We start from the raw sequence: 58,493 nt of genomic DNA on the forward strand, positions 1-58,493 counted from the left end.
GGTAAGCAGATCCTGCTCCACATGTGACACCCGTCGTGTTGCTTATGTTATTACAATCCGGTAAAAAGTCTAATTCGGTAGGTCACATTCGTGAAAAGGATCATTGCACACTATGTTTGACATTACTGAGGCAATTTACTCGATAAATGTATCATTGAATTATCATAATTGTTCGTTATCTTAACTTTTCATGTATTATAAAGAATTTAGCTTAATGCATTATATTGAACTTAATTTTATGTATTATATTGAATTAAAGTTTATCTTAAAGTGTGGTGTTCTATTTTTTTGGTACGAAGATATGACTAGAAAAATACACGTTGCTTGCCAAGTTGAAGCAGATGACATAGATGAACTTTTGACTATCCAAAACCTGTCAGATCCAGACATAGTAGCAACAGATGAAAGTGGTGACGAAGGCTTCAAAGTTGTAAATATCAAACAAAAATGTATTTTGCTTGAACTAACAGCGTCACCGGAAATACTGAGCTCGGAAGAACGTTTACTGAATGCCATTGATCAGTTGATAAATCAAGTGGTTTTGGCTGGGAATCTCGATACCAGAGTGCCAGGAAAAATGACCTTGAATTTTACATTTACAAGTCCTTTGAGTAGAGGTATATGAATTTAAAAAAAAAATATAAAAAATTTTATTGCTCAGGAATTGTTTTCCCAATTCATCCTATCCTTGATTATCTTAATAGAAAGAAGCTATGTTTTGGTATGGTGTATGATAACTGTAAGTTTAATTTTTTAAAGCCTAAACCACAAAATTAAAAAATCTTATTAATTGAAATGTCTCCTTACAAAAATCTTTTACAATTATAAAACATTATGAAGAATAATAAACTAATGAATACAGTACCGAAATTGCTACATTATAAGAACATTGATTTTTCATAAAACTCACTATCAGTGTCCTACATGTCATGATGAAAAAAAATATTGAATCTCAATTGTCTACCAAAATAATTGTATTTTCATTATATTTCTTTTCTAGAGAAGTTAGCATTAAGATTCAGTAATAATATAAAAATATTGAGATTAGGCATGATTGTCCATGAGACATATATCCACCAAAGTTCAAATAAAGTGGATGTTATCAATTAAAGCCAATAATACGGCCTTCAACAGTGAGAAAAAAAATCCATTTAGCATTACTACTTTTTAGTTCATCAATATACTAATCCTTTTTTTAGTTGCAAATTTACACATTTTTAATTGTTTTCAGAGGAACTAGATGTCTTTTCAAGAGTATTCTGTACTATTGACAAATACGAAAATATAGATTCGGACTTGATGAATCAAATTCAAGACTGTAGTACTGGAACAGTAACTAGGGAAACACAAACAGGTACTGATTAAAGTCATTGCAAGAGGGTTTTTTTTTTTATAAATAAATAACAACAATCGGTCGTTAGATACGAATCATTAAATGAGAGAAATTTGCTTTTATATTCTCGACTTTTAATTGCTAGCAAAGTGAACCCAATAAGAGATGACTACTAGGCCGTACGAAATATTGTAATGTGGATAGCTTAAGGTTTCAATTGGTAATGTCTGATTATTAATACATTGACAAAAATTAAAGGAACTGTATTTCCCCTAATCATTCGTCTAAAGCATAAATATTGTGACTGAAGATACAGCGACCAAACAATTAGAAATTGACTCATTTATAAGAATAACTTAAGGCATTTATTACTATGAATGATTATAACTGATGTCTTAAAATCTTCAAAAAAAAAATCGAAAATAAATAAAACCGATGAACATGCAATTTGATAGCAACCATCAATTCAGTGGTTGTTACTTATATGATGCTTGAACCATTTTATATATTATGGGGTATTAGGGGCATTACTAATGCCATTTTGTAACTTTAATTGTTGGTCGTGGGTTACACGTATGAATTGATCTTTAACATTTATGACAAATGAACTATTATAAGAACACCAATTTTTAGCTCACCTGGCCCGATTTCATGAATCATCATTTTCAGATGAATCGGAGAACCCATTTTTGGGTTACTGCCCCAAAATTATTAATTTTAAGAAAATTTTGCCATTTTTGGTTATTATCTTGAATATTATTATAGATAGAGGTACTCTGTGAGCAGCAATAATGTTCAGTAAAGTAAGATCTACAAATAAGTCAACATGATCAAAATGGTCAATTGACCCCTGAAGAAGTTATTCCCTTTATAGTAAATTTTTAACAATTTTTCGTAAATTTTTGTAATCTTTTACAAGAATCTTCTTCTCTGAAACTACTAAGTCAAATTTAACCAGACTTGTCCACAATCATCATTAGGGAATGTAGTTTTAAAATTGTGTCCGTTGACCCGGACAGCCAACCAAGATGACCGTCATTGCTAAAAATAGAACATAGGGGTAAAATAAAGATTTTGGCTTATAACTCTAAAATCAAAGCATTTAGAGTAAATCTGACAAGGTTAAAATTGTAAATCAAGTCATGACCTATCTTCCCTGAAATTTTCAGATGAATCGGACACCCGTTTTTGGGTTGCTACCCCTTAATTGGTAATTTTAAGGAATTTTTAATGTTTTTGGTTATTATCTTGAATATTATTATAAATAGAGATAAACTGTAAACAGCAAAAATGTTCAGCAAAGTTAGATCTACAAATAAGTCAACATGACCAAATGGTCAGTTGACCCCTTAAGGAGTTTTTGTTCTTTATAGTAAATTTTTAACAAGGTAAATTTTTGTAAATGTTTACAAAATATTTTCCTCTGTAACTAAAGGGCCAAGTCGATCATAGATAGAGGAAATTGTAAGTAGCAAGAATTTTCAGTGAAGTAAGATCTACAAACACATCACCATTACCAAAACACAATTTTGTCATGAATCCATCTGTGTCCTTTGTTTAATATGCACATAGATCAAGGCGAGCGACACATGCTTTAAAGAGCCTCTAGTTTTTAATTAGAAGCAGAATTTATGGAGTGGATATTGTTTTTATTTTATTTCAGAAATAATCACTGAAGATTATGCTTGTCAAGTAGATATGAAGTGTAAGCAGTGCTCAATGATAGACGAGCTAAGCAATGAACTTGAGGATGCATTATTAATTCCAAATGAGGAATGTTCTTCAGGTTAGACGAATACTTCACAATCATACTAAACTAAAAAAGTAAAACAGAGGGCATACCGGTTTTTGTTCTCGATGCTTTGTGTATAAATATAATACAAAAGAAAATCATCTGCAGAAAGTTGTTTTTCAAAAGATATCATTAATTTATTTAACGTTGCTTTCTATATTAGATTCTACATTGTCAAGTATTATTAACTACTTTGTTCAAATAAAGTGTAAATTCTTCATTTAATATCAAAGCATACCTTATCCTGAATCGTGCTTAAAAAATATGCCTGCCTATTAGAGCACTCTGGTACCAGGAGATTTGGTGTAGTTTTTTAATTTTATCACAAAAACTTGGATTTTCCATGTTTATCTATAGAAAATCTTACAACTTTGCACAATCTTGAGATTGAAAAAAAGCCCGGTCACCGATACTTTTTACTATCTAAAAAAATAATCATTACATGAACTACATTTCTACTTATTATTTAAATATATATGGATTTCAATTTTAACCCACCATCTACCTTCAGTTGTCGGTTGTAAATCTGATAAACAGGTACTTCTGATCTAAACAATATTTTTTTGAAATGAACTATTTTCTGTATGTTCTTTCTGAGCCAGCACGAATTTGTGGTTATAAACCAGCAACAATCTTGATATATTGACTTCTGCTTCACGTAATTGCCCTCCTTGATCTACTTCTAGCTTAGTTTGTCAAAACACTTTATCCATGAATTCAAGCCTAAATAATAACACGTACGATTTACAAAGAAAATTCCAGTAAACAGCACTCCTGTGTTGACATGAACTATCATTGATATGGTCATAACTATAAATTAACTGTTTTAAAAACGATTAATTTTTGAAATACTAAGGGTTTTCCACCTCAGGAATAGATAAACGTTACCTTAGCTGTGTTTTGCAAAACTGTAAGGAATTGATTGGTCCTCAATGCTCTTCAACTTCGAACTTTATATCTTTTAAAACTTTTTTTTAATTCGAGCGGTTCTGAGTGGTATCTATGATTTTTTTTATTAATTTATGACATATGAACACCGGTATTCTATTATTGTCTTTATTTACCTGACACACAGGAAAGTGGTTATAAATTTAACTGATAACTCAACATTGGATGTGTATTCTCAATTTGTTCGTTTAACGAATTTCGCTTTTATAATTATGTCTCTTTTCCAGATGTAGAAGTCGATTCTGGTTCTCTGTATAGTAATGCTGTCACACTCGGTATGTTATTTTAATAAATTAAATGTTTTAGTTTTGCCATAATAATTTATCACAATTATCCGTAATTTAATTTCATCAATCTCTTATGGTTTTATGTATCAACTATATTTTTCATTTGTGATTAATGAATTTGTTCAACTCGAATTATGATAGCCCAAAATGCTAAACATTTGATTTTGAAAATATATAGCTCCAAAAATTCAAAAGTAGACAAAATTTATTATTTTTCACGACATTTTATCCTTCCTAAAAAGAAAAAGATTAATATATATCCGATCTTGTTCTTTATCTTTGAGATTGTCAACAAGTGGTTATATGCATATATACTGATGGGCTAGGCTGTAGATCATTTCATGTTACATAAACTATGTGTAAAATGTTTATCTTAATTTACATATGTTGTAAGAGTCTCCGATATGACAGTGAGCTACATGTCGATGCGTAAACGACTGGACTATACCAATATTCATTCATAAATAATGGAAACCATATTTTAAGAATAATGTTATTAAACGTTTGCAGGAACATGTATGTGATTCTTGCACAACATACCAGGAAGAGCACACAATAGTGTGGTTGTAAATGAAGAAAAAAACTTTATCCATTTCGTACACAAGAAACACTTTTCTTTAACTTGACCAAAACATGTAAATCAATAAAGTCATTTGCATGTATAATACCAATGCAAGGTTTAATTTTGGTATTCTGTTTGATAAATTGTACAAGTAAATTGTAAAGAACCCGAATGTTGTAGCCACTTTGAGATACAAGAATCAAATAAAACTAAAAACATTCAATTATTCAATGTAAATTTTCCTTTGTTGACGACTGGTTGCCAAGTAACACATAGATGTTTTTTTTTCATATGTTAATGTTCCGGACCATATGAGTATTTGGACCATACGCGTATGGTCATGACCATATGGGTATATACTCATATGGTCGGGGTAATTAACACTCTGTTACAGTTTACTTTTAATACTTCTAAACTCTTCATATGGTATGACCGTTCATTCAAAAGACGCTATCATATAGGTAATTTTATCGTTATATTATAATAAAAAGATAAGCTAAATAAAAATAAGAAATTTCACATTGTTAATTTTACTTAATTGTCAAATTTAAAGTAAACACATTTTATACCGATGGTCATTACCGATGGTCATAACCGATTTGTTATTACGAGTAAATGGCAATATGTCGACTAAAAAATTAAATTCCAAAAATTTCTTAATGAACTGTTACATAAGAAGTCACTGGAAAGTAGCATACTATTAGTTTATTTAAGTTGTGTTGTGAAGATGGTGTATTGCAGTCAACCATTTTACGATATTTGAGATCTAGAGCTTCTTAAAAACACTGTAGACATCAGAATTGCCAAAGACCTCGGTATCACTGTACGCAGCTGCAAAAAAGGCTTGTTTTTCACTCGCAAACAAAATGTGTAAATGAAAAAGATCGTGCACAAAACTTGCAAATGCAAAAAAGCTATGATACCGTGTGGAAGTGAATGTCATCCAAGCCTACATGCACTAATGTAACTAGCGATGAAAACTAACTATGGCATCAATATCAAATTTTTACGTAGTTTTTTTTATTATAAAATTAAAAAATTGTCATGTTTTAAACCATCACTGTTTTTTTAGATAAAGTTCTTGTATTATTGAAACGTTTATAATGTAATTTGGAAAAATAAATATACCTATATGGTCCAAATACTCATATGGTCCGGCCCGTTAATAACCAAACGAGTATTATACTCATATGGTCCGACCATACGCGTACGGTCGGACCATACGCGTATGGTCGGACCATATGAGTATACGCATATGGTCATGACCATACGCGTATGGTCCAAATACTCATATGGTCCGGAACATTTACACAAGGTGTTATTCATTAGCTGGTATCACTACCCATATGTAATAAACAATTGCTTAATTTTCAAAAGGATGTTACGATCTTTATTTTATCATGATATTTCTTTCAGATAATGAAAATCAAAATGACGATAAATATATTGAAGAGGCTGAAGGTACTTTATGATTAATATACATTGAAATATTTATGCATGGTAAAAAACAGAAAAAGAGCCTTCAGTTGAAATCTCTGATCTTAAAAATATGCAAGTACTTGACTTCCTTGGTTCTAATTTCTGTGCCGAAATGCATCTCAACTACCTAGGTTGAAACTGAACACATGACGGTGCCATCTGATTGAATTATATAAGTTATATGGTTCGCTACTGACCTCTTACGGATCCATTGAGGGTTAGTAAAATCCATAGGGGTGAGGCCGGAGGCCGAATCCCCTATGTATTTTATTCACCCTCTATGGATCCGTAGGGGATCAGTAGTTAACCGTATAACGAATTGATCGCACGCTGGACTTTTTCTGCTGCGTTTTGTTGAAAAATAAACAATGAAACACAACAATGTTAATAGATGACATCACCATTAAGGCGTCATGAATCCCCTATGGAATTTACTAACCCCCTACGGTCTTATAAGGGGTCACAAAGTGACGGCGTTAAACCAATCACAACATGATATTTGACCAGTGGTGCAATAAAACCTAACATAACAAAAACAACATAAGGAAAATTTCCAAAGGACAATTTATGTATCACACAATACTAAAGATAAGTATTTCTACATTCATGTAATTTTCAACGTCATAATCTATTCAAGGATAAAATATTTCCAAAAAGTATTTCAATATTCTAGATGGCTAGTAAATAAAGCCTACTAAACTTTGAAAATTACAGGTGACGATTAGGAATGTTACATTTGACAAACATATTAAGGTTTACAAATTGTTATTTACGTATAAAAAGTCTTGCTCTTATTGTTCTAGCAGTAGAAGTCCTGGTTGATTCTAAGCACAGTAAATGGAATATGTAGTAATACTTAAGAAAAAGTATACTATTGAATTGATTATCAGATTCATGATTAACATTACTAAATTGTTGTCTTGGGCTAATGTTCACTTGGTTCTATTGACCAAATCTTAATAACATGAATAAATAAATTTGAATTAAAAAAAAAAGGAATTGTCAATAACGAATACACACATAATTTTTTTCATTTCATATTTGTCTCGGGAGCTTAATACAATAAGTAATTTCAAGACGTGTTTATTTATGTATGTGCCTGTCCCAAGTCAGGAGCCAGTAGTTCAGTGGTTTTCGTTTGTTTATGTGTTAAATATTTGTTTTTCGTTCATTTTTTTACATAAATAAGGCCGTTAGTTTTCTCGTTTGAATTGTTTTACATTGTCTTATCGGGGCCTATTATAGCTGACTATGCGGTATGGGCTTTGTTAATTGTTGAAGGCCGTACGGTGACCTTTAGTTGTTAATGTCTGTGTCATTTTGGTCTTTTGTGGATATTTGTTTCATTGGCAATCATACCACATCTTCTTTTTTATATTATGGTTAAACTTTTGAATATCAGATAAGATTTAAGACGCTAGAAAAAAATAAAAAACATACCCTAAATAAGAAGAAGAACGAAATAAAAAACAAACAGATCTAGACAAAACACAACTTAGAAAACCGACGATTAAAAACCAGAAATCCTCCAAAAACTGATGCACTAGAAACGTCAGCAGATCCTGTTCCACAAGTGGCACCCGTCGTGTTGCTCATGTTGATAGAAGTGGGACATTGGAAGGCGTATCGTATCTGATACGTTGACGTATCTATTTGTATTATTTTTAGATGCTTCTTGTATACATGTCAAAATCCTGAAATAATCACATGTATTACCATAGAAAAGACCGTTGATTTACTCTTACTTATAAAAAGTTTAAACATTTCTTATCCTGGAAACTGTTCGTTTTGCAAATTATTGAATGCGGAATGGTGTCTTGTTATTTTTCTCATCATTGAGATTTGGTCGTCAATTGATAGCTGTTTCATTGGCGACCTTACTGAATCTTTTTATTATTTATTGTTTGTTCGTATTAAGTAACTTTCTAAAAACCCATATTATTTTCAGTTTCGCAGGCAAATCAGTAGAGCGCATTAATGCACCCACCGGAACGGAATTGGTTCAGGAATACAAATTTGATTCGTCATTTTTCATTGATGGAATAATTAAAGATGTTAAGATGTTGAACAAAAACACTATAATCATTGCTAGTTATGGGAAAAAACAACTGGTCAAAACTGATTGGAAGTATGATGTACACGAACGCATTCCACTACAAGACTACCCTAGTAAGCTGGCAGTTATAGATGCAGATACGGTTGCACTCATCATGCGTGACAGAGATTATATTCTCATTTTTAACACTTACAATCGCAAATCAACTAAAATACACGTACGTCAAAAGTTATGTGGTATTGGATATTCAAATAAAAGGCTTTATGTTGGATGCAATGACGAGACAATCAAAGTTTTGTCTTTAGACGGTGATTTGAAAGAAACAATAGAAATCCCAGGAACAGAAATTCATAATATGTATGTGAGCGAGAACGGACGAATCTACTTTACAAGCTATATTGATGATAAACGGATGTGTATCGACACCAGGTCAAAGCAAGTTATTATCATTCAAAATTCAAAGCTGATAAAACCACGTGGAATTACAATGGATGAAAACGATAACATACTCGTGACATGCCATCGATCAACACAAGTATTTCGCGTAAGCTCAGTTGATAAAAAAACAACAAAAATTATGGATATTGAAAGATTCGATGGATTTCCATGCATTTGTTGTGACTTAGACACAGGGTATATGATAATTGGAGGATGTAACACCATCTATCTATATAAAAAAAAATCCTAAGATATAATAACAATTGATTGATAATTTTACTTACAAGGGTTATGTCTTTGCTCATTCAAGTCAGACCTAGTCATGCTTGTTGGCAAATGCATTTTGTGTTCAAGAAGGACAAATGCATTAGCTAATTCATTTAAGTAAGAACAAATTAAAAGTTTCTAGTTCGATTCGAATTTCTGAAAATTCTTTTGTTTCATGACTTAAGACGATAAAGAAAATATAATTAAAATGTTTTTCCTCTCATAGTTTTGAAATGTATAGTATCCTCTACATTAATACAGGCAATACAAATTTAGTTATTCTTTGCACACGTTAACCGCTTAATTTGCCCATATATTTAACTGAACAGGTATATTTAAATGCTATCACTTTTGAATAATGTGAAAGCATTAAACAACACTAGTATCTATGATTGGTTTATCATTTTAAAGGACAGTTCTAAAAGGAAGAATTATGTTTAGCAAGCAAACGTTCCATAATCGGACAAATTATGTATCTAGTAGACAGCTATTTTCCTTTCTGTAAAATCAGTTTGTATTGTAATATGTTATATATAATAAAGCAAACAAAGAATGGATGAACATTTAAAAGTTTTTGAAACTGTTTACATTTGACTGTTTTTATCTTGAATAAAACATTCCGAAGTTATGCATAAACCAAAAGCATGCATTATCAAGATAACTTTCGTGTTAAATTTGAAGTGATGTTCAATTCATGCATTGTGATAAAAAAAGACCATTAGTGTTACTATCATATCATAACTTATTTACCTGACGATATCGGGATACAGCTATTTTGTAGAGTCTTCATGGGAAGTTCTAATAATAGCGATTGAAGTTCTAATAATGTTAAAAAATCGACACGGATGAAAATAATAAAAAAATGATAATAACATTATCAGGCTTGTATTATATATTTATTTGATGCAAGTATACGATCTGTGTTGTGTGTTATCCTTAAAGAGGGATGCACATAATGTTAAACGACTATATATTATATTAATATGTAAGTCAAGTACATCTGTTGTTCATGCATTTTTCTGAGAATATTTAATGAATTTCAAAAACAAATACTTTACTGTGGGTAATCATCCGTTAGCTGTCACTATCTTATACTGTTGGTTATATCGATTATTCTTCATTGAAGGTTAAGCACCAATGTTTTGTAAATTAATTCTTGAAATGTGTTATTTTTATGCAAGAGTGACAATCCTTTGTTCTATATTTTAATTCCAAAAAGTCTATTGAAAAAAATAATTTATTTTCTCCTTTGAACAGGTTCATAGTTTGTTATATGTATATTTATCTAATTTAATTCTAAATCCTTACACAATTTATCAAGTAAATTGATTGAACTTTTTATTATTGGTTTATTAAAGACATTTGTTTTGAAATGTCTAAAACTATTATTTACCAATATCTAGAACCTTTAATATTTGTATAAGTAGTATATAGTTTCAATTAAGTTCTATTTTTTTTCTCAAAATTAAAAAAAGGCCAAATTCACTGTTAAGCTTGATTCATGAAAAATGAACATCAAAAATACAATTTAAATACTATAATCATACCAGACAACACAATAGTTGATCCACAAAATATCTATATAGGCGAAGAATGTGCTCTTCTTGAGCTGAATATTTTTATTTTCAAGCGAGTTTAAAAACATTTTAAAACAATAATCTCATTATGTTACTTACTTAATATTGCGGTCTTTCAAAATATAATGTAACTAAGAAAATCAAAAGAATTTTAGTAATAAGTAGTCTCTATCTAGTTACTATTTGAAAAACAATGTTAAATGAGTAGCCTAAATCCGCGTATTCATCTTAGCAATTCAAGCAAATATGAGTGTCACTCATAAAAAACTCATCATAGATACCGTTACAACTCAAAAGTAGAAGAAACATTCCAGTGGTCTCTTGTAATGATTTTTTTCTTCGAGCGTGAGAAGTCAACAATCAATCGTATGCAAATTTATTGATGAGAGAAACAGTTTTCAATTGCCTCGATATCTATACCTCCGTAGTACATTTCATAGTCTTAGATATACAATATGTTTGTTTTCTCATGTTTCTAATGCAAACACTTTTAAAATGATATAACCGATTGGATGATGTAAGCATTTTTTTTTGCTCATCAATTGCAACGTAACAAAAAACAACGCATTGCATTTGAATACATTATCAACTGTTGTTGCTACTATGTCGTAAGTCATTTGAATATATGCGATTGAAATTTAGCAACTAGATAATAAAAACGTGTGGTGCGCCATCAATATGATTGTGATAATTATTGTGTTATTTTCTCTCGAACCTTACTGTTGTAGTTCCTTATTTATACATTATCACTAACTTAGTCTTGATGACTTTATCTCTTGGTTAAAAATAAAAAATAAAAAGTAATGGGAGAAAAGTTAGTATTTAAAGATTTAACATTAAATCTTATAATAAGTTTGTTTTTTTGTTAATCCCTTTTTTATAATTAACATTTATGATATCAAGTTCTAGTCGTAGTAACATTTCATGAGACATATAGTTGAATACATAAATCAATATCATAGATTACCACATGATTATAAAAAAGGATATAAATGTAAAAAAAATATTATTAATTAGTATTATGATCTTCTTAGCAAACGTAATTCATGATTTTTTTTTATAGTTTTGAGAAAAATATGTCGATAAATTCTCCGTTCAGGACTTCTGGATAGAAGGTTTCTGCTTACAGGAATGCATGAAATGTTGTTTTTTTCGAGAAAAAAGTCTACGTCTATCCAAAAATAGATGACCTTAGCCGTATTTGTCAAAACATTTCGAAATGTTCAATTTATGTTGCTCTTATGTAGAAGAAACACGTCTGTCATACCAAATTGTAATCCTAGTATCTTTGATGCGATTTTGTTAACATACCCCAAAGTATCTTCTTCATTTTTTTTCAGTGTTGTCTGAAATAATTGGCAAATCTTTTGAAGGGAAAAATATTTTCCGACATCATAAAAAAGTCGAAAAAAAAAATCAAAATTCATAAGTCTAAGGAAAACTCTTTAACAAAAAAAAAAAAAAAACCAACAAAAGACGAATAAATGACGAACAAGTCATCAAAACCCTGCACAAAAGTTTTGAACTTAGCAACACGAGCACCATTACAAACTGGGGGTGATTGCAGGTCCAAAGAAGTTTTATGGATAAGCAGATCCGTGTCCACTAGAATCTTATTTCTTGTTTTTATGGTTAGTAAACAATCAGTGATAAATATCATTCGGTGAAAAGAGGAATGAATTGTGACTACCACAATTCAAATATTCATTATTCAGTCAATTAAAACACAACCAAATCGAATAATGTAATCGTTTAGGACAATACGCATTTTATTTGAAAGTAATTAACATTACGTATAGTCAAAATAAGATAATATCCTGCAAATACAGAAAACATTAATTTTGTGGATATTCAATTAGTTCTTATTGATATTTCATTAAATAGTTATCAAAGGTATTAGGATTATAATTTAGTACGCCATTACATATGTCAAATGGTTAAGTACATTTCTGATATTTTAAATTAAAGGCAACAAAATTCGCTTTGTCAATAAGACATTTTTTTATTTAATTGAAAGTTTAAAATAGTGATTCATTTGAATTCATTTAAAAATTCCATTGTCGATAATTCTACATTAAATTGCAAATAAATCTACAAAACCGTTTAGGCTACTTAAAAACTTGTTTATATTGCCATTAACCTCTTCAAAATAGAAGTCTTTCTGAATTTCAGTATTTAGATAATATGGAAACTAACCGCATCATGCTTTTTAAACTTGACATTTCTGTTTTAGTTGTATTGTTTCTTTTCAATGTGGAATGCAATGAAATAAAAACGGATGTGTTTAGGATTTACGACAACATAAGAGTTATTTCGAGTTCAACCGAAATTGAAAATTCAAAGGTGTTATCGTTTTCTAAGTGTGCTGCCTTGTGTTCTACGGTAACTAGTTGTTGTACAGCGACATATAACAAGGGAACAAAACAGTGCCAGCTTTATTCATGCTGTAATCCTACGACTCAGGCTTCAAATGGCATGAAATCTATAACGAAAAGTTCTTTATCAGGTTAGTCTATGACTACTAGTATATTATGTTTTTAAACAGTTACTTGTATAGATCTTCAGATACCAGAGCAGTAACTCGAAAAGTTTTGCGCCCACTAGAGACCTACAGCCGATCGTTACTTGAAAAATCGGAGACAAGTCGGAGATCGGTACAATCTAACAACTGACAATATTCTGGTTGTAAGAACAAAGTCAAAATTGTTCTTTTAACATTTTTGGATAATTAGATCAACTGTCAACATTTTCGGTCTTATTCCATTCAAAGTGTTGACGTTCATTCGATTACATTAAGATTGTGTGTTATGACCCTGAAATGCATATTCTAATACCGGAGGTATGAGAAAACGCAAATTATAAAAATACGATGTAAGTTTTAAAAAAAATACATGTGGTGCACTTTAAATGGTTTCAAGCGTTGATTCCGTTATTAAAATAAGGCCGTTAGTTTTCTCATTTGAATTGTTTTACATTGTTATTTCGGGGCCTTTAATAACTGACTATGCGGTATGGGCATTGCTTATTTGTTGCAGGCCGAAAGGTGACCTATAGTTAATAATTTGGTGGAGAGTTGTCTCATTGGCAATATTACCACTTTTTTTTTCTATATCTAATAATATTTTTCATTTCTGTCATAAAATTTTATCTAAATTAAGTTGTAAATAAACTCATCATAGATACCAGGATTCAAATTTTGTATAAACGCCAGACGCGCGTTTTGTCAACTAAAGACTCATCACTAATATGATTATGAGTTAAATATTTTATATTTTGTATCTCCAGATACACTGAAGACAACTAGCTTTTTGGACTGTGATATTAATTCGGCATGTATCAGTGGAATATACGACATATTTACAAACAATGGAAATGGGATGAAGGTCTACTGTGATATGACAGGTGGTAAATGGACGGTATGTTTCATAGTAGTTAAAAGTTGCGTTTGTAAATAAGTATGCATAAAATGAATACAATGTAACGTGAACTGATTATATTTCACTTTTCTCTGTAACAATTATTGTTAACCTAAGTAACCTCTACCCAGTAATGTTTGCTGTAAACAGAAGTAACATTTTCTCTGTATTTTTTTTTCTTTCTCCTAAGTATCATTTTCTTTGTTAGAGCTTTGTGTAAGGATGTAGGCATTGGTTACACCAACACTTTTTTAATTGTTCTTATATTTACATCATTGAAAAGGTAGGGGTCCATGCATCATCTGCAATCACTGTTTCATCTTATGTTTTGGGTATATTGAATATGACCAGTTTTGGGGTACCGTGAAAAACTGTCGAACACACTAGTAGGTATATATCATTGTGTGTGTTTGCACATGTTGTCATCAGAATTACCCATGACTGTGAAAAACATAGTAGAAACATATTTTATTGTAAATCTGAAATATCATAGTAATAGAAATAGCCTGAATGTAAATAAAAAAATGTTTTTTAATTATTGATAATGCAAAAATTCTGGCCAGCTCAGATAACACATTTTTTTCAAACTTAGCCAGAAAAAAAATTGCTTAAACATTTATTGGTTATAAATCCTGAAAATCGCAAACTGTTATCGAATTTGAGCGTTTAAACATTTTCAAATTCATTAAACAAGTTGGCTTACAAGGTACAAGAAAATAGGAAAATGTTCCCCCTAAAAAAACCTTGTACAGACTGTCTTTGCATTCTTTATAAGTGCAATAGTAAAAATTGTATTGTCTCAATAATAATTGAAATGGAGTTTATGAGAAAAAAATATTCAGTATGGGACGAGTTCCATCGGGGCGAATTGACATATCAAAATTATTTATTGGTTTCTCTCCCCGTTTACAAAATGCCCTTGTCATCAATAGCAGACGCTATAAGAATCAATTCATAGTTTTGACAGCCTGCCATTATCTAAGAACTATCTTTGTGCCAAATTAGATTATCTATTAGCATAAGATTATACTAGGATTGATGTTCAGATCATATCTTTACGAATGGTGCCCTTTACTGGATCTGTTTGCATTATTCTCACAGCTAAATGTAAACAACATAAATGCTTGATCAGTGTTAAATTTACTGCTATGTTAAAACGCACAAATTAATTTCAATATATATGTAAGAGTTCTCTCCCATATACCAGATATACCCCCTAAACCTGAGTATTTTTTTTTGTTTTATCTGTAACAGTTTTTGTGACATGTGCAATATAACCGTTCGTTTTTTAGCCGTCGCTTTGTCAGTTTGTTATTTATTACAATCTTATTGTGGTGGTATTTCTGCTCCTAACATTTCAGTTCTATTCAGTATGTCTTGTATGTTTTACTGTAATGTTTCCTGTAATTAGTTAATACTTCAGCTTTATCATGTACATCTTTTGAATATTCATTTTATTAAATTTACTGTTTGCAAAAGTATAAATTACTCTAAATTATAGGGATTTTCTGGTAACTTAACAGAAAACCCTTGCAGTTTTTGGCACAACCTTTTTGATCTTTTGGTTCTCGATGCTGTTCAACTTTGTACTCGTTTCGGCTTTCAAACTTTTGTATCTGTGCGTCACACATAGGTCTTGTGTGGACAAAATACACTTCTGGCGTATTAAAATTTTGAACTTGTTGCCTTTTGTTGGCTGTTGTTCGTGTGATTCTTTGTCAATTGTGTTCTCCAATTTATTTATATTGTAGTCCTGTGTTGTCATTTTGATGTTATATTTCACATGGCCATAAAAGTGCGAGGTTTGGCATGCCACAAAACCAGGTTCAACCCACCATTTTTTCCTTTAAAAATGCCTTGTACCAAGTCAGGAATATGGTCATTGTTATATTATAGTTCGTTTCTGTGTGTATTACATTATAACGTTGTGTCGTTTGTTTTCTCTTATTTTTGAGTGTAAATTCACATTGCGATAAGACGTGTCACGGTACTTGTCTATCCCAAATTCATGTATTTGGTTTTGATGTTATATATATATGTTATATTTGTTATTCTCGTGGGATTTTGTCTATATGTGTTACATTTTAGTGTTATGTCGTTGTTCTCCTCTTATATTTAATGCGTTTCCCTCGGTTTTAGTTTGTTATCCCGATTTTGTTTTTTGTCCATGGATTTATGAGTTTTGAACAGCGGTATACTACTGTTGCCTTTATTTACATCCTTGACTTTTCGATTGTATGGCTTTGAGATCATCTGAAAAAGGCCTATTCTAAAAAAAAGCTTCTAACGCTTACCTTATGGAGTGCTTTATTAACTGTAAAGTAGTTTTTCATTCCAAATCTTGTCGTAGTCATCGGATGGTTTTCTTTGACCTATAATTGAATTACAATCTTGATGTCTTCTTACTAGAAATAGTGGTAATAATAACATGGTCTTACTGTTTAAAATGAACTGAGAGACGTACATGTGTTCCTTGATGCTGTTCTGCAACAATGAGCTGCCAGGATATAGAAATCGACAATATTTTTTTTGAATTTCTTTAAAATGAAAACAAGATTTAATATATGTATTGTCCGTCCACAGGATTTTTATTTCTTAATCTAGCTTCTTCAGGAACGCTCCAAACCAATATTAAAAAGTCTGGCCTTACGGTCATAAAACTTTCGAGCAAGATTTTTGTACTCAAACTCGAGAATCAACCAATCAAAATACAGGATTTGGTGTTTCGAGCATGATTTTTGTGCTCCAAGCACTGAGCAAAGTTTTATGACTTCAACCCCATTTATGTATAAGATGATATACTTGAACACTCTTATCGTTAATGGATAATCTAACAATGCAAACACTGATATCAATCAGCTATAGCCTTTGCATATACAATTTGTTACTATCAGATTATTCCATTTACATGGCTCGAGGGCTGATATTGACCGAGGGCTGATAATGCATGCGATATGCAAATTGACATGTTATAATCTTTTTATCATTTGCTTCAACAATGGAGAAAAATAACAGATTCGTTAAATTGGTCCTTTTACGTGGTTCCAAAATAAAAGTTCAAAGATTGAAAAGTTCACTGACGTCGGACCCCAGATTTAGTACATTCGATATGACTTCTTTCTATCATGAGCCTCAACATAGAAGTAAAATATTTTAAAATGGACGAATCGACAAAATACATAATTCAACTATATACATAATGAACATTGTTTTGGATAAGTCAACTTTTTAAAAGAAACTTTCTAAATTATGTTTGGAACTTAAAATAATATGCGTTTATTTAATATTTTTTTATTATAATTATTATTTGTTATTTTACACAATATACTTTCTATTATCCAAATATTTTCCGGAATTTGCCGAGTATCACCGGAATGCCATGCGATAACGTTGCGGAAAGGCATGTGATAACAATCAAAGCATGTGATAAATTTTTCATATCAGCCCGCTAAGCACCAATTCGAAAAATATGAAAATTACGTTCATTTAATGCTATTATCATACAGTAAAAATCATATGTTATTTAGACTAAGTATATGATTATAATTTTTATTCACTACAGGTAATACAAAGACGGGTTGATAACTCTGTGGATTTTAATTTACACTGGTCAAGCTACAAGACTGGATTTGGAAATCTTTCGGGGAATTTTTGGTTAGGTGAAGTAAAAATATAATGAATATATAGAAGTAGGTACAATGCTTGCCAATGACAATAGGATCTCAATTTTGAATAGGTGTATGTTAGTGTCTGATTGATATACATGAATGAATGATTTATTGAATGAATAAATAATAAATAAATGAATGAATAAATGAATGAATGAGTGTATGAAAAAATGAACGAATAATGAATAACTGAATGAATAAATGAATGAATAAATGAATGAATGAGTGTATGAATAAATGAATGAATGAGTGTATGAATAAATGAATGAATGAGTATGAATAAATAAACGAATAATGAATAACTGAATGAATAAATGAACGAATAAATGAATGAATAAATGAATGAATGTATAAATGAATGCATAAATTAAGTTGAATAATAATTATATTCTGAAAGAAATTGTTCACATTGATGAATATAATGTAACATTCTTAAGACGTTTTTGTTTCTAGGTAACGACAACCTATATAATATCTTAACTAGTAGAAGCTATACCTTGAGATTTGATTTAGAGGATTGGAATGGTAACGTACGCTATGCAGAATATTCACTTTTTAGAATAGCGGATGAGTCTGATAATTATAGACTCACCATTGGAGGGTACAACAGCGCCAGTACTGTGCGTGAGTAGAAAGTAAAATCACTATAAAAGTGTCAAAATAGGATTGAACTCGGTAAACAAATCTCCTTTTACTTTAGTGAAAATATATGCCCTGAATCCAATTTATACCAGATTAACCTTTCGGAATAAAATAATTTCATATATCATTTACTAAAGTATAAATGTAGCCCAATCTTGTAGAAATATAAACATAGGGTCATGCGGCATTTTTTTGGCACTCACAAGGCCTTGTTAACAAAAAACTGTTGATTCGCACTAAAAACCTTTACTGACCCCCATTACTTTTCAACCCTGTAGTAAAAACATGAAGTGCATTCAGCAATATATTTTTATTTGTTTAACTTTAGTTTTGATCCATCTATCAACAAATATGTATTAAAAACAATATCTACCAATCAGAAGAGCAAATAACTTCAGTGTTATACAGAAAGCGGTCCCTGATATAGGATATTTGTTAACTGAATTTTCCTTATAGGCAGACCGTGACGTCACCAACGTTTTTTCATGATTTACTCCGGCTTAAAATTAATTTACTAAATTATAAGGAGTGACTGTAATATTATTTCTGTCTATGAAGACATAACATGAAAAATGTGGTCCAAACTGAACAACCCGCGTAGCGCGTTATATTAAAGTGCGGCCCATATTTTCTCTATATTATTTCGAATAGGCAGGAAAAATTAGGGTCAATCCTTATTATTTAATTTCAAATTTCATTTTAAGCCGGAATAAATCATTAAAAAACGTTGGTGACGTCACTGTCACAAGACAGAATTATGTCTATGAGCTGATAGACAAAATACTGTCAGCCAAACAAAACACGAGTTACTTCAAAAATTAAATTATTGACAAATATCAAATATTTAATATTGTTTGATAATTATTTGGGCTATCTTTTAATAGCAGAAAACGAATTGTTGATTAAACTAAACTTAAAATGTTGCTTTGGGAGATATTTCTAGTAGGTGTGGATCAAAATGAAAACCGTATATATGTGTTTATTAAGGCATATGAGGTATCTTACTTATAATCCATAGAATTGTTTAATAATTTGCCAAAATGTTTTTAAAAAAAAGTTTATATTATGCTTTTTCCAGATTGAAATTAAAAATTCTTACACATGAATAATCTACTACTCTCAAAATTTACGCATTTTATTCTTGACCGATTGCTTTTTTCAAAATTTTAAAATCCACGATGAAGGAAGAAACTATATCTATCTCTACCTTAATAACAAATAATTATTTTTTCATGTTGTACACTCGGTCTCATTTATATTTAAGCTGATGGAACAGGCGATGAATTTAGAGGCAATATTAACGGACAAGAGTTTTCAACAAGAGACAGCGACAATGATGGGTTTAATACTGTTTATGTCTGCAGTGACGAACATGGTGGAGGATGGTGGTACAACAGGTGTAGCTGGGCTAACGTTAACGCCATCTACTATCCGTCACTTACCAACGGTAGACGCACTATTTACTGGAAACCATGGACTGGAAGGGACTCGTTGAAATATGTGGCCATGAAGATAAAAGTACTATAATATATGATTCATATTCGAAATGAATACCTGAGTATATGTAAATATTTGATATTTGATTTCTACATTAAACGGTTAAACTGGTGAGTTTAATGGTCGGTCAATGTGCAAACGGTATTGATTACATCGTACTTACACAAAGACGACATAAGTAAATCGCTGATTAAAAGTCATAAATCGATTGAGAGAAAAGAGATCCGGATTTCAAACTAAAACCGAGGGAAACACATAAGGAAGTACACCACTAATTAATGGTCCCATTGCTTTCTATGTTAAATTCCTCAATTTCGAGTGGTCACAGCTCTTTTTTCTTAAGTTCAAATAAAGTGACAATCATGGCATGTCAAAGCAACACCTTCTGGTGTCCTGTACTGAAAAAATCAGCATACCTTACATGGCATATACGAAAGAACTGGTTCCCGGAACTTCGGATGTACCAAAACAGGTACTTCCGATCTGACAAAAAGGCAAAATGTACCCTCCTTTTTAAATTTCATGCCATTTTTTTATTATTCAAATTTATCAGTCAAAAATTGTTCTACAATGATCACCAGTCATGCAGCTTTCATTTGATACCAAAATTAATAAAATATTCTAAATATTTTGAAAGTTATGTCCATGCGTAGGAACTATTTTGTGTTAAATATGTACTACTTTCTGGTATGTGCTTTCTGGCCGGGCCCGAATTAGTGGTATAACACCATAAACCATAAGGGGAAAACAACGAAATAACAGAAACATAGAAATAAAACGAAATCAAACGCAGACATAACAACTTAAAAGAGGGACGAAAGATACCAAAGGGACAGTCAAACTCATAAATCTAAAACAAACTGACAACGCCATGGCTAAAAATGAAAAAGACAAACAAACAACAGCACACATGACACAACATAGAAAACTAATAAACAACACGAACCCCACCAAAAAACTAATTAATTCATACGATTTCTAATAACGTTTTCCTCATCTGAAAATCGACAGCGATGCTTAACTGATAAACAAGTTTTACTACAAAAGAAAATGCATGCATTTTCCAATCATTCTAATTATATACAGCAACACTCCAATTTTTCAATACTTTTATTAAATTTATTATTACCTATTAATTGTCTACTTATCTTCTACTTTTTTTGAAAATGTGTACTACTTTCCTTTGATTTTCCCCCGTGTTCCTCTTTCCTGAATAATCAATGCAACAAATCATAAAAAAAAATTTGAGTCAAACGCAATAAAATAAAAGATAGGTATGTAAATTATCTAAAAGTAATTAAATATATATACTACATAAAGTAACATTCGAATGTCATGCCCTATAATATATATATATCAATAGCCAATAAAATGTCATTCAAAAACTGAATACGTTAACTGTGCAGAATTGTCATGTGTTAGCATTTTAATAGAATTTATTATTGATATTATTAAAAAGCTCTCATTCGGCTTTGTCAATTAAGCGATTTCAAGTTTTGAATGATAATTTAATGATGAAAACCCATTTAGATTTATATGTAGAAAACTTTCCATATATTGTCTAAAAAAAATTCCAGGTCGCCAAAGGATATTACTATTTTGAAATTCGATAACTAAACCTGACATAAAGCGATATCAAATTCTCCCTCATTATGACACGTATATATTAGTCCTCATAAGAAAACATGAATGACAAGAATACATTTTTTTTATGCCATAAACAATAACACAATGACTGGATGTATAAGAACAGATTCACGTCAAATGGATAACACCAAAACAGACTTAACAGTAAAAATTGTATTTATAAAGATAAATAAAATAATACTGTAACACGTTATTAAGACGACAAACAACGTCAGTACCAAGAATCTATACTCTAAAACCATCGTGTATTATTTGTGAAGTTCATGCATAATATTAATTAACGAGTTCGTGATACCTTCCGATAAATTTTTTAGAAAAAGAACTAAACGTTCTACCCAGAAACTGGTGACGTTTTATAATGTCTGAGTAGCAGATGCATGCTCTTGCATATCGAATAAGTTGGGATATATAATATCAGAAATGTCAAATTCGAGGTATAAGTCTAATTAGGAAGTAGAGTAAGCCGTGTCTGTTATTGCTTTAATTTCTAGTTAAGTGGGATATATCAATGGAATTCAATAAAAAAATATTTTGATCATTTTAATAGAAAAAACATCATCAATATACATGGATGAGAAATTAAATGATCTGTTCTCTGATGAATCATGTTTTCGTCTGAAGGAACTCCGACTCATTTGAAAATAAGAAGTCAAAATGTCGAAAAATTAACACGGGATATAAAGTTTTTTTTGGTTATGTGATTTTTATAAACAGTCTTTTAGAAATCTTACATTTTTATATTTTGCAAAAAAATGCATACAATCAAAATCAACGGTTTCTATTATCCATGCCATATTATATTACAGATACTCGATTGCCATGGCACAAAAAGCAACAGCAGCACTTGCCAGTGATAGAGAAAAAATTTGAAATACTGTTAGCATGCAATCTGATACTAGTAGTAACAACTCATTTCATAGCTGCAATCATTACCAAATTGTCTCATATGTCTGAAAGATTCTTACGAAATGACCAGAAGAATAATATTCACTTTAACAAAAAGTTGAATGAACACAATTTGAAATTCAAGATTATTTTCCCAGTGACTATCGATTAATTTTGCTAATATATGAGCTAGAAGTGTTTAAACAAAGCCATATTTGCATAAGTTGTATGTCTCTATTTCGCCGAGAGAGACGGGGGAATCACGCATGCATGGTGGGAGTCAATTTACCTGGACGCTTTATTGTAATTTACAGCGCGAACTGCAGCGTGAATACTTATTAAGGGGAAGTAATTCTAATGAAATTTCAACATTACCCAAGTATTATTTTTTCAAAAAATTAATTTCTTTCTGTAAAACTTTCTTATATTATCACCAACCGAAAGGTTTTTGGGTTAAATTTTGGTGGGTGGAAGCCAATGACATAAGTATTATTCTATAAAAAAAAATCGAATTTGAGAGAACAAATTTCCTAATTTTATATCAAATATTAAAGCATAGATTATATAAGAGACTTCTGAGCTATTCACAGCTGAAGAATCTTTCTGAATTTTCTATATGCTGTATTTTCTTCACATCACTTCAAATATAAATAACACTACACTATACAGTAAAAAACATTTCTTTCATTTTCAAAATTTTCATCATATGTATAAAATTCCTAAAAAAGGTGTTATTGATCTGACCGTAATAACAATTGTTTTAACCACCATCTGACGTGACCTTTTAGATGTTATAAAAAAGTAATTCTTAATCCTAAATTTTGACATACTGGTGTCAAAAGATAAACGAGATAAAGAGCCTTATATTTGGAAATAATTCTATGCATGAATAGTTATCAGGTACCAGGATTATAATTTAGTTTGTCTACATAAAGACTCATCAGTGACGCTCATATCACAATATTTATAAAGCCAAACAAGTACAAAGTTGAAGCGCATTGAGGATCCATGAAGCCTTAATACCTAATAATTGTAGAAAAATCTCTTGTTGTTATTTGATTTTTCTTGTTTAAGATAAATTCTACCGCAGAAAGAGTTTTGACACCCTTTCTAATGTAGGACGAACTATTCCTTCTGTTAGAGAAAACACTGCCCCTATGTATGCTATTGATTGTGTTGGAATTTGTCTCGACGTTTTACTACAAACCCTTAATTTGTTTGAAGGTAGAGGGTTTTCTATGAATCTGAAATTAACATTTGTTTGGCCTGATTTATCAAACACCGATCGTCTAGATAAACTGCTAGATGGATATTGTGGTCTTGTTAATAAGCTGCCACTACAGAACACATGTTTGTGAAAATTTGAGGTGCTGATGTTGAACCGAAAAATAGCACCTGAAACTGGTAACACTGATTGTTGACACGAAATCTTCGATACTTTTTGTGTGTTTTGTGAATTGGTATGTGTCAATTTGCATCGCTCAAATCGAGAGAAGTTGCCCAATCTCCTTTTTGTACATGTACCTTTAAGACACTGTTTAGAGAATCGATTTTGAAGTGTTTTTCTGAAAACATTTTTTCAGAGATTTTGAATTTATTACAGGTCTCAAACCGCCTGTCCTTTTTTGGTTCTTTTTTTTTTTTTACATTTTCTATAGCGTTTTTTTGCCCTTCCAAAATGATAATTTAATACTGTGAACAGAGTGTGTAAGTTTTTCGCAGGAACATTTTTTTTTTTCCTGTTTGTAGAACTTTTTCAGAAAATTCCAATTTGTAACCCTCTTTAATTATTTTTAAACCCACATTGTTTGTTATTTTTGCCCAATTTTTAAGTTTGAAACTACCTCCTACAGGTATGTCCGGGTTCTGACATAAAATATTTACCTGCTTTTTGTAGTCATTTTGATCGACCATTGCCATAAAAAAAACCTTTCTTTTCACCATAAGGCGAACCGAAACGTCTGAAATAAGGCTACAATCCACTTTTTTTATTTTCACTAGGCTTAGCTTTGTGGAATGAAAACATTTGAAAAGTCATTTTTAGCCATTTTAGGACCATTAGTGTAGTGACTAGTATGAATAACAGCACTTTTTCTTTTAAAACAAAAGTTGAAGCAATTGATTTACGAGTTAATTATGGCAGTTAATCTTTAATTTGTTTATATGTCTCTGAACGATTTTTCTTTTTCTCGTCAAAATCTTTCCTAAGAATACCATTGCTTGACAACGTAAGGGATAAAAATTTATCATAGACCTGTAATTAACAAGGTAGCCTTCCTATGGATCAAATGATGAAATGCACTTGTTCTAGCGGTTTGATCCATGTACTTAACAGACATGGCCAATATATCTTTAACCATTTGGACAAGTGAATCAATATTTGGTTTAGAATCATTCAGTTTTTTCCATTAATGAACACACAGAGTGTTGCATGTAAGCGGTTATAAATAAACTCATCATAGATACCAGGACAAGATTTTGTATATACGTCAGATGCGCGTTTAGTCTACAAAAGTCTCATCAGTGACGCTCGAATCCAAAAAAGTTAAAAAGGCCAAATAAAGTTCGAAGTTGAAGAGCATTAAGGACCACAATTCCTAAACGTTATGCCAAATGCAGCTTAGGTAATCTATGCCTGAGGTAGAAAAGCCTTAGTTTTTCAATGATTGAACCCTTTATAGCTGCTGCCTGATCTTTGAGAGCAATATTTTAAAACAAATCGCAGGTTTATTATGAGCTTTACCAGCATTAAAACCATGTCGTTTACAAAGTAAAATTTGAGTAATGTCATTTAGTTTTGGTAAGTGTAGTATATCAGCCGATTTACCACTCAGAAGAAAACTAGCCGTATATTACTCTTTATATGTTGACAGTAATAAAGGATTTTCACAGCGCAATGATCGATTCAAAATTTTAATCTGTCTTTGATCTAGAACAATACCAGCTTCAGATTTTGGCATTTTCACCAAAAATATCAGGATATCTCTATTGACATTTTCAGTATCAAGAGAGTCCTTATAAACTACTGAGTATCTCTGAAAACGGTTGTGTGTACTGTATTTCACAGAAGATTGTTGGGATTGATTGTCTGAATCTAAATTTAAATCAAGACCCCTTCTTTCGACCGAAGGGAAAAATCATCAATGGCATTGTCGTGATTTGCAGCACTAGCATGTCTGAGGGAATTCTGCCCAAGTTACGTGGCAATGTCCCTAGAATCCTGAGAAATATTCTTCTCACCTGAAGTGGCAGTTTCTCTGTTCGGTTTTTTATGTTTACTTGGAGTGACAGTTTGAAAAACGAACTTTTTGAAAAGAGTTAGAAAAATTTCCATACGAGAATTCATCGAATTAACGGTCTCTTTGACACTAGACTTTCTGCTCTCAATTCATTTTCTCCATTTAATGACAAAACCGTTGTCGAAATTGTCTCAGATTCCTCTGATACATCTTTCTTACACGTGCTGCTAGAAGTAGAAGATTTACGAGATTTATTCGTCGTCTTTTTACGACTTTCGGTCTGTTTGATTGACGATTTCTGTTTTTTATCAGAGTGAGACGGAGTAGCTTTAGGAGAATTTGCCTCTTCACTTGCCGAATTTGTGACCGTAATAAAAGCTTCTGACATGTTGACAATGAAAAGTGTCTATCTTAATACTTATTATCTAAGAAAATACACAGTACATAATCAAAAAAGTTACATTTACCAAGAGGAAAACATAAAGCGTGTGAACGTTTTTCACCGAAGAAAAAGACTGGTGAATCACGCATTCGTGGTTGGAGTCGATATACCTGAGCGTTTTTGTATATTTTAAAACGCCACTGGCGGTGTGAATACTAATTAGGGGAGATAATCCTCATATGAAATTGACCATGCTGTTATTTCTGTGAATTTTGGATTCCCTTTCTTCTTCTTATAAAGAGCAAGTAAATTCAACTTCTGTATTATAAATGACTGGAAAAAGCATATCTAATTATATAATACATATACTTTTGTGAAATCATTACGTTGAAAACTCACCTATTTTCGCAATATTTTGGCTAATGACACATCAGATTGGTTATAAAATTTCAAAATGTTTTTACTTAAAAACCACTGTTTACATTTTTTCAAAGAATATAGTTATAATAATATTTTTTGTATTCATTAATATTTTCGACTTGTATTACATGTTGTTAAAATAACTCCCGAACGAGATTCCAACGAGACTGAAACGTCAGAAGGATTCATCCTTACAACTGCCATACATTTCATCTTGTATTATTGGGAAATCAAAAGTATATAAAAATATAAAGTTATTTTTAGCTACATTCGGCCTTTATAAAAATCTCATGGTATTAAATGTAATGGGATTTTTCAATAATGCAATTTCATCAGATTAAGATGTATATGGACATTTCTGAAATAAAGACGTATAGTACCCAATAGCATGTTCTTTAAATTGTTTTGAATTATTGATTCATAAATGTGTTGAGTAATGTTCTTCATAAGATATAGTTATAAGAAGATTAAAACATCAAAACATAAAAAAGTAATTTCAGAAGAGAAAAGAAATATATCACTGAAAATTAAGTGCACACACTTTTATTAAAGAATCAGATAAAATTATCATATACACCTTAAATTCTCTGTAAGTATACATGCATTAGTGTCTTATGTTATATTGTGTGGATTCAATACATTGAAAATGTCATAAAAACTTTTAACTCCCCACCCTTTTAAAAATTATGAATTAATTTAAAGATTTAGAATTGGAAATTGATTTCATAATGCAACGGTAGATAAATCACTTTAAAATGCACTTCAACATGTTCAAATGTATTGTATTGTAAAATGTTAAGAATTGGCATTATCTGTAAAAAAAAACAATAAATAATTAATCATAATCTACCATAGGTGGGAGGGTATACCTACTTATACATGAAAAAAAAGTGAACAAGATAATTCATATTCGACTTGAGCTAAAGAAGTTGCCGCTGCAAATCTGTTTAAACTTTTTAACGCATAATAACACGTATCTTAAATTATACTGCATATTTGACGTTGTGTACAGTCTTATTTCTTTCTCAGATTTGAAATTAATTCAAGAAACATAAAAAATAGACACTGATAACACAATTGATCTTCATTGTTTGGTATATGACATTATGCAAATGTGTCATACATTTTTTAAGGAAATTCTGTTTATAGCACTTGTACTGTTCCGTCCCAGCGTGAAATGTTTTGATTCTAGAAACGTGCCATTTAAAGTTGAGAATGGTAAAGTTATTATGTTTAAAGATGCGACAGTTGGTCCTTTTCAGCTAAAATCTACAGTTGAATGTGCTACCATGTGCACCGGAGACAACTCGTGTTGTACAGCGAGTTATGACAAAATTACAAGGCAATGTCTACTTACTTCCCTTTGTAACCCTGAAACTATGATTTCATACAGTGGAAACTATATACTAAATCCTTACAAAGTTGGTAAGTATACCGTAATTTTATGTTTTCTTTCTATAGATATAGGAAGAAGTGGGGTGAGTGCCAATGAGACCAAATAACAATGTAGAAAGGTAAACCATTATAGGTCAATGTACGGCCTTCAACACGGAACAACAAACTTTAAAGATCCCCAAAATAACTAGTGTTAAACCATTTAGACGGGAAAACCAACGGTCTAATCTATATAAAAAATGAGAAACGAGAAACACATATAAATTACGTAAACAAACGACAACTACAGTACATCAGATTCCTGACTTAGGACAGGTGCAAACATTAGCAGCAGGATTAACATTTTGAAATGGAACCAAACTTTCTCCCTTTTTCTGAAATAATAGTATAACATCACAACATAGAAAAACACACGATAAAATATCAATTGGAAGGCTTAACTCAATCAAAAAACGTAAATTGACATACTATGAACGAATAAATAAGAACGAGTAAAAGTTTTAAGTAATTTATGGTATCGAAATCCATGACACAATAATTTCACAGTGATGCATTTATTTGGTTAGTTAAAATATATGACATCAGAACACACACGGGCAAATCGAACGAGTTGGGATATATGAACACCGTATGATGGAGCCAAAGACACATCTCCGTCTAAAAAAGGAAAATTAACATTAGGAAATGAAAAACTGTCTCTTTTGTCGAAAATTTTAGTACGAAATTTCCCGTTAGAAATCTAGAAAAGGGCGACTGCTGCTGTTTGAGTTATCTTTAGTTAAAGTAAATTCTTCTGGGTAAATTTCGGAAGTATATTTAGAGAACTCTGGATTATTTAACGAAAAAATATCATCCAGATAACGGTATGTATTCTTGAATGTTACAACCGACCAAATATAACGATATGTTTAGTTCGGTGGTAAACTACATTGTCGTATTATTAAATATGAATATCAATTCATAAGTTATGTGCGCCTGAAGAGCTCTTCTGATAACAAGAACTCTCACCCGTATCCATGCAATCCAAGGGTGAACTACTACTCAATAAAGTGATAAGTTATGTAACCAAAAAGTGATATAAACAAGAAAAAGTTTAACGAAACCAATCACCCAACTAAAAAGTCATACTAGAATTTCACTTTGATTAATTTGGAAAAGAATTCCATCTATTCAAAATGCCCTGTAACAATATCAATGTAATCAATACCCCCCACCCCCACCCCCCAAAAACAAAGATAATAAATAAAAAATAATTAACAATTTTACTTACAAATAATCATTTCATGGATAAATTCAAAATCTGAAAAAGAATCAGGTCAACAGAAAACATAAAATTATCTTCTTGGACTACAATTAATGATATATCATATTATCTTCTTTTATTCAGTTGCATATTATTATTAGCTAAATTATTTTATACAGTGTGAACAAGTACTAACCCTACCACTGACATGATATATACTAAAGTTTATTAGGCAGGGATAATATATAGGCACTTAAATATCATTGACAAATGTAAAATATAAATACATCTCATCAATAGCATAGTTAAATAAATTAAAAAAAACCCACTCATATCGTTCTTTTCTCTCACACTATACGTCAGCAAAGTTTCATCAACACGAAATTTAAGAACGCATAGGAAATTATATGGTTATTTGCATTTTCTACTTTGTTCACATTTTGATAAATTACGTCGATTTGATGATAGTTGTAGGGCATATTTTTCAAGAACTTGTAAGCCAAAAATATTTTTCCCAATCTTGAGAGCCAACTTTTAAGCCTGTTATATTTGATATAAGATTTCATTTATTTTTTTTCTCTCTGACATATGTTGCCGCGTTTGAACTCTCATATCTCTCTTTATATACCAACTGCGGTAATTTTCAGGTGACGCATTTAATAAGAAACGTGTAAGGGGCCTTAGCTAGATATATAAAATATTTAAAGTTTGATTTCTTTGGTTCATTAATTAAAGTGAAAGTAACAATATGTTTAATTTTTTTCAAGAAAGATAAGAAACATTGATGATAAATTATTCACTTGCAAGTGAATAATTCTACCTTATTGAATCCGTATTCAGGTGAATATGTCAACATTGAAAGTGAAACGCAGTTATATACCTATATGGAGTTATTTTCTTTCAGAACGACAGGTCATTCTTTTTCAGAATCAACCCGGACGATACCATGTTTCAATGAAATATGCTGAAAGGCATAAAATAATGACCTGTGTTAGGTCATTATTTTCCTTGATAAAAATGCAATCTGTAATTTACTTCAAAATTTTATTCGTCTGATAGTTTTTTGTTGCCGATATGGAAATTTATATTTTAAAGTTCAATCGATGATAAACGTAAAAGAAACCTTCATTGCCCGCATTTTAATTTTAGAAACAAATAACGTGAAGTTTTGTTAATTTATCGCTACAATAAAGAAACATGATCATATATGTGAGATGAATTTTAATATATTCCTTCATAAATAAAAAGCCAGGTGTCAGGATTGCTCAAAGAAAGACCTCCCTACGGTCGGTCTTTCATTTTGATCAATCCTGACACCCCTCGGTGTGTTCTACGACAAGAAAAACCTTAAAATATGCATTATCTATAACGTAACTCATTTGATCGACTGTTTCGATCCACCAGAAAAACGTTTTTGTACAGGTAGAAACGATGATTAACATATATTTTAAATCTATAATATGAAATTAAACAGACATAGAAAAATGCAATTCCACATGTTCCATTTCTACTTATAGTTAATATCAATGTTATGTTTATATCGTATATATGACCATTGAAGGTATTCGGAGGTCAAATCTATAGTTGATAAAATGGCATCAAGACTAAGATACACGCGAAACGAAGCTACATATTATTGAGCCCATTTCCTGTAAATAGTTTTTTTGCACTTTTTTTATAATTTAGATAAATGTTTTACATGGTTATCAATCAAATGTAAGAATCGGATTCAGATCGGTGAACATAAATTGATACTAGTGCCCCTTTTAATTCACTGCATACCGCTGTTACGAGCAGAACATGTAAGTTTTTTAATTCAACCATTTTCATAAACAATCAGTGTCGTAAGATTCCAGCTTTCTATCGCGATTAAACAAACATTTACATGGCATCGTCGATTGTATTTTGAAAGACGATGAGAATTGACAAGTGTTTCTGTAGGAAGTCTTGGTATAAAATTCCACGAAATTAAGTTAGTTAAATTATACTTTTTAACAGTGAATATTTTAACTTTTAGATTGATTTCCTTCTTTAAAAAGGAAAAAAATAGCAAGTTCAAAAAAACGGAATGAAATTATGCCACAGTACATTATCTATGTTCAGTTCTGATAAATAGATTAAGAAGAAAATCAAGTAACAAACGAAAATAAGAGTCGTTACGAGGATATGACTGACGGATTCTGAAATTGATATTCTGTTACGCCAATTATTTCAACAACTCTTATAAAAAATTAGAACGCAAAGTATAATTGGAAACAAAACAAATAACATTGCTCGATCATCATATCACATGCTCTCCATGATTCTCTGTTGGTTGTTTATCAGGGTTTCGATCTGGTTAATATTTGACACCAAGACTCGAATGATAATAAGCAGCCAAAGTTGTCACTTAAAGTCCCTGAATGAATTATCTGTTTTCGATAATACATTGTGAATTCATTTTAAATTTTACAGAAAACAAAGTTCAGGGTTTAGAGTTTGGTTTATATGCATCCTCATTTCCATTCTCAAGTTTATGGTTCAAAAATGTTCTTTACATTATAATTTTCAGTAACTTGTTTTATTTTACTTTAAACGACGAATCGATTACAAACGGAAGGAACAATAATTGAAGCATCAAAGAAAAGAATTTCAACATGTGATAAATGCATAATATCACGACCATTCTTTAAAAGTTAATTGTAATTGCTGAAAATGCTGTATTTTTTTTACAGCTAAAGATCTATGCACAGTAGAACCCGCCAAACCACATGACTGTGGTGATATAGTATGTAAATATATCAGTGGGATTTACCATATATATCCGTCAACCACCTATCCCATAATGGTGTACTGTGATATGACTGGACCTAAGTGGACGGTATTGACAATTTATTTTAGTTTTTATAAAATTGAGAATGGAGATGGGGAATGGGTCAAGGAGACAACAGCCCGACCATAGAGCAGACAACAGCCGAAGGCCACCAATGGGTCTTCAATGCAGCGAGAAACTCCCGCACAGAAAGGCGTCCTTCAACTGGCCCCCAACTAAATATGTATACATGTACTAGTTCACATGTAACATGTTTAATGCATTTAAGACGTATTCAACGTTTTCCGTTTAACACATTTAAAAACCCTTAATAATTGCTAGCAAACATACGTTCTCCATTTGTTGGCAATACGAGTTAGACTACAAGCTCATTCGAGCTTTCTTCATAACTTCAATGTCTCTCTTTCAAAATCTTATGACTGTTATAATTTACATAATTATTTCATCTATATCATTTTGTAACAGATGGCAGTAACCTACGGTTTTTGTCCTATATATCGTACATTGTGAAAGTTATTCAGAACAGAAATACGTAGCATAAACGGTAAAACTTCAATGGAACAGCCATCCAACGAAACAACCAAAGGATTTACATGGAAATTAAGCTCAACTTTTCATATTCATTCATATATATTCAACTACAAAAGGAATAAAAAAAGACGAAACATTTACTAGTACCAATTTTACATCCTCATTTAAATTCAGCGGCGGTCTCAATTAAAGGTATTCCAAAATGTATTATGAAATGCTTAGTTGACAGTGATGCATCATTATAAAGGCAAACTGATTTTTTAAATGTTGTTTTGTTTTTGTTGCAGGTAATTCAGAGGCGTGTTAATAATAAGGTCAACTTCTACAGAAGATGGGAAGACTACAAGTTTGGCTTCGGACATCTAGCCTGGAATTTTTGGCTTGGTAAGTTTCTTTCACACTTCATTTAATAACATTATTAAACAATACCGGGGTATATACTAATTTTATCGTGTTGTTAGACATTGGCACCCACCTCCTCCTTTTGAAGTTAAATAGTTGCTCCCTTATTAATTTTTATGCATTCATAATTTTTCTACTAGATTCAAATTATAAGAAGTTGTTAAAACTATGTTTTATTTTTTAAATTCTATCACAGGCAACGATAATATACATACTATCGTCAACAGCAGATCCTATATGATAAGATTTGATTTAGAGGACTGGGCTGGTAACGTTCGTTATGCAGAGTATGAAACCTTCAGGATCGGGGATGAATCGAGCAATTACACACTGACTTTGGAAGACTATGATGGCAACGCCGGTGAGTACACTTAAAGGCATATATATTTCATGCTTCTCAGTTCCTCTTAATACTATATGCGTTATATTTTCTTCTTATGGGATTATGACGTTTGCCTACGGAGTCAAACAGGGATTCTGGGTAATTTTTCTTTATAAGGAGAACTGAATTGAGGTTCCATCTGTAGGATGATTTGATTGTTTGATAGCTGGTGTTTTAACGCCACTTTAAGCGCCACTTTTATGCTAATTCGTGGCGGTCAGTGTTTATGGGTGGAGAAAGCCAGAGTGTCCTGAGAAAACCACCTATCTTTAATCGGAAAACTGGCATCCTAGTGATTTAAGATTGGAGTCCAATGTACCCTCAGACACGAGCGGGGTTCGAACTCACAATCTCGGTGTTGACTGGCTAGTAATAACAGTAGTAGAACTACTTAGACCACTTGGCAACCGCGATCCATCTGTAGGTTGATCTTGATCAAGGATTAATATGGTTTGCAATGATACTGTTAAAGATAAATATTAAAGAACAAGTGCAAGTTGTTTGCTTTATTGTAACGAAGATATGTTACATTTGATCTAAAACAATTAAATGACATATTATATGAGTTAGTGCCCTTGAAATGTCTTAATAGGAGGTTAATTGATTTTTACTCAACTTGGTTCATTATAAAGCCATATGACCTTTACCAAAAGGTTAAGTGACATATAACCTTGAAAAATGACAACCGGAAGTGACCTTGAGAAAACCTGAAGTTGCATTATTTGCATTTTTTTTCATGGAAAAGCACTCGGAATCCATATATTTTGTAATTTAAATACATTTACTTATCACTGATCACTAAAAGTGACTTTCGATAAACTGGAAGTGGCCAATTATATCCTGGTTTACAGGGAAAGGTAAAAAGAAACCTCATATTTTTTATATCAGTGTGAAAAAAGCTATCATATGAGACCGGAATTGACACTTAATTTGCCGGTAGTAGTACATTACCTTTCTTATTTCATTCTAAAGTATATTAAAGTAAAGAAAACACTTTTTATCGCATCATAATGAAGAAACTTATGATTGGATGCCAATTTTACCAGGAAAAATGAATTATGCTAGACAAAAATATCTTGTACAAATTTACTGATTTAGAAAAAAATTAAAATCACAAAAACACCGTGCTCGGAGGAAATTTAAAACGTAAAGCCCCTTATCAAATGACAAAATCAAAAGTTCAAATACATCAAACGAATGGATAACAACCGTCATATTCTTGCCTGGTAGAGGCATTTTCTAATGTAGATAATGGTGGATTCAACCTGGCTTTATAACTTGCTAAACCTCTAACCTGTATGACAGCTAGTCTCATTTGAATTCTATTATATTGACAACAATGTGTGAACAAATCAAACAGACACACTAGGTAAAAATGTCGAAAAGGGGTACAACAGTCAAATTGAGTTATAATCGTAATTACTATAAAAATAAAAAAAAAAAAAAAACATGGCAGGATTTGAAAAATTCTTAGGTAACAGAACTTGAACTCGTACTTTACACAGCGCAGATATAAAATAATTGTGTACAAGAGGGACGAAAGATACCAGAGGGACAGCCAAAGTCATAAATCATAAATAAATTGACAACGTCATGGCTAAAAATGAAGGAAGACAAACAAACAAAAATAGAACACTTGTCACAACATAGAAAACTAAAAAATAAATAACACGAACCCCCCAAAAAACTAAGGGTGATCTCAGGTGCTCCGCAAGGGTAAGAAGATCCTGCTCCAAATGTGGCACCCGTCGTGTTGCTTATGAGCTAACAAATCCGGTCAATTGTCTAATTCGGTAGGTCACATTTATGAAAGGGGATTGTACTTACGACGTAAGGAACATATCCGATATCGTTTGTGAAACTGTTATTCCATAGTCAACCAACTCGTGATGGCGTCTGTAAAATTTACGAAGAAATGATTTCAACTTTACCATTTGGAACTCTTGATTTAATAGCTTCCTTGTGAGCAACAACCCTCTATCAAGAAAATCATGATAGGAAATGCAAGCACGGGAAGAGTTTATCAATTGGGAAATATATACACCGTATGCAGGTGCTGCTGGAATGTTGCTACTTAGATATCGAAAGTTCACAATTGGAAAGCCGAAATCATCTCTTTTGTCGTAAAGTTTTGTGGTTTCAATCGACCCTCATTGTCAATTTCTAGATGCGAGTCAAGATATGAGGCCGACTTAACTGTATCTTTTGTATCCTTTATCTCTAGTTCAATGGGATACCAAAAAATGAGTCTACAGTATAATAAAAAGGGAAATTCAAAAGAAGCATTCACTATAACAAAAAGCCGTATTTGTCAGTAACTAAGTCATGATGAATTCCAATTCATTTCAGGGGATATCACTGGTGACTCGGGTACTGCTGGAATTGATGGTCAACCATTTTCAACTTATGATCGTGATAACGCTAACTATATCAATTTATTTGGTCAATCATGTGCTGATCAAAATAGAGGAGCGTGGTGGTATAACCAGTGTGGACTAGCAAACCTGAATGGTTATTACTATTACTATCCTACAGGCGGTTATATCGTCAATGCAATCTACTGGCAACCTTTCAATGGCGGTCAGCCACTGAAATCAGTCTCGATGAAAATAAGATTTAATTATGTTAAGTAGCAAAAGAGGTGCGAAGACCTATAAGGGATGGAAGGACAGCAATAAAATAGTCTTTTATAACCATATTTGTTTTAAATGCACAGTTTAGTAATGGGAATTTCGGAAAGACCATTTTTGCTTCTTTTTTATTTTGTCATCCAAAATACATAACCTAATTATGTCTCCGTTGCCATGTATTTACGTAACATATAATACAATTAAGCATTAACATTATTATAGAGGGAGAAATCCTTGAATGTTTAGAGATAATTTGATTTATTTAGTAACATCATATAAAAAAAAGGCAGAAACATATTTGAAAACATGGTGCCATTTTTAAAACTGATCACTCCTGTTCAAAGAAATAAATAATCAAAGTATATGAGATTTCTAATGCTTCTTCAAAGTATCAGAAAACAGAAGTTGTCTTGCAAATCTGAAAGCACCAACAAATTATACAAAGCGTTACTATCAAGCTGTAGAATTAATAAGAAGTTATTCCTTTCAGTAGTACACAAAAGTGACGATGAACAAACAATTTAAAACTACCAAAGATATCAGCCTCATAATATGATACCTCATACGAATATTTCGTCTAGAGAATAATACACACCAGTGACACTCGAATCAAACAAGTCAAAGGCCAATTTAAGTTTGAAGTTGACGAGCATTAGAAGTTCACATGGTTCAACCTATCTCATTCATTCAAGTTACTACAGTAATAGATAGATATAAGAAGATTGGATGTGAGTACCATGAGACAACTCTCGGTCTAATTCTTGAATAGTCCATCACAAAAATATACATGTATATACACAAACGCTCGTAATTCAAAGTATTCGAAAACATTATTAAAGTGTCTGGCAAATCTGAGTTCAAATCATGCAAAAGGTCATTGTCAAGCTGAAGACTAAATTTGATGTAAGTCCTTTCAGTGGTACATGAAAGTGACGGTGACGAACAATTTAAACCCATTAAATATATCAGCATCATAATATTGCACCTCAGACGTGCATTTAGTCTTGAGAATACACACCAATGACTCTCGAATAAAACAATTCAAAGGCCAATTTCAGTTTGAAGTTGACGAGCATTAGAAGTTCAGTGGTAGTTGAAAGTATGACGAAAAAATGCGTTGACTGCATTAATTGATAGATATGGGGAATGCAATATAACTCAAACTACTTAAGTGTGGTAAAATGATGGACAAACAAAGTAGGTATATTAATACATTGTTTCACCTGGTTTAACCTATCTCATTCGTTCAACTATCTGTATCACGTCTGGATTAAAACAATCAATAGTACCAGCGGTCTGAGTAAGTTCCATTTCTGCCCTTGATTTTTTTAATACTATGTCTTGTTGGTTTGAAATCAATGACTGTTAAGGTTAATGTTTTTGTACCATACAAAGTAAAATTACAAAAATACTGAACTCTGAGGAAAATTCAAAACGGACGGTCCAGAATCAAATGGCAAAATCAAATAATAAAACACATCATATGAATAGACAACAACTGTAATTTTTCGGATATGGTTCAGGCATTGTCAAATGTAGTAAATGGTGGAATGAACCTGGTATTATAGCGTCAAACCTCTCAATTGTATGACTATTGCATCAAATTCCATTAGCTAGTTGTAGATCCCGTTGCAAAGTTTTACACTTTTTGTATCCCCCTTAGCAGTAAAAACATCCGTGAGTAAATTAAGTTAAGCAATTGTTTTACTTATTTCATAACCAAGATCCCTTTCACTCAAAGGATCATACATGTTAGTAAATAATTTTTAAGATAAAATGGAGTATTATTATTAGATTTTTTTTGTACAAATACATAAGTATGTGGACCTCCCGACTATATTGTTGCCTCTCTTTGACTTATTTGTATTATGCGCATTAAAATAAATGTAGATGTATCCCAAAGTACATCAACATATTCAAGAACTGGCCTTATAAAAGAAATATAAAGTTCTGAAGATCTGAAGTTTTTCGCTTTAATATGAATTTAACTTGATATATTTAAGCGATAATAAGCTTTTCTTACTATCATATTGATATGTGTTTGCCAATTGCCATCGTTTTACTGGACTTGCATTTAAGCTACAATATCATTTATGAATATTAAAAGAGACGACCACTTGTTGCTTCCTGCCTCTGAAATAGTCATTTGCCTATCGGAGAAACTGACCTGTCATACTAATTGCTTCTAATTTACGAATAAACCGCGTGTATCAAACTCTTCTAAAAGCTTAACTAATATCACAAATCATCCCGAATTTCTTTACGCTCGACAAAAGCAATCCTAAAGTCGTTGCCAAATAAAATTATTGATTGATAGACGAGTCACAAGGTGTTAATTCTCACTGGTTGTCTGTCAAAATAATATTAAGTAAGTAGTTATAAATTTGCTTACATACACATTAAAACACTTATTACTATTATCAAGAAAATCGGTCTATTATTTGATACTTTCGTGAACCCTTACTGTGAAGTTATAGCCTTGATATTTCGGATATGTAGGGAGAAATGCATGGATGTGACAATTCTCTTAAATGCGGAGTTCAAGCTCTCGTTTGAGATCAGACAGAATTTTGGACGCTTCCTGAACAATATCTGATAATTGTAATTCAGTTTTTTTTTAATTTTTATTTTAAAGTTTGTATTTCCAGTCACGATTCATAGTTATTCGACAAGACTTTTGACAAATTTTAATCGGGAATGGTTCTGTCAAGGACGGCAGTAAAAGTTGTGAATGTGTGACCCTAGCTTTATCGGACTTTACTCATGTCTTTTAAACTAAAACTGAAGTAAGTTTATTTTCCTTTTAAACGTTTTACACATTATCAAAATATCATATTTATTCTGCATGTTATTTATATCATTTGAAGAATGAAAGACAAAAACTATCCAGATAACATTATATAAAGATTTAATTTATAATATGAATCGAAGAGGAGGTACCATCATTGAATCGTCTCACTGTCAAACAGTCAAATGTTTTTGAGAAACACTTTTTAAAGAATAATATTCTTGCAAAAGAAATTAAAGGTGTTTTAGCATTCAATTTCTGATTATTGTGTTGATTATAAAATAACATTATACTTAAAACATTGTTTTGTGATATTTTTGTAATATGCAATATATCTATTGTATATGTAAATATATATTTGTCTTTTTTAGGTTTATAAGCTCTTTATATATATTTTTTTTTGTTAATTCATGAGAGAAATTTTAGATTATCATGTGTTAGCCACGAGCTTTAATTAAGACACATTGATTGTCGAAACACATATGGTACCGTAAGATTAGTACCGTTTTCAAAATTGTGGCTTTTGCCAGCATTTTTAGCACATTTTGAGCTCACTACAAATTAAAATTATACTTATAGACAACATAGTGTTTATTTCAACTCTTACATCTGTACAAAGTGATTGATTTTAGGTTAAAACAACAAGTCGGGATCTGAAAAAAGATGACATATCATTATAACTATATTGCACGGAAACACATCATCACCTACAAGCAAGGTACCATACTGATACTGACGGACTTCTTAAATATGTTATCGGTCAATACAATTTGACTACACACATATTACGATTGCAATATAAGGTGAGTTACTAGACTGAATAACGACAACCAGCTTCAGGGACTGTAGAATCTATTTGTCATTTTTCAGTGGAGTATTCATTAAAAAAAACGGGATTGGAACAAAGTTTTATCATTATCGGACTTGTCGTAAAGGAGTTGTATCTTTCATTATAGTTGTAGGTATCGATTATGTATCATCTTATCATGTAATACATAAATCACTTTTAGCGATGCCAATTTAAGAAGCACATTTTCAATATTAGTGTTTCCTCCGTGATATTCAAGGTCAAAATATTTGAAAATTAAAATCTAGTCCAGATTAAAATAACAATAAGCAGTATGCATTTTATCATTGAATTTATACTTGTCATGAACAAACAAATAGACCACCAGATAGAGCTGCTAGTTAGGCAAACTAGTTGCATGTAAGCAAGTGTGGATGGTATTTACTGATGCAAAGGTTTCACAGAAATATATAAAAGTTCACATACAAAAGTGGTGGAAATATCGAAGTGTTTTAACCATAAGTCGAATAGAAATTTTCAAAGAAACCAAGCTTCCAATTATGTACGCCAAATAGAACACACATTATCATGTGAAAAACGACAATAAGCTGGGATCCGGAAATCATTGATTTTAAACAAAACACATTTGATATCAAACTATAAGGCGATTATTGAGTGATTGTTCGATCGATTAATCAAAAATTTTCAAGATTATTTGGCAATAAAACACAAAAAACGAGAATACGTTTTTATAAAGAAGTTTACGGGTTACAATTAGAAATTTGGAATACCATAGGAATGAAAGGAAAACTGGATAAAGATTAAACTGTGTCACTTCTGTTTTATTTGTATTTGTATTTGAATGCAGATAATGTTTAACTCCATACATAAAAATCAAATGTTACGTCGAAATACCACCAAAATGCCAATAATACGCTATTATTATCTGTTTAATTGGTGTTTACCAACTTATACAAGGTTTATATAGTGTCTTTTTACGTCACAATTTGGGTTATCTTATAATTTCTTTGCAATGCAAGCTATTTTAACTGTTCGTGCTTTTCTTACCTATCTGTCATGTAGTATCATGTAGTAATTAATCAGAAAGCTTAAGATTATCTAGATTACATCAACATGTATAACAACATCACTTAGGTGCCACATGTGTAGCAGGATCTGCTTACCATTCCAGAGCACCTGAGATCACCCCTACTTATTGGTGGGGTTTGTGTTGCTTATTCTTTTAGTTTTCTATGTTGTGTCATGTGTACAATTGTTTGAATGTTTGTCTTCATTTTTCATTTTTTGCCAAGGCGTTGTCAGTTGATTTTCGATTTATGAGTTTGACTGTCCCTCTGGTACATGTATTTTTCGTCCCTCTTTTATAATGGAATAATTAGATAAAAAAGACAGCTTATATTTATTAGAATAACATCTTAAATGATAACAAAAACCTCATTGATGGTAATCATTCAAACAAATGTATTCAATTTACATTTATTATGATTTATTATATCAAGTCAAGGGTGCAGCAAATATGTAAAGACAAACTTGATTACGTCGAGCATGCATAACGTATGTTTGTTTTTAGCTCTGACCCCCGGAAGTATCTTGCAGATCGTTGATATAAGATGAAAGAAAATAAATCGTTTAGAATTCTATCTTACATGCACTATGCATATAAAGTAGCCATATTATAACTATAAACGCCCAATCTCTACCTTCCGCATAAGTAATTTTGTCAACACTGAAATAAGTAATATTTGAGGTCAATTTGCGACGAAAATAATATCTTTATAAAATATCTCTGGCTGACATTATGTCAGAGACTTACTCTTATTATACCACCTGAGTCCCGGATGTAGTAGAGTCAAGCTTATTTTGTTGTCAATCACTTAAAAATATTTCGACTAATATTTTTTTCAAATTAGGAAATTGAAAGACCGCTGTGCTTACACGTTAATATTGCACCTAATAAATCAAGTACCCTTAATCATGTTAATTGTGTATACTTTTGCAGGAAATAATAATAGAGATAATGAAAGTATGCGTACATTATAAACCTATTTTATACTCAATCATTCACCCTATACATGCTATAGTGAAAACAAATACGCGTTGTTCTTTTTATTGTAATTCACGCTTCTGTAACTTTGTCGCTTCAAATTTGGTTGTTAAACTAAATTTCATTTGTCTGTTTCAACTTTTGATTTTGTAATAGGTTCTTATTTACCTCTACGCTAGTAAACGTTTTTTTAAGCAGTTGAGTTAAAATTAGTTCAGTTATTATTTACATAATTGACACTAGTAGCGTTTTTCTGTTCTGTGTTAAAATATAACAGAATACATTTTAAAAAAAGCCCAATCTGAGTTTTCGGACCTTTTTTTGTGAAAAAAAACTGATGAAAATATATATGGTGCTTTTTTTACTGAAAAATTGGCATCTTTTAAGTGCGATATTCCTACGTTCTTTCTATTTCTACACCAGAAACAAACATTCATTTCTCACTATTTCTATTTCTAAATAACAGAGCAACATAAAAACAGTTTACTTCCAGCATTATTATTGGATGTCAAACTCGGTGGCTCCAGTCATCTTTAGAAAGACCCTATTTAACCTTAGATAATATGTTAATCATGTACATATTTCGTATGTAACTTTTTCATAATATTTGAATAAAACGTAATTTTCGTTCTTCATGTACATTGTTGCATATGTTTTAGATTGCCATTAGGTTTATTATGTCCTATATCATTCTGATATATTGGATTTCGCTATATTTATATTTGAAGATTGTTATTCACATGTTCATAATCATTTCTCAAAACAGTTTGAATACAGGTGTTTAAAATTTGACAAGATAACACAAATTTATCTGCAGCTGACTTAAGATATCGCTTGAGCATCTGGGTCATAGGTAATTAACTTCACATCCTGTAACAAACTACAGGTATTTTGCAATATAATGATTTATACCATAGAATAGTGTTATAAGAGTAAAGTATTCGTTGTTCATAACATGCAGGCTTTACATGTATAACCCATTTAGATCATAATATGTTATGTATTAGAATAGAAATTTCCCGTCTAAACTGGAATGGTTATATTGTTGGGACTGATAAATCCAAAATATTTAATCAAAAGTATTTCGAATTTAATGTTGACTTTGTGTGCAAAAAAGAGTTTTTTTTATTGATTTAAAGGTGCTTGCTACCTGGTTTGTAATAACTTCGCTGCCGTTTCTATTTGTAACAGTTGTTTCACAGAGCACTTTAATGTTCAAAATCTATATACATATTTGCTCAAAGCTAATAATTATTGGTCTTATCAGACCAATCAGAAACCAGTCAGTTCCGTTATTAGTACACGTCATATTTACACTTCAAACTCCGTACAGTGATCGTTTCCGTTCCGGAACTATTTTCCGTTACTCCACTAATCAAACTCCGTACAGTGATCGTTTTCGTTCCGGAACTATTTTCCTTTACTCCATCAGTTAAGTAGTATGCGGACCCGTATGCGGATTGGAGCTGGAACTGCCGGGGAGTTTGATTTACACTTATAACCCCGTTACATTCTTTATGTGCCTTCCCCAAGTCAGGAGCCTGTAGTTCAACGGTTTTCGTTAGTTCACATCTTTCATATTTATTCTTTGTTAACTGTTTTGTTTTAAATTAGACCGTTAGTTTTTCTAAATTGAATTGTTTCTTATTTTTCATGTCGATCGGGCTCGTTTATAGCTTCATTTTGGAAGGTCATAGGGTTGCATGTAGTAGCTTACATACACTACAATATAACTTTGGTGTAAAGTTGTTCCCTACGAAATCTTACATTTGAAAATGCCTGTACCAAGTCAGGAATATGACAGTTCTTGTCCATTCATTTTGATGCGTTTAGTTATTTGATTTTGCCATGTGATTATGGACTTTCCGAATTGATTTTCCTCTGAGTTCAGTATTTTTGTGATTTTACTTTTTAGCACATCTCCTGATTTTTATATCATTTAGTGTTCCTAGAGTTTTGATATATTATATTTTTAGCTAACCACAAGTTTATGTTTTTGTCTCAATGTTGACGGCCGTAGGACTGACTAAAGTAGCTTACATTCATTTCAATATAACTTTGGTGTATAGTGCTTTCCTTGGCAATCATACCACATCCTTTTTTTTATATTAGCTAGTGTTCTTAAAGTTTTGATAGTTTACCTTGACATGTATGTTCTAAACGTATTTATGAAGTAGGAACATCGGTTAACGATTATTGCTTCCAATCTTCGTATGTACTCATCTAATCAATTGTATGTTCTATATAGGTTTATAAGACTATAACATCGATAATTTGCTATTGCGTTTCTTTCAAAACATTATTCTAAAGTGTGTGTAATAGGTTTTTGAACGCTAATGAAGCAATATTAATTATAGAAATGTGCATTCGGTCCTTTACAATTAGGAAATGGGTTTTAATAAAAGGAATTGTGTTGATCACTTGTGTGTGACATTTTACCTGACATTGACACTGCGCCAATAAAAAAAAAATATGAACGTGTTTATTTCAACTATCCAATTGTCAGCTTCCCTTTTTCTCAGCAGTAAAATACACTCTGCCCAATTTCATGGTGGTTAAATATCGGAATTTATATATTGCTTCATACACCAAAAAATTGCATGTAGGTTTACCATCCTAATTTTTTTTTATTCTTTCAACGTGTTCTGTTGTTCCTCAAATGACGCAAATTATTAATATTATAATTTTACAAAGTTCAAATCCCACAATACTTAAATTTGGAGAAAAGGCAAAGTATAAATGGACCAACATAGACCTTACAATGAAGACAAAGAGTTCCATTAGTGGTATTAATCATCCTAAAGTCATTTTGCTCAAATCGCTGTAGATGTCGTCTTACATTAAACTAGATGTTTCTCAAACTATTGAACTGATGATAATAAAAACTTGACAGTAATGCTTGAAATAACCAGTCTAATACGGAAAACAATTATTTTCATTTTACTAAATCAAAAACTGTGTGTAAAAAAAGGTGTAGTTTTATTAAATCATAGTAATTCACACCCGGTTGCATACGAACAAGGGTTAACAAATGTCCCTTTAATTTGGTGGTTTGGGAAAATTGATCGTACATTTCACTGTAGTAAACTTATAGGGGAAACTTAATGGTGGTATTACACTTCACGTTTTTATACATATCAAAATGATGCATGTTACAACTCGTACAACTTTGATGCCGCTTACATTGTCGTCAGTTTTGTTTGAAAACTTCCTCGTTAAATGATTCGCTAACGAGTTTGAAAACAACACAACATGTTTCATTCGAAATTTGTGAGAAAATCTCGCACCCCGAAGTTGGCTACAGCTGGCACCTAAACAAAAATATATACCATTTCAGCAAAAATGGACCTTAAACCAAACTCTATACAATATAAATGAATCATAAGGAACGCTCAAAGTCGAGTAATTGAAAGTTAAAATTGCCGAAAAGTACAGAAACAGTTGGCGAGATATTTGACAAACAATAGCCTAAAAAGAAAACCAAATCCTCTGAAGGTCCATTTCACCTGAGAGAGGTGAAACCTTAGTTTCATTATGATTTAAAAATTTATAAAATGGTCATTTTTATATAAGTTTTTCATAAAATAATGGAAGTACCTAAGTACTGACTACTGAGGTGATGATACTCTTAAAGTAAGTTCTATGATGTTTATTTCGGTAGAACATTGAGAGAAGTCTGTATTATGTACGAAAAAAAATGTCATCAAGGTAACTGCATGTTTTGCCGCATTCATATGCTAATTGAAATACAGACATACCTTTACTCTGTGTTACTTTTAACGTTGATTTATACCAATACTGGAACACCTCTGATATTAATGGAACGCTATTGATAAAACTTGTCAAACCACTTCTTTAACAAAACGTATACAAATGTTGTCAAGGAGCACACTTACGAATAAATTATCTCATTACACTTACAGTAAGAGTATCTTACATATTTTCTTAGACATAAGAGAGAGATGAAAAAGTTTATCTGAGTGGAGAATATTTTACACTCCAGATATAATTAATGCCTTTTTTATATCCGTTTTACAGAAGATTGTGACAAGTGTTTTCATACATAAAAGCGCTGAACGATCAGTTGTAAGACATTTTCCAAAATGAAACGAAAGTTGATAAGATTTTTGTGTAGTTTACGCCTGCATTACATAGTGGCGATTTCCAAGTAAATGCAAACGAAAAATGCGTAACGGTGTTTATTTTATATTTCGAAATAAGTTTACACACCTGTTGCATCATAATTTACGGGATATCATACAAAAATTGGTAAAGCACTCAGTTACAATAAAAACGTATGAGTTCACCAAAAATGCCAAATATCGCCTTCATCTCTTGTTTGTTTGGGAAAAATATCTTGAGGTTGACCCACATTATCATGCATATTCTAGAACTCACGTTCACGAATCACCATAAATTCTCTGGAATAAACGTTCTGTGAGTCGAATACAAATCATAGTGTATGCTCTAAAACAAACATTTTGTTTACGCACAACTTTTGTTGAAGCTGAAGCGCATTAAGGATATTGACCAATTTGGTCTTGGCTGAAGAGTTGTCTCAGTTGATCAGATTGATGGCGTTATTTACATTACCAAAAAGGGAAACTTTAAAGTTCTATCAAAATGAATACACTATGTTTTGGCTCTGATATGGTTGCCTATAATTTCTTACATTCACTTTATTTGAATGTTGTTGAAAGTTGTTTCATCGGAATTCATACCAAATTTCTTTTTTTTGCATAATGTAACTTTCATGACTTTATCAACTTTAAATTCTCTGTTTTTCACATCACTTGCATATCATAATCTGTTGTTTTAATTTCCTATTGGTTCGAAGGTTTAATTTCTGCAATGAGTGTGTCATAATTGATAACACAGCTTTTTTTTCTCACCCAAAAAGAAGACTTTGCGTGGTGTTTGCGACAATTCGAAAAACTAAGATGCATTATGCTCATTGTCAAGTTTTGTTATAACACAATAAAATTCTAACATGTTTTTAATTCCCCTAAAATCTCATATTTCATCTGTTACATCGAAAGCATCTTTACATTCCAGATATAGTTAAAACATTTATTATCATATACTTTATTACAGGTGTTAGTGATAAGCTCTTTGATAGTGTATAATAAATACACTAAAAAATTATTTGGAGTACACTTACTAAAGGCTGTAATGAAACGAAACTTGATGACTTTTTGTGAAGAGTATGCAGTTAATTCAAACTAGTGGCCTGCAAAAGTTTAAAGGACGCCCGAAAAAACTGAAGAGTTGTCTCTCATATATAATAATGATATAATTGTGTTACACTTGACTCGCTGTAGCACATAAAATTGAAAAAGGAAATGGACACGCATGGATCTGAATGCAAAAGCATTTTGATTCATTATTTAAAATGTTAAGTATAGAGGAAAACGATACTATTTATTCTACCATAGACTAGATTTACCACTGTTTATGATAAAAACCAGGATAAAACAATTATGTGCGGTGTTAGTTCTTTATTATTCTGTTTTAGAAAGCCAAATGGTATCATGACCAAGATCCAATGGAACTTGTAAATGTTATCCATGCCTACCGTCATTGTACGCCAAATTCATGAAATTTTAGAAGACTTTTCGAATAATTAAACAGAAAATGTTTCAAAATTTATATTGTAAATATGCACACTGCAGTAATTCATAGATAAAGAAACGAAAATATAGTATATCCTTTCATCCAATCAAAGCGCCCCTAAGTTTACTTCCTTCACTTGCCTTGGGTACACAAAATGCCTTTCTAAAGTTGGGGAAATGTAATTGTACCGTTTTCCCTATATGCGTCACAAACCACAACATTTGCGGCTGTTTTGTCGGTTGTTTAGAACATAAACCATTTTCCAATATCAACATTATAAGAATGATTTTACATTGTCATTTTATACCTGACTATGCTGTTTGGGTGTCACTCATTGTTGAAGGTCAGACGGAAACCAATAAGTTTTAATTTCTATGTAATTTAGTCTCTTGTAGAGAGTTGTCTCATTTTGACAATCATGCCACATCTCATCTTCATTGTAGGCATTTAACATGATTATTTGGTGTTATAGTTTTAACTTAATTTATTCTATGTTTGTCTAAAGAATAAAATTTTATTTCTATTTTTGAAATATATCTATTTAAATTGAAGGGAACTCTAACAAAATTTCAAAATAGGGATAATCTATCTGTAGTCTGATATCAAGAAATGATGTTTCAACATTGAGAAGCTTGACCACGACTCCCGTTAAATTTCGAATACGCTAATAGAAAAGCTAAATAAACTTAACATGATATTTATTTGCAGTATACACAGTTCATATGAATTTATTTAAAATTACTTACTACTACCAAATGCTATTTACATTCTGAGTGAATTTCTTATGTTTACTATAAGATAGGTTTACTTTTTAAATTAGATTTATTAGAAATTTTCAAATCACTTTAATGCAGAAAAGTATTAATAAGGAACCTCTGATTAGTAGAACATCTTTTTACCACGACAGGGATAATTGAAAAATTACTGGTTTATTTTGTAACTGAATGTACATCAATTACTTGACAGTTACTTATAAAGATTCAATCTAAATTGACTATTTTGAAAGCTCTTTTATAAATCATTATAAAGATACCGTGCTCATGTAGATCCGGAAACAACCTGTTAATAGGGCTCTTCACGGTTAGTTCGGCCATATTGGATAGGGGGCAGATTTTCATAATAGAGGTAAAAATGGTGTGAAAAATACGGGAAAACATCATTAAAACAGAGCTGTTGCTTGGAAACACACATAGGATTTCCCACACTTTCATACCATTTCCACCTCCTTCCAAAAAATCTGCCCCCTATCCAATATGGCCGAACTAACCGTGAAGAGCCCTATTGATATCAATCCGTTTCCTAAAATTAATGGTATGACACAACTATTATCATATTGATAGTATTGAAATGTCAAGATCGGTTATCTAACTGTAATATATTTACAATTGCTAACATTTGTTTTATAAAGCATTACATATAACAACATGAAGTGTTACACATCTGTAATGATAGTAACTTCTGGTGTTAATCACAACAAATCCATTTACTTTAATAATACATTTCAACTGTTGAGAGTTTAAAATAAAGTGAAATTTTATGTTTTTATTAATATCCAAAAATGACGTAATATTTCGGTACGTGGTTTTGGTATTTATTTTATGAGAGTGAAATGTTATTTAATGTTATTTTATTTAAGTTTTAGACAGAGTATTTAATGCTGAATTCCTGTTTATGTGTTTATATTACTAGTTTAATCTTTATTTATTAAACCCCAAGTGTTCGCTTTGGTTTTGTATAAAGTTGCTTACATGTATATCTTTAAAATTACTCATCAAAGTGAGATATTAAGCTATAGTCATTTCCAAATAACGAATAAATAAAATAAACGGACAAGCTAACTTTTATTGGTAAGCAAAAGACAACCAACGACAGCTCATGACATGTACATGCATCCATGAATATTTTATTTCAAAACATTTAATCCAGTCTGTCTTTCTCTGTCATATCAGATTGTTTAAATAAAAGGAAAATTTTTATAACATGCATAACAGGATATAGTAATATGCAAATTATCCTCATACCATGTCTGGTGATATAAGTATACATGCAATAGGTCTCAACTATTTATTGTTAATGAATTTGTGCCAAGAAAATATTTGCATATGTCAGCTACTTAAGAGGTTCCAGCCTTTCAACATAGACATATATTTAGCCTGCAACAATCTTAAATTCACGGATTTCAGCAAATTATGATCAGATGAAATGCCTCATTTAAAATTAGATACCATTACATGTCTACAATAAACATTTGATTCAAATATGAAAATTATATTAAGTAAATTTTATAAAATATCATCATTTGTTTTTTTTTTTTACTTGGCATTTTTTTTAATTCATAAGCTCCATGTGACATAAAATCAGTTTTTTTATACAAATTATTCCAGATAGATATGAAAAACACATGTTTGTTTATATATATGAATATTGGAAGGACAATCTTCATGCTTTGAATATACTTAATTAATTTTTTGTGTACATTAGTATTGCCTTGGTAGTTCTGTGGTGAGATTTGTTTTAGATTTTCAAATATTTGTTCTTTAGTGTATCTCTGAAGATTATAAACACGGGAAACTATTTCATATACCTTCCTTATTTCATTAATACTTCAGTTGAATTTAAAGCAAAACTCATGCATTGATCATAAAAACAACTATGTGTTGTTGCTATTAAATATAAATAAACCAGAGTTTTTTGCTGAAATGTCTTGATGTTATGTGAAATTTTCAAATGCAATTCTAATATTTTTGTCTTCTTATCATATTGTATTGTTTAAATAGTCGTTTATATAAACGAGTTTTCTTCGTGTGTCTGTGTACAACTTATTTTACAATTTTTGTATCACGTAATAATACAATAACTTGTTACCTTTAGATTCTTTGGTTACAGCAAATGCATTAATAATTTTCTCAGAAATCGTGAATGAATTTAAGTAATCGGCAGAGATCTATTACAATTTATGTATACAAAAATGAAACAAAAAATAGCTACACTTGTGTCGTGTATAGTTTCATTCAAACGGCAAGATATATTCAATGTTTTTTTCCTTTCTTCATTTGAGTGAAATATTAGCCACTATGTTTTAATTAAACAATAATCAACCAAGTGAGAAAAAAAACTCATTGGCAAGCAGCATATAATAAGTTCTTTTTATAAAAGGAATTGACACTATATTTAGCTAGTAGAAAAGATAAGATGATGTGCTTACATTTATTATTTGAAGAACATATAAACTATTCAAAATTTTCAAATAGTCCTATGATACCTTAAACTCGATCAAATACAACTCATTTCCTACCAGTTATCTTATATCTTAAATGGACAATCTCAGTTTTACATACAGTATAATTACTCGAACATCATGACAAACCACATTACGATATAATTAATTACTGAAGCAGGCCAAACTAAAAAAATCTAAATTTTATTTAACACCCGCTCTTAAACCTTTCGTTTTTCATATCAAAATAAACAATTAAATGTTAAATAATACTGTTACCATTCGGTGTTGTTAATTTGGCTTTGATCAAATAAAAGTGTTTCACTCAAATAAAATATTTATTCCGAATAATTCGCATCAAAATGATGTTCAATATACAATGTATCTGAACTCATTATCCGTACCACTTAGAAAAGCACTATTAATTCAAATAAACTGTCAGCCTAATTGTTACCACAAGTTTTTCTCTCACTTATTGACAGTACCTTGAATCGTCTAAAACGTGTTAACACTCATTTTATTTTTTAACTATTTATTAACAGTCGCTTATTGAGCATGTCTTGACTAGTTCGTAGCTTTATTTTGCCATTTCATAACTGAGAGAAGATATGAATGTTTACTTTCATCGAATTTAAATGTAGGACTGTAAACCGTAAGTGCAACTAAACCATATAAATACTTGCTGATGTAAATTGTATCTCTTTTGGGTTCCGAAAGTAACAACAGCTGTCCAGTTCACAAACAATGGTCTTACATATATCGTATGCTACTATTTTTTTTTATAGTTCTAATGACAGTAAATCACAGGCATTTTTATACAGCGGATTTATGATGGTTGACGGTATCTTTTGAGAATTATCTTTAAAATTTGTATTATATGTTTCATACCTTTCATGCATCTGTAGTTATATTATACTGCTTATGTTTACATTATTGCACAAGATTTATGAATACACTGAACCTATTTGTAACTATTCATACGTATTCTTAAAGGCTAATGAAAAACAAATTCTAGATGGAGATATCATATAAACTCGTTATAATTTTTATGCGTCCACATTGGTTTTTTTATTTACTTTCATCGGGAACACTGAAAGCCAAGTATTTGAAAGTCAAGGACGAATAAAACTAAAACATTTAAAGCGTCAATTAACCAAAAAGACTTAAAAAATAGCAAAATCCACCTCATACCAACTTTGCATGAGGGAGTTGAAATCTTAATTTCTTCATAATTTCAAAAGGTTTTAACGAACAATTTTACAAAGGTTTGTTATAAATCATGTCAGTACCTTTAATAATACGTATGTAGTACATGTATTGATAACATGTTAACGTTTTGTAATTGAGTTAAGCCTTTCAATTGATATTTTATCGTGTGCTTTTCTATGTTGTGATGTTTTACTATTGTTTCAGAAAAAGGGAAAAGGTTTGGTACTATTAAAATGTTTAATCCCGCTGCAAATGTGTTATGTCGTTGTTCTCCTCTTATATTTAATGTGTTTCCCTCGGTTTTAGTTTGTTACCCCGATTTTGTTTTTTGTCCATGGATTTATGAGTTTTGAACAGCGGTATACTACTGTTGCCTTTATTTTGCACCTGTCCTAAGTCAGGAATCTGATGTACAAAAGTTGTCGTTTGTTTATGTAATTTATACGTGTTTCTCGTTTCTCTTTTTTTTTATGAATTAGACCGCTGGTTTTTCCGTTTGAATGGTTTTACACTAGTAATTTTGGGGCCCTTTATAGCTTGTTGTTCGGTGTGAGCCAAGGCTCTGTGTTGAAGGCCGTACATTGATCTATAATGGTTTACTTTTATAAATTGTTATTTGGATGGAGAGTTTTCTCACAAACACTCATACCACATCTTCCTATATCTATTGGAAGTATATAGAAAGCTAGTATCCTGTCCTCAAAAAGTCATAATTGCATGAACTTGGGTGTAGATATATGATATAGGTAATTTCCTAGAATTACAAGAAAAACATGTTTAAAAAAAATAAAAAAAATGATACACAATAAAAAAGCATAGCAGCTTCTCACTCTTTAACTTCAACTTAATTTTCTCAACTTCTAAAAAGATAATGGGCCTAACCAGTCATTCATGTTCTTAACAACGACCACTTTTTCTAGGAGTGAAGGTGGTACGAAACAGCTTGACTTAAATTAATTTGGCTTTCTTATTTTTCATAAAATGTTGACAAAATATTAACTTAGACCCTCTGATTTTAAAAAGTGCTTGTTTCACATATTTTTTTGATTAATACTGGAGGTCAATGCCATTGTAAAGTGCCTAATTGTGTAACACCTTCTGCTAATACGTTTATTGATAAATAAAACGGATGTTTTCTAGCATAAAATTTAACAGGAAAATAATCAGTTTTTGCATTTCAAAACCATTATATAATAATAGTTGTATCACATCATTAATTTTAGGAAACAGGTTTATATTAGTAAACAGCTTGTTTCCAGATCCTATTAATCATTCAAATGTATCACCTATAACATCTATCAGACTTTCTGTATATAGTTTTTTTTCGAAATAAAAGTTACTTCTATTTGGCCCTTTAAAATGATCAACTGAAAAGTGATTTTGAATAAAAAAAAAAGTCACTTATCTTTGTCCTTTTTTGACAACTAAATGTCAAAAATTCTTCTTGAAAAGTTAGCTTGACTATACGCTATTTCAAGTTTGGTCTTTATTATAGAAAGATTGATTCAAAATCATTTATTCATTATGAAGAATCTTTAAAATATTGTTTTATTTTAGATTACGTGTACGTATTTCTAAGTTAGCTTAAAAAAAAGAATATACATAAAAAACGTTACTTAAAACTAATAAACAATGCTTTACAAAATTTGGACCATTGTCATAAGTTTTTATATCCTTCTTATACATTGAATTCTGTAAATTAGGATTGTACTTACAAAAGCTATTAAACACTTTTTTTCTATTGTTACTACATTTCAAACACTCAACTTTAATTGTAAGATGTCATTATGTATAACTATTTTTTTTATTTAGTTTTTTGGAATAAATAACACATAATTTATTTCTTGAGTCAATGTTATAATTATACGATTGATCTACGTGATAAAATATAAAATCACATCTGTCCTAAGACGATTTCAATTAGGTTAAAGCTCATAGATATTCTACGTGTTTCTGCCCCACACATTCTCTTTTTTTCAGAATTGCACGCTTATTTCTGATTCGATAGGCATATACAGGCAATTACTTATAATCCTATGAGAATATCGGCTCTGGATATTTTTTTGTGTTTTTTTAGCCGTAGACTATTGTGTGTTAAACATAGATATAATGACACAAAGGGGATTTATTTCAATTTGAATACAACCCCAAACAACAACAACAAAAAAAAAAAATAAAAGGATGTTGCTCTTTATTGACATTTACTAATTTTTCAATGCCTATGTGTTTTGATACTTTATCTTCTGTTTTTATGACTTTGTTTTTGTTTTGGCTTTCAATTTCTTTTCTGAGCGTCACTGATGAGTCCTATGTAGACGAAACTCGCGTCTAGCGTATACAATTATAAGCCTGTTACCTGTGATAACTGTTTGTGGTGCTTATATCTTTGTGATGGATTGGGATAAGTTTGATATTGTATATTTTCCGGTTTTATAGAACTCTAGTAAAGTTCTTTTTTTAAATAATAATTGCTAACAGATTGCTTAAATTGCTCCATTTTCCTTTATTAGATCATTCATGCAAATTGTGTTTCTCTCTCACTATTATTGAAGATATCATTATAAAATAATGAATTTGATGTACAATAATCAAATATCAAAATGTATACCAACAGACTTTATCGATTGATAATTTGCATATAACTTTAAAAAAAACAACAAACACTAATTTTGGCTAATGAATTTTCAATGCACATGTAGTTTCATGTAATCAAGATTCAAACTTGTGTTATATGAAATCTGAAACATCGATTTTGGTACAAAATGTTTGATTGTTTTCATAAAGATGAAACAAACAGTGAATATTTATTTAGTCAATGACTTAGGAAATGGTAGATGCGTTTGGTTCAGAGGGTAACAAATCTTTATTCCAACTGGTACACATTTGGTAATGTTAGTAGGTTTGCATCGAATAGTCAATTCAAATGTCATCATTAATAATAAATACCATGTACATATGGTTTTATTTACCAAGACTAAATCAAGTTGAAATAATTATCTCATTATATTCGCTAAAAGAAAAAAAAACATGTCATAGCTATACTGATAACTTTTAAAACTGTTTTTATCTTTCATGTTCACATTCATGTTGATATTTACATATAATTCTATGAGGGCCATCTGTATGATGTGTAAGATGTTAATAAATTCAGAGGCGAATAACACAAAAGATGCCCTTTTATTTAAATCAACGAAACAACTAGCGAACCGAACTGTTGCACGTCATTTTGAAATCCAAGAAACCCGGAATCACTATAATACAAATTTTGACTACATTTTCGATAACAACCTGAGTACAGGTGCGTTGAAAATGGTGATGTTCCGATAAATAACGCTTCTGAAATTCAATTAGTGACCTGTAAGTTTCCGTTGAGGTACCATCAATAGCATCCATTGCAATTGGGAGTTTTTCCTGGTTTCCCACAATGCACTCCATTCATTTAGAGATAGCAACTGTACTTAATTAAAAAAAAAAAACACAAAAAAACCCAACAAAACCAGACATGCCGAGTATTTTTTACATAAACACATTTGGTAAAAGGAGTATCTACGACATGCACACTTTTGGTGAAAATAGAATATGTGACGTGAACACATTTGGTAAAATAAGTGTCTATGACTTGATATTTAATCAAAGGAGTATTTTTGACATGAACAAATTTGATAAAAGGAGTATCTTTGACGGGACAACATTTTGAAAAGCATTATAAATGACATAAAGACATTTAAGTAAAGGAGTGACGTGCAAACCGTACGTAAACATATATCTTTGACGTGGAAACGTTTTGTAAAAGGAGTACCCATTACGTGAAAACACTTGGTAAAGGAGGATCTGTGACGTGAAAACATTTTGGAAAAGGAGTATCTATAAAGTAAAAACTTTTTGATAAGACATTATAGATGCAATTAAACAACTGCCGTATCACAGATAGTAACCAAAGAAGTCTTACCACTGAGACAATAATTGAATTAATTCTGTCACTTGAGTTGGGCTTTGTAGGACGGAAATGTCTACTATTTAATCGTTATTTCTTTTCAATTTACTGCCATTTTACGTACTATAAAAGAACTGATCAATTACTTTTGTAATAACGCATATGAAAATAATTGTATTAATAATTTCTGGAGTGAACAAAAACCTTTAGATGTTTAAAAGAAATTACGTGCTTTTTATACTTTCAAAAAAAAGCATAGTTTTCCGTTATAAATAGAGATTTATTATTTGTAACTTACAAATATAAATGTTCTCTTACAATTTTCAGGGTCTTTAAAATACTAAAACAAACAGTCATTAGAATATAAGTTTTAGAAGGATTTCTGTTTATGCATGCCAAACAACACACCGACTGAAAAAACAGCCATATATATGAAGTGGTTCTACACAGATATTTTAAGCAATGAAATTCACGACTGTGCATTCCTGAGAAAGCTAACAAGTAAACAAACAGATCACTTTAACGTAGGAGCTAACGACGTCCTTTGAACATTTGAATGTCCCTATTACGTATGAATTACCAAAATTCTAGTCAAAACTCGTAAAATTTCGTTTATTCTCGGCCTATCATAAGCGTTCTCAAACTAACTCAGTAGTGCATTTATTTAAATCCCTTAATTATAGTAAAGAACTTGAAAATAATGAAGCATATGAAAATAACGATATAACTTACTTCTGAGTGTGAATGTTTTGGCGCGTATAAGATATATGAGGTGCGTTTGGTGCATTTATAAAAATCTAATAATATAATTCTATTCTAAAACAGATATGTAACTTAAAAATGAGTAATAATTATTTCTAATTGTCTACTAAACTGTCAGTGTTAAATTTTGAAGGATAAGGTTTGCAACTATCTGACACTAATTTCAGTAATTAAATCAATTATCAATTAGAAATCTGAGGAAAAATGCAGTTAATGTGAAAAAACAATGTAAAAAATTTACAGTCAAATTCTGTTAAACCAAAACTATTCTAATGCTCTGATATATGTATGTGTATGTCAAGATTATGTTACTGGATGTCACCGCTATTCCTTTTTTGTTGGTGTTTTGCCGATTTTTTATATTTATCTTTTAGGAATAGTAATAGTGATATATATATGTTCCAAAGGATCAAACGTTTTCATCGTTTGCTTACAACACGTTTGAACACATACCGATAGATCAAGATCACTGCAGAAATATATGATTTGCGAACACTTATATATCATTTTCAAATATACTTCATTACCACTTGAGGCGGCTGATGCTTCACCTGTTTTTAAATTAACTAAGAGGGTATCATCTTGTTCAGTAGCTATTATTTCTATACATGACACATGTATGATAATAAGGGGATGTGGTGTGATTGCCAATAAGAAAATTTTCCCAAGAGAACAATTGACTACGACTTTAGGTAGCCGTATTACTTTCAACATTGAGCAAAATCCTTACTGCATAACAAGCTAAAAAGGACTTAAAAAGCTTGTAACGTTCAAAATATTTGATAAAGGGAGTAATTGATGAATGTTATACCGTAAAATGTGTTGTGTTGATGAAAAGCTTATATCTAGTTTTTCTAACGACATAATAATTTACTGAGGAATAATGGCACACCAATAATTGTCATTGAGGTATCATAACATAATCAATACCGTATTGCTTCAAAGACAAAGGCGTTATGTAAATATAACGCCAGTCAAGCTGTCGTTGTAATTAAAAAAAAAAAGACATATCGGAAGAGAAACTGTCCAAGACTTCCTATGTATTCTCATATTGTTCTTTTGTTCTCGAACATACAAGATGATTTGGTTTAAACATATTTATTCACCATCATTACAAATAGATAATTTTATACAGTAGACTTTAATCATTGGATCTTGAAAATAAGCTGTTCACAGCTTTTAATAATCTGTTTCATGGAATAGCAGGTCAAATTAACGATCTTTCAGGTAAATACACAATGTTTCAATGATAGCTAAAAGAAATTGAAAATAGCCACTTATAGGTGTAACACCACTAATTCAGGCCCGGCCAGAAAGCACATACCAGAAAGTAGTACATATTTAACAAAAAATAGTTCCTACGCATGTGTGTAACTTTCAAAATATGTAGAATATTTAGGTATTTTTGGTATCAAATGAAAGCTGAAGGACTAGTGATCATTGTAGAACACTCTTGGACTTTTAATTTTGAATAATTGTATTAAAATAACTGCACCTATTTTTAAAAAGAGGGTACATTTTGTCTGTTTGTCAGATCTGAAGTTCCTGTTTTGGTACATCCGAAGTTCAGGGAACCAGTTCTTTCTTATATGCTATTAAAGGTATGTTGATTTTTTCAGTACAAGACACCATAACGTGTTGCTTTGAAATGCAATGATTGCCACTTCATTTGAACTTAAAACAAAAGAGGTGTGGTTGCTTGAAAAGGAGGAATTTAACATAAAAAGCAATGGGACCATGCATTAGTGGTGTACTTCCATAACAAAGAAAGAAGTTGAAAAATAGAAAATAAATATAATAACTAGAGTACATAAAAACAAACAATATTTATAAAATACCGAACACTATGTTGATTCAAAAAGGGGGAAGTCCATAAAATCCAGCATTATAAACAAACAGACCGAATTTAAAAGCAAATGTTATATTCCTGGCTAGATACAGGCAGTTTCCGAAGAACATGTTTGGTTAACCCTTTTTTTTAGCTTGTTTAATATTCAATTTGTATGACAGCTGTTCTTTGTGTTTCCAGTTCTGCTATATTGAAAATTGTTCGTTTAGGTTAAAAAAGTAAAAACACAAAAACACTGAACTCCGAGGAAAATTCAAAAAGGAAAGTCCAAAATCAAAAGGCAAAATCAAAAGTCCAAACACATGAAACGAATGGATAACAACTGTTATATATAAAACA

The 58,493-nt window shown here is 31.0% G+C and overlaps 3 protein-coding genes across 9 annotated transcripts in view; all 3 read left to right on the top strand.

The window, feature by feature from the left end:
* LOC139502671 (uncharacterized) overlaps positions 1-9,541 on the top strand; it is a 15,648-nt gene extending 6,107 nt beyond the window's left edge. For 2 of the 7 annotated variants that reach the window (XM_071292200.1, XM_071292198.1), the window contains 7 exons: positions 300-617; positions 1,232-1,354; positions 2,997-3,119; positions 4,301-4,348; positions 6,339-6,383; positions 7,205-7,247; positions 8,350-9,541. In XM_071292200.1, coding sequence (XP_071148301.1) covers positions 300-617; positions 1,232-1,354; positions 2,997-3,119; positions 4,301-4,348; positions 6,339-6,383; positions 7,205-7,247; positions 8,350-9,145 — 1,496 coding nt within the window. In that variant the 3' untranslated portion in view covers positions 9,146-9,541. Of the gene's footprint in view, positions 1-299; positions 618-1,231; positions 1,355-2,996; positions 3,120-4,300; positions 4,349-6,338; positions 6,423-7,204; positions 7,248-8,349 lie in introns of all 7 variants that reach the window. The other 5 variants (XM_071292205.1, XM_071292204.1, XM_071292203.1 and 2 more) reach the window with 3 other exon arrangements.
* Positions 9,542-12,941: 3,400 nt separating this feature from the next.
* Positions 12,942-19,992, top strand: LOC139504272 (fibrinogen-like protein A). Its single transcript, XM_071294339.1, has 5 exons — positions 12,942-13,245; positions 14,025-14,155; positions 17,718-17,814; positions 18,277-18,447; positions 19,730-19,992. The coding sequence occupies exons 1-5, from the start codon at positions 12,942-12,944 to the stop codon at positions 19,990-19,992; spliced, it is 966 nt and encodes a 321-aa protein (XP_071150440.1).
* Positions 19,993-27,914: 7,922 nt separating this feature from the next.
* LOC139504273 (fibrinogen-like protein 1) lies at positions 27,915-35,933 on the top strand. The gene is made up of 5 exons (XM_071294340.1): positions 27,915-27,960; positions 31,888-31,940; positions 32,804-32,900; positions 33,115-33,279; positions 35,650-35,933. Exons 1-5 carry the CDS (start codon positions 27,915-27,917, stop codon positions 35,931-35,933), a joined length of 645 nt encoding a protein of 214 aa, XP_071150441.1.
* Positions 35,934-58,493: the final 22,560 nt, after the last annotated feature.

Source organism: Mytilus edulis, chromosome 14 (assembly GCF_963676685.1).
Source record: "Mytilus edulis chromosome 14, xbMytEdul2.2, whole genome shotgun sequence".
In the NCBI taxonomy this organism is placed as follows: domain Eukaryota; kingdom Metazoa; phylum Mollusca; class Bivalvia; order Mytilida; family Mytilidae; genus Mytilus; species Mytilus edulis.

Bases quoted from the DNA above. Each gene is read 5' to 3' on its own strand.
- LOC139504272 (XM_071294339.1), top strand. From the start codon at position 12,942: ATGCTTTTTAAACTTGACATTTCTGTTTTAGTTGTATTGTTTCTTTTC. The intron at 13,246-14,024 runs GTTAGTCTATGA...TTGTATCTCCAG, and splicing joins AACGAAAAGTTCTTTATCAG to ATACACTGAAGACAACTAGC. The intron at 18,448-19,729 runs GTGAGTAGAAAG...TTTATATTTAAG, and splicing joins CAACAGCGCCAGTACTGTGC to CTGATGGAACAGGCGATGAA.
- LOC139504273 (XM_071294340.1), top strand. From the start codon at position 27,915: ATGATTTCATACAGTGGAAACTATATACTAAATCCTTACAAAGTTG. The intron at 31,941-32,803 runs GTATGTAAATAT...TTTTTGTTGCAG, and splicing joins CACATGACTGTGGTGATATA to GTAATTCAGAGGCGTGTTAA. The intron at 32,901-33,114 runs GTAAGTTTCTTT...ATTCTATCACAG, and splicing joins AGCCTGGAATTTTTGGCTTG to GCAACGATAATATACATACT.